This window comes from Alnus glutinosa, chromosome 9, assembly GCF_958979055.1.
Source record: "Alnus glutinosa chromosome 9, dhAlnGlut1.1, whole genome shotgun sequence".
Classification (NCBI taxonomy): Eukaryota; Viridiplantae; Streptophyta; class Magnoliopsida; order Fagales; family Betulaceae; genus Alnus; species Alnus glutinosa.
The window spans coordinates 22876005-22939287 of NC_084894.1; the positions used below are offsets into that span (position 1 = coordinate 22876005).

At 33.2% G+C, this 63283-nt stretch overlaps 3 protein-coding genes and 1 pseudogene across 3 annotated transcripts; 1 reads left to right on the forward strand and 3 right to left on the reverse strand.

The window, feature by feature from the left end:
- The first annotated feature begins 28121 nt into the window (after positions 1–28121).
- On the forward strand, positions 28122–31419 carry LOC133877806 (putative E3 ubiquitin-protein ligase XBAT31). The gene is made up of 8 exons (XM_062316224.1): positions 28122–28469; positions 28598–28657; positions 28740–28811; positions 28906–29027; positions 29121–29261; positions 29343–29450; positions 29957–30221; positions 30555–31419. Exons 1-8 carry the CDS (start codon positions 28290–28292, stop codon positions 30951–30953), a joined length of 1347 nt encoding a protein of 448 aa, XP_062172208.1. The 5' UTR covers positions 28122–28289; the 3' UTR covers positions 30954–31419.
- A 4014-nt stretch (positions 31420–35433) lies between these two features.
- LOC133877841 (uncharacterized protein At3g17950-like) lies at positions 35434–37888 on the reverse strand. Its single transcript, XM_062316270.1, has 3 exons — positions 37498–37888; positions 37153–37302; positions 35434–36044 (listed from the first exon to the last, which is right to left on the reverse strand). Exons 1-3 carry the CDS (start codon positions 37507–37509, stop codon positions 35562–35564), a joined length of 645 nt encoding a protein of 214 aa, XP_062172254.1. The 5' UTR covers positions 37510–37888; the 3' UTR covers positions 35434–35561.
- A 15977-nt stretch (positions 37889–53865) lies between these two features.
- Positions 53866–60612, reverse strand: LOC133876853 (disease resistance protein RPV1-like; annotated as a pseudogene).
- LOC133876854 (TMV resistance protein N-like) lies at positions 58465–60594 on the reverse strand. The gene is made up of 2 exons (XM_062315094.1): positions 60480–60594; positions 58465–58937 (listed from the first exon to the last, which is right to left on the reverse strand). Exons 1-2 carry the CDS (start codon positions 60592–60594, stop codon positions 58465–58467), a joined length of 588 nt encoding a protein of 195 aa, XP_062171078.1.
- Positions 60613–63283: the final 2671 nt, after the last annotated feature.

Consider the following 63283-nt stretch of genomic DNA (forward strand, 5'->3'; position numbering starts at 1 on the left):
GTGTTGATCAGGGTTACGACCCTTTGTAGAGTCTTCAACCCTGTCAAGAGTAATAATCCCTTTGCAGGGATTGAGACGTGGACACCGATCTGGGATGAGAAAGAACAACCCCCTTGCAGGGGTTGAAGCTGGACTGGTGCAGCTCTAATTAGAACAAAAACTCTATCAAAAACTCTATAGAAAGGGTTTGCCATAGAAACCAAAACCCAATCGTAGAAAAAAAAAACACAACAGAAATAAAACCCAAAATACACCATCGTTGGTGGTCGGACCACAACTGGAGATCAGCAAAGTTGGAGGAAGCTGGCAGAGGGTAGCACAAGCAACATTAAGTTGACCCTGCGTCGGCACGTGATGTACGCGCTCTAGAGCGTGTAACTCACGTTCCAGCGCGTGTTGATCCAATGATGAAGCCATTGCATGTGGATCAAAGTTAGAGGACCATGGAACCTGGTGGGGTGAAGCGTATGATAGAGAGGCCTCCTGAAGTTAGTAAATTTGATTTGGAAAAAAACAAATCTAAAAACTTCAAGATATTGGGAGATCCATGGCTTAGATCAAGAGGAGGACAAGAAGATCGGTGCAGCTGCAAAGAAACCGTCAACGGTGGAGCAACAGGTGGATAGAACCCCCAAGGAAGGTAAAGCGAGAGAAACCTCTAGCCTGATAAGGGCTTCAAAGGAGACGTGAGCAGACTGAACATGTAACGCCCCACTTTTTGCAAAAAGACGTAAATGAAAATTTTGAATTTACATGTGACATTACGACATCATTAAAGTTGATATTTGACAGCAGAATATATTTTTTTTTTATTAAAAACTTGAAAATATAACACATCAGAACTGACTGAATTTCCTCAGTATATAAATAATATAATTTGGCGTTCTCACATAAATAATTACACACAAAGCATTAACAATGTGCCACATGCGACACTAATAATACGTAACCATTGTTTAAACCTAGTGCAAACCAACATATAAAATTTACATATTAAAAAGTAATAATTAAAAGTCTCATTCATATGCATAAATACTAGCATAATAATCATAGTAGTTTCGTCATTCCTTTCATCCTGCATAAACATGTATGTGATTGTGATCATCAACACAATCTCATACTATGATCAAGTGAGTCAATTGCCTTTAATAATATAATGAAATATTGGTTTATTTAAAATACACAATACAACCATATGATGAAATGACAGTTATGAATATGTACAGACTTATTTGCTTGTACATGCCTTGGGACTTAAATCTCTAGTCTTATTAAACTTGCCTCGGGACTTAAACTTCTGGTCTTATTGGTGATTAGTGTCTTAGATCTTAAACCCTTGGTCTATTATTATTGGTGATCACTGATTAGACTCTGAAGACCAAAGGTTACGTTAAAGTCGCATGGCAAAGACCGAAGGCTAACGATGACATTTATTAAATTAATTCCTAAAACATCCTTAAATTAAAACGGGCATTATTATTAAAACATATTCATACATTTGTATAAAATAGACATAATAACCTCAATAACATAAATAATGAGTTTTATATTTTTAAAACAATTGGACGGCATAACAGCATAAATTAAAACAATCATTATTTTAATTTATAAAATCTGGGCAGAGTAACGGAATTAATATAGCAAATGCCAAAAATACCTTAAAACATTTGGGCAGCATAGCGAAGCTTGAAATATATTTTAATTGTCAAATATATATATATATATATATATATATATATATATATATATATATATATATATATATATATATATATATATATATATATAGCTCTATGTTTAAAAATACAACTCAAGCACACATATTTTTAAACCTAATAACTTAAAAAATGATAAAACATGAGCTAAAGATTTAGGGCTTACCAAGGGCTCTTAAAATCAAAAGAAGTTGCACCACTTTGCTGTGTACAAAATATAAAATGGTTGAGATAATGCCTATTTAAATTTTAAAGTATTCAAAATGAATATTGTGGTAATGCGTGTTTTAAAAATAAGTAGTCATATTGCATGTGTATTTTATAAGCCAAAGTAATGTTTGAAATAAAGGCTATAGTAAATTAATTGGGAGATAAAAAGTAACAAAGATGGTGAAATAATATTATGTGATAATTTATTATCACATGAATAAAATTGTATTGCAATAAACACGTGTGTGTGTGTGAACTCCTTGGAAGCTAGAAACTGTAAGTATTTATTACTTACTGAGGATGATACTGATTTCCATAATATATGTTTATGGTTTATTTAATTGTATGCGTGTGAATGGAATTTGCATATTTTACTATTGTGATTAATAAACTTATTAATAACGAGTGGGAAAGTTGATTCTACCCACGTCAGAAACAATAATAAATAAAAATTGGAAAGTTGATACTACCAATGACATGGGAAAGTCGATGCTGCCTATGCCGCCTGACGTAGCGGAAGACTAAGGTAACTAATCAAAGAACAGCGTCTTCGATTCTGCAAGGAGAAGCGTCTTCGTCTTCTACCCCAAAAGATAAAACAAGCCCGCAGGCTAAAAGAAAGATAAAACTCCGCAGAGTATTTGAGAGAGAATTCTCTGATTTTATAATAATTCAATTGATTCTTAGTTTTACATAATAAGCAAGCCTATTTATAGAAGAGAAATACTTGTGGAAAAAGTAAACCTATCCCTAGTAGTAAAAGTAAACCTTTCCTAATAGCAATAGTAAACCTTATTCTAGTAGTAAAACTAAAACTTATTCTAAAAGGAAAAGAAATACATAAAGCAAATCTAGTCCTAATGAGTAAAGGAAATAAAGTCTTAATTCTAATAAGGAAATAAAATAAAATAAACTCTTGGTTTGAATATCAAGTCTTTCCTTTTGTACTTTCATTGTCTGCAAACAGGTAAACTTCTAATCAAACGGCTCTGCTTCAATATTATTTTTGGCAACTCTTCTATTTTCGTTTGCACCGAAAATATTATTAAATTCCGTCCTACATTAGACACCCCCACTTGAAAAAAACTCGTCCTCGAGTTTTCTTTGCGATATGTCACACGCGGCTCTTCCGGAGAAAGATATTTGGAAAAATCTTCATAAATAGCGCGCGGCTCTTCTGGAGAAAGATATTTGGAAAAATCTTCATAGATAGTGCCAAGACACAACTTTTCCTTTTTGTCTCCTTCTATAGTAATTTCTCCAAATATTTTTTTTCTTAATGTCACCTTCAACTTGATTGTCTTCTTTAAAGGAATCACCATTGTCAATTATTTTTGTGGTGATCGTGATGAGCTGCGCTTGTGGTGAATATTTTCTTCCACTGGTACAGTAGTTGGAACCAATGGTTGTGGTTGCACATGTTGTGTCTCTGACGGCAACTCCGCTTTTTTACTATAAACATTCTCTTCATATATGGGTTTCCTATTTGGAGATTCATAAATATGATTAGAAACACGTCGAACGCAACTTGCATCATTGTCACTAAGATCTTCAAAGATCGGTGGTCGGTTTATGGGTGCAAGTCGTTGGTGACGAGTAGGTCTCACTCGGATCCCATAGTCAACATGGGTATCATTGTACATGTGATTACGATTAGGACTTATGTGCATGCGCTCTATCATCTCCCACATCTGGCGCATCTCTTGTTACATCTCTTGTCGCATCGTATGCTGGAACTTTTGGAAATCGGCTCTCCAAAGAGCCTCCCTATCACGAACAACGTCTTTATAGAAGTTGTTACTGTAGTTAGCCATCGAATCCGGATAATGCCGGCTCGGATACCCCATGAGTTTGGCTCTCAAAAGAGCCCCTCCCCTACAAACAGCGTTGTTGGAGAAGTTCGTTACCGTTGCGCTGATTGGCCATGATCAGGATAAAAGCCTGCTCTGATACCAACTGACGTAGCGGAAGACTAAGGTAACTAATCAAAGAACAGCGTCTTCGATTCTGCAAGGAGAAGCGTCTTCGTCTTCTACCCCAAAAGATAAAACAAGCCCGCAGGCTAAAAGAAAGATAAAACTCCGCAGAGTATTTGAGAGAGAATTCTCTGATTTTATAATAATTCAATTGATTCTTAGTTTTACATAATAAGCAAGCCTATTTATAGAAGAGAAATACTTGTGGAAAAAGTAAACCTATCCCTAGTAGTAAAAGTAAACATTTCCTAATAGCAATAGTAAACCGTATTCTAGTAGTAAAAGTAAAACTTATTCTAAAAGGAAAAGAAATACATAAAGCAAATCTAGTCCTAATGAGTAAAGGAAATAAAGTCTTAATTCTAATAAGGAAATAAAATAAAATAAACTCTTGGTTTGAATATCAAGTCTTTCCTTTTGTACTTCCATTGTCTGCAAACAGGTAAACTTCTAATCAAACGGCTCTGCTTCAATATTATTTTTGGCAACTCTTCTATTTTCGTTTGCACCGAAAATATTATTAAATTCCGTCCTACATCACCGCCAAACAATATGTTAGCATAGCTGCCAACGTACTAGCAAGTCATAGCTACTAGTATTGATAAAACATGGTGAGGGAGTTGATGCTCTAGTAAAGAGCCGCTAAGACGAACATGGATTTAATGGTCCTGGAATGAGTGAGCAAAAGAAGAAAGTAAATACATAAGATTCTGCATATAAAACTGTCATTATATCGTTGCATTATGTTTCTTTAAATAAATTTATAAACATCATGTTATTGAAAACAGTTGACTCACTTATGCGTATATGGGATTGTGGGCTTTGGACTCTTATCCACAATCTTATAGATGATTGTGTAGGTATGGAAGGGATAAAATATCAAGACTATCTGGATCCTTATACTGATCCTGATTATGTGGATGAGGCTATCTAGTGCCTCCTTTTGTGTGATGAGCTACCAGTATATTCTATCTTTTTATGATAATGTTAGGACTTATCTTTACGCATTCCTTTGATAAGTAATGTTTTACTTTATGATTTGTAATATGACAATGGCTATATAACATTAGTGCCGCCTGTGGCACGCATGTTATCGCTTTTTTAGTGTTTATTTATTATGTGAAAACATTTTGTTTATATTAATGCATATTGAGGTGTTTAGTCAAGCTCTAATGCGTTATAAGAGAATTGTCCCTCTCATTTCAAAAAAAAATATTCATATTTTTCGCTGCAAAATTTATCATCTCTGATGTAGTAATGTCACGTAATTATTTAGGTATAATTACTTACACTTTTTGTAAAAGTGGGACATTACAAAACATGGGCAGATAGAGGAAAAAGTGTGAAGAAGAAGGGTGGGGAGGGAAGCTTCCCTCCCATGGCTGGTGAACCAGCCAAGCCTTTTCCGACAGGAAGTTTTTTCGAGAGAGTTCTTGAGAAGTTTTTTGATATGAGGTTTTTTGGTTGGGATTACAAAATGTCCTTTTTAAGTGTTTTTATTTTAGGTAAAAAGAATTTTAAGTGTTTTATATTTATTTGTTTTTTTGTTGTAAGTTAATGTTTTTATTTTGAGAATAAAAAACAAAGAACTGAAGAAGAGAACTTTAAGGGATAAATATAAAAGAGTTTCCTGAACTAATAGTCGATTTTATAATAACTCCCTGAACTTTCAAGTGTACTAATTTGATCCATCAAACTACTGAAGTGTGCCCAAGAGACTATTTTTGTCGAAATATTCATATAATACCTTTTATTCTCTTAAAAATTAATAAAAAAACTATTTTTTTTTTTTAAAAAAAAAGAAATTTTAAAAAAGATATTAATATAAAACTAAAAAGTTGAAGAAATTAAAGCTTAAAAAATTAAATTTTTTTAATTAAAAGAAAAGAAAAAAAGAAGATGAAGAAGAAAATGGGTGGCTAGGCAGCCCACCCAGTTAAATATTATATAAATATATATTTTATTAACAGTTACACGTGTCGTCATTTTATTGATGCTGACATGACACATTGACAAAATCCGTCAAGTGTTTTGACGGAAATTTGACTATAGAGAGTGATTTAGTTTTATAAATGTATATTTTTAATATATTGATTTTTTTTTAGTAAGAGTGACACATGTCATCACTTTATTGATGTTGACGTTGTAACTAACAAAATCCGTCAAGCATTTTGGAGAAATTTGACTACAATGACTAAATTGTTATTTTTTGCCTACCTTGAAGACATTTGAATTATTTTTTATACCGCAATAAGCGATTTATAATTTAGGCCATCTACATGGATTGATTTTACGTTTATCCTTTTTTTTTTTTTCCTTTAAAAAAAATAGTTTAGTTTAGTTTAGTTTTTAAGAGAATAAGGGTATTATAGGAATATTTTGACAAAAGTGTCATTTTTGGCACACTTCGGTAGTTTTTTTTTTTTTTTTTTTGATCAACACACTTCAGTAGTTTGATAGGTCACATTAGTACACTTGAAAATTCAATAGATTATTCTACAATTAATTGTTAGTTTATGGGGCTTTTTTATATTTTTTTTTTCCAAATTTAACAAATAAAGCCGTATTTTACATTTTAGATTGATGATGCAGTTAATTGCACTGCCAAACTAAACCAATCAAAGCCTAACCGTGGGATATTCTAATCAAAAGAAAAGTTTTGGCTAAGTGAATTACTTCCCATGGCCGAAACATCGATCATGAGCACAAAAGTGTGTTTCATGTAAAGTGTTTACCAAAATTGAAAAGCATGCACCAACTAATAGCCTAACCACATCTTCGATCGATCAAACACCATGCACATAACACTTAAAAATGTTCAGGTATTTGTAAAGTTTCCGGATGTGTTGATTGAAAAAATGTTCAGGTATTTGTAAAGTTTCTGAAAACTTTTTATGATGTCACATTTGGGGTATTTTTTTGGTTCAACATATGTGATACTAAGGTCGGTCATTTTTACACGACTTGCAAATCCGACACGACGGGTTGACCCGTTTAGTGACACGTTTATGACTCGTCAATCCGTTTATAACACGATTAGCTAAATTGACCTCCCAACCCATTTAGCTAATTGAGTCAGGTTCAGGCTGTCAGGTCGACCTAGTCGACCCAAATCTAGCACGATAACCCGCTTTGCCAACCCTGACCGACATCCAATATATGTTTCATGATGGAATGGCTCTCACTCTCATAACTCATTCCCATTGGCCCACACTTGTGGTCCAAGGAAATTGGGGATTGCTAAAACATAGAAACTTAAATGAGGCCCAGTTCAAAGCCTTTGAGCAAAGCCCAAAACGCAACTTCCTTGGAAAGCACACACAACTTACTCGGAGCACATGTTGAAAAAAACTATATATGAAAAGTATCGTATAATGAAAATTATAGAAAGGCAACTCATTAATGACAAATTACCTAATGAAGGCACACAATATAAGTGATATTTCGCCTATAAAAGGTTCGTAGGAGACTACACCAGGTATGCTCATGGATTGCTTTTGTGTTCGGATGCCTTGCAGTTACAGACGCAATAGATTAAAACTATGTTTAACCAACGTAAGGCAAAGCCAACACACAAGTTGCCGCACGGATGCTCCTCTCTCAAGACTTCTTACAAACGTACACTTGATTAATTTCTATGGGCTTCCACGCCTTGTCATGTATATCACTTATTCTTCTTCAAAAGATTAGAAACACTTAACGTCATGTATATATCACTTCAGCACAACCTCTTAATTCTAGGTGTACACACCCCTAGAATGAATATAAATGGAATATAGAATCCATAGGTGATGTGTGCCCAATCTGCCCGGGTTTTATTAATATCACGAGATTCTCATGAGTATCAATGGAAATATAGCTTCTTACGAATCTTACTTATTGGGGGGGGGGGGGTTTAAGTTATACAAACCAACTTTGATGGAAAACTCATCAGCCCAAATTCAATAAACAGTATTTTTGTTGAATTTGGGCTGATGAGTTTGTTGCCTTTAACTTATGGAGCTGGACTATAAACTCATCAGCCCAAATTCAATAAAAATACTGTTTATTGAAGAACCAAGACACACGTTTGGAGTGCTGGTTCCCAGCTCGTCTGAGCGAGCTACATCAATGAAGTGGTATCGAGACACTCGTTCAAAGGCTCATTTGTTGTAAGTCCGAACAAGTCACTTAAGAAGAACTCTCGAGGCACGCGGTTGGTATAGTCTTTTGAACTAGGTCCGAATGAGTTATTTAAGAAGAATTCCAGAGACAATCGGTTGGAAGACTCGTTTGAAGCTCGATTGAACGAGGTTGTTTAATGCACAAAATCATGTCTACCCAAGAGGTTCAATTGGTATCTGTCCGAACAAGTATTTTCAACTAAAGTTCAAGTTTACTCTTGAGAATTAAGCTCGGTCGTAAGGCTCAGTTGGAGAGCTTTCGTACGAGGAAAAAATCGCACATGGGGCAGAAAAGCTTGGTTGGAAGCTCGATCGAATCACGTCCGAACGAGGTGAAGATTAGAGTCGCTCGGTTGGAAACTAGGTCGATGCACGTCCAAATGTTGCAAGGAGGAATCCGTGAAACCCGACAGCATACGAAGTTATGAACGAACCGGTTTACTCATTGGAACGCCAACTTTAAAAATAGTATTTTCAGCAATTAAAACACTAAGTTTATTTACAAGTGCTGATCCAAGAATTGATTTTCACCATCACATCATCAAGTTGTGTGACAGTTATATAAGAATCTACTAAATAGTATTACTCTTATATACATGTACAATATACAATTTTTAACTGATGGTTATTAGGTTATTGATCAATTTTCTAAACAAACTTAGGCCCAATTAAACGATCATTCACATTCTAAGCCCACTTAGACTTGCCTGAAGATTATTTTAGGCTTAGGTAGGAAATGTTGAGCTAAATATTTCTTGCAGAGACGTTTTGTGAGGGATTTTGAAGAAAGATTCATTGTTATTACACTTTTTGTTGGATCAATTTTAAGGTTTCAGAAGCTGAAGTGGTTACCTCGGCAAATGCTGGTCAGAAACTTTTTGTCGGCATGTCAAGGAGTTCAAAAGAAGCAATGGAGATCTATTTCTCCACCTGCAAATACACGAGATGGCCCAAAATCTAGAAAGTAGTGGCCCAACAAGGCAGAGAGCTGCCATTGGGCCTGATATGGTTACTGTTAACTCGTGGTCATGACAAATTCCACCAGAAAGGTGAATTAAATTGCAGGATTTACCGTTGATTGTATATGAAATATCTTGAAAGATATGTTTTTTTTTTTTTTTTTTTTTTTTTTTTGAGAAAATGAAAGATGTGTTTGGGAATGTTTGACAAACCGCAAATTTATGTTTGTTTGTTTTTTCTTTTTTCTTTTTTGGTATTTTAATATAATAAAAATTTAATTTTTAACATGTGGCATGTGACATGGCAAAACTGTTTACATCTATTATTAACGAGGTTAATACCATGGAAGCCATTTTGGATGGAATAATTAAAAAATGCGAAAAACTCAAGAAATTAAAATTCGAGTTTAAAATTCAAAGAGTAAATTGAAATTGTGTGAAAATTGATGTGATTATGATAAAATTTCCCTTTATTTAAACCATCATAATTATGTTTTAGTTTCATTTATAGAACGCACACTAAATATCATTGCAAACATGACAAATTAAGAATTACTTTCATATACCATTAAGGTAGTGGTTTAGTGGCCTCAAGGCAATTCTCATGTGGTTAGATAAATGTTAAAAAATGAGTTTGACTCTCGTAATGAGAATCCTCATGTCTTATTAGTATAAACCACTTTGAGTCCCACTTATGTTCTGATAGAATTCAATCACGCTATTGCTAAACTGAGCTTGAGGGAATGCCTGCGGTTTTCATCCGTCTAATAGACAGATGTTTCTATGGTCACGCTTGAGTATAGTAGTCACTGATCGCTTCCTCCTGCCTTTAATCATTGTTTTCTTGAGTTTTCTAAGATATTCTTCCTTTAACCCAGTATTTTCAATTTTTGAAATCAATGTAATTAACAAATCTTCTTGTTCTTCTACTTTGGTAAGAACATTACAAGTTTTGATATTTTTTCACAAGAATCATTGCAACCAATTTTGAAAACATTATTGTCATAAAATTCACTAGCAAATTGATAATCAGAATCATCAGATGTTAAAATATTAATGTTAGATAAGTCAGAAGATTCTCTAAATTGTAAATTCCTAATAAGATCTTTTTCACTGTCATCAATCTTTAAAGTATTGATTTTGTTTTTCAATTTACTATGCGGTTTGGGCCATTTATCAGCAAAATGCCTAGTTTTGCCACAATTGAAACATTTTCCTTTAGCATATATATATATATATATCAAACTTATATGTGATTATGTGAACTATATAAATATGATTATGTAATTATATAATTATAAATTAAGCTATAAATATAAATATAATTAAGTAATTATACTTATAGCTTAATTTGTAATTAAGTGGACTTAAACTTATACAAATGTGATTACGTGAAACTCAAAGTTATAGTTTAATTAATTTATAGTTATACATTTATGAATTATGAATCATCAAATTATAATCTAAATACTTACATTTTTATTCTAGATACTTGGATCATACTTAGTCATTGTATCTAATTATCTAGATACTTAATCATTGGATAAGTATGAATTTATATACTTATGTGACATTATGTGATTATAATTTATATTTATAATTTAATTTGTAATTTTATATATTTATGGATTATGAATCATATCATATGATTTTAGATTTTAGATCATGTGATCTAACGATTCTTAAGCATCCATTGATAGAAAATTATAACAATATTCAATATATATAAATATTAACTAGCATATATGATTGTAATGCCCTGCCTTTTACACAACAATATTAATGTTAGTTATGATAACATGTATTAAGTTTGTAACATTAATATGTTAGTGTGTATGTTCTAACTAGTTAGTATGCTATGAGTTATTATTATCACACTATATACATATATACTTTATAGTATATATTGTATCCAAGTATCTAAATACTTAATTATTGTATTAATATGAATTTGTATACTTCTATGACATTATCTGACTATAATTTAAACTTATAACTTAATTTGTAATTATATATATTTTTGAAATATGAATCATATGATAATTTTATTTATCCTAAGTATCTAATGATAATATTTAGATCATATACAATATTATCATATGGTCATATGATCTAATATTGTTGTTTCACTTAATTAGTGATTATAAAAATCATATTGTTAATTCAAATTCTAATAAGTTATGTGATATTATGTGGCTATATACATATATGAATTAAGAATCATATAACATGATATGAGATTATCTATAATAAGTATGATTATTATGAATAATATTTATTTTAAATATTTAATGATATTACTTAAATCATATGATCTAAATATTATTATATAAGCATATGATCTAACAATTCATATGATATTAGATTTTATATATTGTGATCTAACGATTCCTAAGTATTTAATGATAATACTTAGGTCATGTGATCATAATGATATAATATAGCGATTATATGATATATGGCACGATGTTAGATTATAGTATACGCTTTTATTGTGAATTAATGCATTTATCCGAGTGATATTCAAAAATTGGTAGCCGCAAACCGACTACGTGGATTTTAAATTTATATGTTTTACCACTTCGCAATAGTACGAATCAATTGTACTATAGTAAAGGTTATCGAACCACAAAGATATAATGTTGTTTTGTATAACGGGGTACTTATAGAACGTATTTAACTTAACTTAAAAATAAAAACAAAGTAAATGTTGTAGAATTGAAGGTACAACAAATAAGATGAAAAAATGAAAGCGGAAAATGAAAATAAACTTAAAAGAAACTTAGGGCATTGATCTCATCTAACCCTCAACCAATGAAATGCTTAAAGTCTATATGGATCTTATTAACATGCATGATATGAGCGCGTAATGGGCGTCAACCATTACGACGACCTCGACATAAAAATACTTTAGTTAAGACGTAATCATAAAGCACCTAGTTTCACATTAAATAACCACACATAAAAATTAGTCTATAATTGAAAAATGTTTACACTACTAAAGGTGTGAGGTGATTAATGCTCCCTAGCTTACTACTACATAACACATCCTAATAAGCATACACAATACGTGAAAACTATAATTAGGCCACAATGATAAGATATCTAAGTTCACACCGATCAAATCACGTAAAAGTTACACTATAATTGAAAAACGGTTTAAACTACCAAAGGTGTGATACGACCGGTGCTCTCTAGCATACAATATAAGGTGACTCTAACAAGTAAACATATATCATGTCAAATTAGAACCGTTGCAAAAGACATCATTCTTGTTTCCAAGAACGTTGGTTTTATTCAATAAATCAAGAAAACTCATAGACAAGCCAATCCCTTTTTCAGGAATAATTATATTGGAATATTGATAACAAAACCTTTTAGCATGGATTTTGCAATCCGCTAGCCCTTCACAATCATCAAAACACATTTAGAAAATCCTAAGAACTTCAAGAACATTTCATGGTTTTTGGAGAGGATTTTGATCAAACCCTAAGAACTAATTTAGCTATGCATAATTGAATCTAATCTAAGCATGAAATCTAAGAAAAACAGTAAAGGAACAAGAAGAAAATGAACTAAAAACAACTAGATTAAAATCATAAAATTCGGATTACAAAAGAAAATAAAAACTAAACTAAAACTTGAAGAACAAAGAGGAAAAAGAAGAAGAAGTTGCTCTCTGGAACTGAGCCCAAAAAACGTGCATTAAAGGAAATGAAAAGCACTAGAAATTACTTAAGAAATGAAGTGATACACCTGAGAAAATTTGAAACCCCCAAAAGATGCATGTTTTAACCTAAAACCCTAATATCATATATATAGAGATTTAATTTACAAAGGGGACATCAAAGAACAATTTTTGGCCGCACAAAATAGTGTCGACATCCTCTGTGAACCACCCAAATTGGATTAATTTCATCCACACAAAGCATGTCGACATCCTAAGATTTTCTCGAAAAATATCCAGGTTCGATTGATCGACTTCGCCACTGCATAAATAATCGATCGTCTTCGATTGATGATGCGATCGATCGATATCTTTACTGAAGAAATAATCGATCGATCGATTTGCCTTGGTCAATTTTTCTTCTTTTCAGGATCAGCCTCGAACTCTGGAAATGACCAAATTGCCCTTGATGTATTTTCAGGTCTAATTCAAGTGTTTTGAACTAGATTTCAACTAAGACCTGAAAATAAGACAAAACACAAAACTATAACAAAACGTTATATATACAACACAAACTAGGTCTAACAAAATGCAAATTAAGGGGTCTTGAATCGAATAATTCAAGACTTATCATCCACAAACAACGAAAATCTCTCCTTTTATTATTATTAGATACATAGGATGATATAATCATATAATATAAATTTTAATGATAATACTTAATTTATAATTATAAGAAATACTTGTTAATTTCAATGCTAATAACTTAATTTGGGATTATACGAATAACATTGTTATTGTATATCAATAATATAATTAAGTATTTGATTACCCATCAGAACAATACTAGCATTACATGATTTAAATATCATTAAACCTAATTTTGTGTTCACGAACGGCTCATTTAATAATCGAGTTGAGCATGAGTCGAGTTTAATCGAATCGATCCTGAGTAAGCTCGCGAGTAGCTCAACTCGTTTACACTCTTAATAAGAGTAATGATATATACAAATTATCATATCACTATTCTACCAATATAACACTATATGTTGATATGATATTGTAAATATATTCTTGATTTTTTTTTTTTTCCCTCTTTTAACAATGACTGAGTTAAGATTGGATTGACAATTTCATATCATCATAAATAATTAATTTTAGTTATTGGGATATCGTAACTTTTGGTATTTACTAAAGAGAAAACCTTCAATCTGAATCATCTGTAAAACACAACTTTTACAACTTTCAATAAGAATTTGACACATCATTTAAAAGACACTAAATACACTAAAGCCTAAAACACTGGATCATCACTCCTTATATTTCTTTCTAACCTTAGTGAAGCAACCAACAAACCACCCCACCTCTCTGAGCCAACGGTGCCGTCGGAATTCACATAGTCACTGTCAGAGTATGCCGAAGTCCACAGCCGGAATCCGCCTGATTTCAGATTTGTGCCGGTTTCAGTGACACAGGAGACCGATCTAGAGGTTGGGGCGGGGTTTTGATGCTTGTGATGGTGTTTGTAATGGTAAGATCGGAATTCACATAGTCACCGTCAGAGTATGCCGAAGTCCACAGCCGGAATCCGCCTGATTTCAGATTTGTGCCGGTTTCAATGACACAAGAGACCGATCTAGAGGTTGGGGCGGGGTTTTGATGCTTGTGATGGTGTTTGTAATGGTAAGATCCGCCATGGTCTTCTTCGTAGGCAACCTTGTTGTTGAAGGCCTTCGGGCTGGATTTATGTGGTGGTTATTGGTTGGGTGTCTGAGTGTTTGGGTGGCAGTGCTTAAGGTCGTGCGAAGAACTATCCATTGTTGTGGGTTGTTGGTTGCGACATGGTGGTGGGTTTGGGTGCTAGCGGCACAGTAGCGTGGGGTGACTGGATTACATGGGTGTTTGGATGTGGTGCTAGCACGGTAGTGTTGTTTGGGGATATTTTGATTTTGTTTTTTGAACAGAAGTAGTCTTGGGTGTTTGGAAGTTGGTGGGTTTTATCATTTGCTTTGGCCGAGAGTGGAGAGGCTTGGGATGGTGGACAACAACTGTGTTGGAAGTGGGGGTGTCCCAGCCGTGCTGGTTCTTGCTAGTGTAGATGTCACTGTTTCTTCTCTATTTGGTTGCCAATCCAGGGAGTACGGTGGCTTTGTTTGTGGGTGGCATGTGTACTGGATTGTGGAGTCGTGCGGTAGTTCTGTGGAAAGACGAAGGTTCTGTTTGTTGGTAGTCTGAATTAAAAAAAGAAATGAAAAAAAGAAAAGAAAAAAATAATAATAATAATAAAAAAGAAAAAAAAAAGGGGAGCTTGAGGATGATGATGGCAGTGGCTTTCAGCGGGATCCGGCAGCAGTGTTGGGCTAAGAGGAGTTGATGGTTTTCTAGGGCCGGTTGGGCTCTTGAAATGAAAAACTAGAAAGTTCTCTTCTTTTTCTTTTTTTCTTTCTTTTTTTTCATAAAATTTGGTGTTTTCATATCTATTGTATTTAGTCTTCTTAAATGATCTGTTAATTTCTTGTTGAAAACTGTAAAACATCACTTTTACAACCCATCCTTATAGAATGGGCTCTCTTTACTAAAAGCATACAAAGTTACAAGCGACTACATTTGCTTTCCAACGTGCCCCATATAATGTCCCACACGTTTGTTCCAACCTCCACATTGAAAAGTTAGTCCCATCATTATCAATGGTCCTAATATTCCAAGCTCCAAATTTGAAGCTTAATTGATATCTTTCTTTCATTACACTTTGTTCTCCTACGTGGAAATGGGCAAAACTATTGCTTGAAGAAACTACGTGAAAGTATCTGTCAGTAACTGCGACAACTTATCCGACACCAATCCACCAAGCTCAAATCTTACAAATTGGAAAAGGAAAGGAATCGATGGAAAAAACTGATACATAAATCGAACTTTGTTCTAAGTGGACCTACTAATCAAGCAAAGCATAAAGGTTTGCTAATTCCATAAGCATCTAAATACAATCTTAAGAGGGACACAGAAAAATTAATTCCAATCTTAAGAGTGGCCGCATGACTACCTCTGTCAGGTGGCCATGCAAGCAAGAGTGGAATCAAAAAAATTTATGTGGGATTCAAACCTATGCAAATAAATAAATATATAAATACATATAGTTTCTATATCTGTGTGCGCTCGTGTTTACGTAAAATAAAAGCAAACAAGTCTTAAACTTAATTTATATGTCTATAAAATCATTTTTCAAAATAACTACCCTTTCGAATACAAAAGCTTTCTAATTTGTTATAGACATGTAAAAAGAAATCCTAAAAATAACTTGACATCTCCTTGGAATTATAATCGGCGACGATCTTTCATAGAATAAAATTCATCAATTATCATATCTGTATTGAAATCTTCAATAAATTTTTTTGTTCTCAAATCTTTAGTACTTTGTTTAGAAAGCCATATCTAGGGGTGTGAAAAAGTCATCATTGCCGGAGTCAAAGTATAGAAAATCATATTTTTATTAAGACTTTAAAAATTTTTGGGGTTACCAAATTAAGATCCCCCAAAGCTTAGGTAGGGACAGAACCAAAAACTCTTTTGAGTAGGAGTAAAAAAAATTTGTTGGTAGGGGTCAGTAGGCTAATTTTTTTTTTTTTTTTTAATGGAATTGAAGGGGGGGGGAGGATGGCCCCTGCCGGCCCCCCCTAATTACATCCCTGCTCAGACAGGTTCACCCCTACGTGCGGCCATCTTAATCGGATAGAAGTGGCCGCGCACTTAAGGTGGCTGCATGGCTACTTTTTTCAATTTTTTATAATTAAGTAAGAAGTTAACTTTACATCTGTTTGCGTCTTCTGAAAATAAATATGCTTAGTATTTATTTCTTTAAAAAAAAAAAAAAAAGAGTTTTCAAAAGTTCACTTAATAATTTTCAAAATGTTTTCAAAAACACTTCTTAACAAACATTCTCAAAGCAAAACGCAAATAAATGTTTTTCAAAACTATTAACAAACATTCTCCATGTTTTTATTGTTTCCTCGCGTGTCATATACGGCATGAAAAACAAGAACCATCCAACTTGCCCACCACATGTCTTTATTGGGTCTTCCATATATTTTTTTATTAATTTTTACCTAGGAAGTCAGTTTACTGATGCATATGTTCAACACATTAGAAAATGCTTTTTGTGAAGTTTGAAAATTCTGATTTTCATCCCAAGTTGTTGATTAATACACATGATTACCAAGTCAATTATAAATTCAGTTACCACAATTATTTACGATGCACCTGAACTCACTACAATAGCTCAAGATCAAACCTCTAACTCAACAAACTTTATGGAATAAGTTTTCGTAATGAGTCCCCAAAAGGTTAACTCAATCGGCTGGATACCACGCTTCATGAAGCGGAGGTCGCTAGTTCGAATTCCTCCTCTCCTCTCTTGTCGACATGTCAAAAAAAAAAGTTCTCATAATGAGAATCAGTAGTTGTAGGAGTTTCACTACCGGTGTTGGAGTCAACTATTGTAAAATGGAGCATGTAATCCTATAAGGTGTCTTAGTGGGTAAGAATCCAAGTCAGGTACGATTTTAAAAAATATGCGATTTGAAATTTTTATTTTTTTTAAAATAAAAAATGCAGTTAAACGTTTGGCAAAATCGCAGTTTGGCTTTTAAAATTTTGCATTTTCAAAAAAGCACCACATTGCTTGTGATTTGAAAATGCAAATTTCTGCGTTTCTCAAATTGAAATTTTTTAAAAACACAATTCCTAAATAATTTATTTTCTGGGACTTGATTTAAAATTACATTTTTTATCTACGAAATTGCAACCTCAAACACATCCCAAGTCAGTTTGTAAACTCTATTTAATTAAGTAACATTTTGAAATAAAGTTCGTTAGAGAATTAAATAGCAAACCCAGGGGCGGACCTGCATAGGGGCCAAGGGGGGGCCCAACTCCACAAGCCCCAAAAGTTTTCCTAAAAAAAAAAAAAAAAAATTTACCCTCTAATTTTTTTTAATTTTTTTTAGTTTTGTCCCTTCAAAATTTTTTGTTTTAAATTTGGCCCCTCCATTTTTATAAGCTTGGGTCCGCCACCGAGCAAACCAATGCCTCGGTTGTAAGGTCTAGAGGTTCCTCTAAAATTCTCTCGTATTCCCATACACATGTTTGAAGGAAGTCTATATTTCCTCTAAGAACCTATCCAAAATTAAATTACCCACCGTTACGAACTTAATATCTAGGTTCGTAAAACAAGGGTTTAATAAAAATGCAGCCAAAGAAGACAGCATTTGAACTTCAGCAAGTCTCGTTCAAACATCAACTAGAGTTTCATAGTTTCATGTCTGCAGCGTTCGAACGTCATTGCGAATGAAAGGTTTTGCTTGATTTATTTAGCACTACATTCGAACATTCTTTGAACATCATTGCAAACGACAAATTCTATGAAGTACTTGAGGCATTGACGTTCGCACGTTCTTCGTTCTTCGTTCTTCGTTCGTTACTGCGAACATAACATTCTGGAACTTGAATTTTTGACTCCTAGATTTCCATGTTCGAACCTTCTTCGACAGCATTTTGAACGAAGCACACTGCCTTGCAATTTAAAGTGTGTAGAGCTTCTTCGTTCGAACGTAATTGCGAACGACGTGTACTCTCTTGCACTCTTAATCATTTTTTTTGAACACCAACTTAAGACCGACTCAACCATTAATCCTAGAAATACAATCAAACCAATTTTGTAAAATACTTATCGAGGATGATACATGGTTAGCTTTTATAATGTTGTGATTTATGTTTTATTTAATTATAAGCGTAGGAATAGTATATTGTATATTGTGGTGAATAATTATTATACAGGGTTAATAATAAAGCTGGCGTGCATAGGCCACCGGTAGGAATATAGGCCCCTTAAAGAATTAATAAATATGATTATGAAATGCATAGGCTTCCAGCAAGATTAATAAGCGTTGAGCATATGCTCTTAATAAATGAAGTATAAGCTTTCATTAATAAGCATTGAGCATATGCTCTTAATTAATGAAGCATATGCTTCATGTAGATGGAACATAGGTTCCAATAATATAATTTGTTAAGGGTGGGCATCGGTTCGGTAGGCGGTTAATTCGGTCGATTAACCGACTTTTGTCGGAATGCAGTCGGTAAATTTATTTCAGTTAAGCGGTCGGTTTAAGTCAGTTAAGCGGTTAATAGGCGGCCGGTTAAGTCAGTAAAGCGATTAATAGGTGGTCGGTTAAATTGGTTAATATTCGGTTAACATTGGTAATGAAACGACGTCGTTTTTATTTTTTTAAAGGAAAAAAAAATAGGATCAAACGTTTCGTTCTTACTAAAACGACGTCGTTTCGTTTTATGTTGGTTCGGTTAATCGATTCGGAACGAAAGGTGGTTCGTTTCGGTTCGGTTCGATTCGGTTACCGCTTAAAAGGCGGTTCGGTTACCGAACCGGCTTTCGGAATAAAATTTTATACCGACTACCGAACCGAAAATTAGTCAGTAGAGTCGGTAGGCGGTCGATGACCGTTCGGTTCGGTAAGCGGTCGGTAGGCGGTAGGCGGATAATTTGCTCACCCTTATAATCTGTCATAAATCATATCATTGCATTGTGTTTATAAACTATCTATGGTAAGACCAGAGATAGTAAAACACTCATGGTAATGATAAGACCGTATCATGAGTTAAAATCTCATGGCATCTATCTATCCATCTATTTATGGTAAGACCGAAAATGGTAAAATATCCACGGCAATAATAAGACTGTATCATGAATTAAAGTTTCATGGCATTTATCTATCCATCTATACATGATAAGACTGTATTATGAGTTAGAGTTTCACGGCATCTATAAATGAGACTATGCATATAGAACTATTAATGAGATTGTGCATATAGATTTGTCATTACATTATATTATTGCATCGTATATTATTAAATAAATCAGTATGTCATTATATTAATGAAGGCAGTTAACTCACTTGATCACAGTATACGATTGTGGTGATAACCGCAATTACATACATGTTTATGCAGGGAAAAAGTTCAGTCAGGACCATCAGGATTATTATACCAATCCTGATGTTTGTGAATGAAGCTTTTATGCATTACTTTTAATGTGTAATAATCTATATGTTGGTTGTACTAAGCTAAAACAATGGTTACGTATTATTAGTGCCACACATGGCACATATGTTATTGCTTGTGTGTATTTATTATGTGAGAATGCCAAATTATATTTATTTATATATTAAGGTAATTCAGTCAGCTCTGATGTGTTATATTCCTAAGTTTTAAGAAAAAAAAAAAAAAAAAAAAATATATATATATATATATATATATATTTCACTACTAAATCTCAACTCTAATGATGTCGTAGTGTCACGTGAAAATCAAATTTTTACCTACACTTTTTTGTAAAAGGCGGGATGTTACAAATGCCGAATATGGCAACGCAAATCCTAACAAAGTTGAAGGTACTAGTAATTAGTTTAAAAATATTTGTGAATGATATGATCATTATTATTTGGTCTTGACTCGTGTTAGAGTTCAATAAGGGAAGTTATATCTTCAAGTTTAAGATTGAGTCAGATTCTTAATAGAGTCCTAGTCTATAATAATAAGGGATTTGATTCTTGTATGTGGGACCCACCCTCATGTGAGGGGTTGTTGTACAGTTGTTGTATTGGTGTTGTAAATCTAACATTAAGTCCATCTTAATCCTAGTGGGTTAGTTAGATGATTTAAGAGTCATATTTTGATTAATAGTTATCTTTGTAACTGATAAGTATTGTTCCTCTATTTAAAGGGGATTATTAATGAATAATAAGTATGTTGAATTTTGTTAAGTAAATATAGTTCACTGTGTTTTAGGAGTTCCTGGCTCACTCGAAACATCTGACCTATCTATTTCCTGTGTGGTTGTGTTCTCTTTCAATTGGTTCACATCAGTAAAGTATTTCAAGATGCTATCAAACTTAAGATGAAATCCTATCAAGAAGGGAAGGAACTATTAGATGATATGTTGTCTATGATCCAAAAACTTCATAGACCAATTCTTAATTGTAACTACTAAAGTGAAGGGTTCCATGGTTTTGAAGCTGTCCTACACTACCTGTACAATAACCATGTAAATATAATTAGGTTAAAATAAATTAAGAGGGGTACACCAATATTGTTGGATCCTTCTTTTTATTTTTCTTGATTTTTGTTTTTGTTTTTATTTCTACACACAGTGAACTTCCATCTCACGTGCCTCACATAGTTTGCCATTAATTTAAGATCACTTGCTAGTGTATGAATGAAGAATTTTAAAAATTATTAAGATTTTAAAAATGACGAAATTCCAGTTGATTGAAATTTCAATCCCATCAATTTAAAATTTAATTATTTAGATGAATATACTTAAAAATTAAAAAAATTAAAGCATTATAGTAGTTGTAATAATAATAATAATAATAAAGTTGGTGTTGATAGTAGTATCGACATGGACGAATTTAGGGGTATAGGCTATGGCCCTTTTTAATTTTAAAAAAGAAAGAAAAAAAAGGTAAAAAAAGAAAAAGAAAAATTAACTTACTGGCCCATATCAATAAATTTTTTTGGCCCCGACTTATAAAAACTTATGGCTTCGTCCCTATGACAAAGACAACAGCTACAAATATAAATGGTGGTGATAGTGTAACAAATGATGATTGTGGCATGATAATTGTGGTACGGATAGAATTTATACAATAACATCTTCACATGGATAATAAAATTATTTTGTGAGAAATTCATTTATAATTCTTGAACTTTAATCAATTTTGTAAAAAAGTATCCAAATTTTAAAAAGTGTCAATTTAGGGTATTTATATTTCAATTTTTGTTTAATTTCAATCCACTATTAGAATTTTTCGTTAAATCCTGTAAAAAATTTCAAAATATCCCTTATTTTTTTAGGAAAAAAAAAAGAAAAAAATTGTTAGGATTTAGGTGTTTGTAAAAATTTAACAAAATTTGCAAAAATGCCCATGCCTACATCTTTAAAAAAATTTCTAATTTTTTTTTTTTAAAAAAAATAAACACATGTTTCGAGAATTTGGATAGGATTTAACGAAAAATTTTAATTGTAGGTTGAAATTGAAAAAAAAAAAAATTAAAGATGAATACTCTAAATTAAGACTTTTTAAAGTTTGGGTATCTTTTTGTTAAAATAATGAAAGATCAGGGATTATAAGCGAATTTTTTTCAATTATTTTTTATATTTTGTGGTTTGTTTTATATCTGAATTGTTTGTTCATATTTTTATTTTTTTTAAAAAAAATAAAGACAACAAAATTTAATAAAGCCTTCATAAAAGAATCTCTTTTGAAAAATCTTTTTTTTTTTGATCAAATAGCCATGAGGAGGCAGTTTTACGTTTCCCACACGAAACTCTTTTGTGACAGTAATTATTGACTCAGAAAACAAGAAGTAACTGCAGAATTCCAAGAACCTTATCAGTAGGCAAGTAGAGCCATTATTATTTTGGGCCTGTTTGGCAACCATTAATTTTTCTATTTTTTTTAAAAAGTCAAACATATTTATTCGTATTAATAATAAAAAAAGAAATTTACTTTTTTCTTACAAAAGTTTTAATCTCATTTCACATATATATATATATATATATATATATATATATATATATATATATATATATATATATATATATATTACATTAATCAATTCCTTCTTCCCATCTCAGAAGGCAAAACTCTCTCTCTCTCATAAGCTTGTTTGGTAAGTAATTATGTTATGAAATATTTGTTTGTTGTATAGTAAGAAGTGATTGTGAATTGGAATATTTATTTGAATAGTAGTAAGAAATGATTGATATGATATAAAATTTGAGAATGTTTTATAGAAAAGTGAAAAGTGAAATATTTGTTTGTTGTATAATAAGAAGTGATTGACGTGATATAAAATTTGAGAATGTTTTATAAAAAAGTAAAAAAAAAAAAAATTGTTTTGTAGTGAGTTTTTTTTTATTTGAATAGTAATAAAATATGATTGATATGATATAAAAAGTGTAAAAAAATTATAATGTTTTTTATTTGATTTTTTTTGAAAGAAATGAAAAGAAAAAGAGAGAAAGAGAGTTGAGAATGGTTTGTCAAACAAGCCCGTTGTGGGATCCTATCTAAAAAGGTATTATATGCCATTACCTTTGAAAACTTGTTTGCATAACTACTTTGAAAAGTATTTTTAAAAACATTTTCTCAAGACAAAAATAAAAACGGTTGTTAGAGTAATCTCTGGAGGAAGTCCCCCCGCCAAATTTACTGGCCACAAGGTGGTCGCCAGAAAGAAAGTGACGGCTACACGGTCACCACTAGAACAGGTCTGACGGCCACCAAACATACCCAACGACCATGTTATGATTGCCATAACATGTGCGGAGGCCAAGTGGCGACCATAAGAGCCGGTTTAATGACAACACGGTTGATGCTATACATATATGGTGACCACATGGTGTATCATTATTCTATAAAAAAAAATATGTATCTAGTTAAAAATAATAATGCTGTAGAAAGGGAAAAAATAAAAAATAAAAAATTACTAGATCTCCAATAAAGAAGAGGGAAGGGAATTTGTTAGTTATAAGCATTCTTTATCAACCATTTGTTGTGGAGGTATATTTACTGTTGGAGATATATCATATCCATATCCATATCCATATTCCACACTTGCTTGGAACCGTCGGTTAATAATTTTTTTCACTGTTCGGGAATAGGTTGTCCAAATCTTAAACGTTGCTTTTCATCATCACCTATCTATTAAAGCCTTGGGCTTCTTTTAGGATAAGATTCCAGGTCTAATTTACTAAATAGTGATACTATTGCCATTTTCTTTTTCCTTTGAAAAACTATCTTCCAAACTAATTTCGTCCCTAAATTGATCATAAAAAATTAAAAATTGTACATTCATTTGTAACCGAGTAAACCAAAATATACCACATCACTATTTGAGTATACCGTTACGTATGCAATTCATCATTATCATTATCATTATCATTATTATTATTATTATTATTATTTTTAATAAAGTGTTACGTTGGTAGTGTTTGGGTGCAATGCAACAGTTGTTATTTTATTGGGTCAGTTAGTATTTTATTATTTGTTATCATTAGAGGTCAAAACTTCTCAAAAATCTTACAAATTTATTTATTTTATTAAGTTCTCATCTCACATTAAATATGCACATAATACAAAGACAAATCTAAGAGTAGATCGATTAACAATACTAATTTACAAGTGAATTGACATTATCACATTAACAAAAACCAAACACCTAATGAATGTGTTGATGGCAACCACGTGAGAGTGATTGATATCTATACAACAAAGATGGTGGTTCCACTGAGGACTCTGATCTTTAAGTCCCCTACAAACGAGTTTATTATGTACCAGAAGCCTTTATAATAAATACAATCACCGACATCGTGTCCCCTATAAGTATGGCAATAGTACTAGTAAGAACCATTCATTATTTAGCTCAGAATTTTTTATTTTTATTTTTAAAAAAAAAAACATTATTTAATGCTCAGATAAAAATAATTAAACAAAAGAAGAAGTAATTATTTGTCTTTTAAAATTTAATCCATCGACACTCCACCCCTTTGAAGAAAATGATAAAGGAAAAAAGAATAAAAATAATGCAATACCGAGTCACTGACCGAACAAGTGCCAGGATTCCTTATCGGAAGAATAACACGACACAATAACGGAACAAAACCAGCTCGTGGCAGGTGACTCCCTGTTGTCGGCTCATTTCGTATGCAAAAATGTAATCAAATTATGGATCAAATTAGGTTAAAGGAAATTTATTTAATCCAAACAATTCAACGGATATGTGTTCAAAATATATGTAATTTTGATATACATTTTTAATAAAGTATTCATTTTGACATGCATTTTTAATAGAATATTGGTTGTCACGTATATTTTTAATAAAATTAACATTAATTCTCGGGTACATTTTGAACACATATAAGTTTAATATATTACTTACAAAAAAAATAAAAAAGTTTAACATATTAGGTCAGAAATTTTTTTCCAACCCAATTTAAATGACAATTGGCTAAGGATAAAAGGGCACACATATAATTGCAACTTTGGACGATCCTGAGTCTCCCACATGTTTTAAGTGTAATCTTAATCATGTGTATATAAACCATTTAGCACCTTCATCTTGCAAGCTGCTTTTCAATAGTGAGTTCTACCTTAGGTTTGTATTATTTGGTATCAAAGTCGCTGCCGCCACAACGTCGAGTATGAGATCGGACGCAGCTCATCGAGGATGCCACTTTGTGGTTCAGTTGCAGACGAAACGACCTCTATGCTACATTAAAATGTTTTTGTACTATGTATATGCATAGTGTTAAGTCGTTAACTACTGATAGATGAGTAGAGCTGTCATGACAAGAGAAAGGGCTATTGTCGTGTGGACATCAAATGCGGAGCGTCATGGTATGTTATAATGTTACGATTTTAAGTGTCTCACATGCATTCAAATTTAATCTTAACCATATGTATATATATATAAGCTCTTATACATCTTCTCCTTGCAAGCCGACTTTTAAAGATCAGTTCTACTTGAAATTTGTATCAGAACTTAGCATATTTTCAATTGTATTTTTTTTGTTAAACAGAAGTTTTTTTTTTTTTTTTTTTTTTTTTTTTTTAAATTCTAAATTAGTGTAGAAACTATGAATGAAGTGTATCCAAAGCAAACCATGTTAGTTTCAAAGAAATCTCAGCACCTATTCCGTTTAAAGTGCAGAGTGGTCCTAAGATCGAAAAGCATGTGTCTTCTTAGATATGACTTCGTTGAGAAACTGAAATAATCTGAATAAGCATTTCATATATGCCTGCTTTCTGTCGAGGAATCACTTCAACTTTGATGTTACAAGCAAAAGCAAAGTATAGATTGATAGATTGGTTTTGATTTCGGAACAATATCCTCTTGTTTAACTCAAGATTCAATTCATACTACTATCTCCACTACTGTTGGAAGCTGTATTTGTGATACACTTATGTTTTAATTTTATTTTTCCATCTTAGTTTAAACCTTTTCAAATCGAATCAAATATCTTTATTTTTCAAAAACAAATTTTATATTACTTCTTCAAATCGAATCAAATATCTTTATTTTTAAATTTAAATATCTATTTTAAAATGGTAATAATAATTAAATTTATTATTTTTTATCAACTTTAATATTTTAAACGAATTGTGATTTAATATAGCAGCATAGATTTATATAGCAGAGAACTTAAGTTCATTCTCATTTATTGAGAAAAAGTATGAAACCACGTATGCGGGAAATTATTAGACAAATAAATAAATGATTAAACTCATAAATGTTTTTCCTTTAGGAGTGTTGTTAAAAAAAATAGAAAAAAAAAAGGTTAATGTTCTCATTCTCTGTAAAACTCAAATAATATCATAAACTCTTTTTTATTATTATTATTATTTAAAAAAAATTCTGAATTTCATATGTTATGATTACTTTCATGCATGTTATCTCTCTTTTCTTTTTCTTTTCTTTTTTGAGCACTTTGAGGCAAATTACTTTCTTAAATTTAAATGTGATGATTAAAACATCTAAAGCTTCATATTCCCAATATTGTCTGGCAAGATTGGCGTGATTGGACTAGGTAACATGCATGATTAGATGAAAAATGGCTAAATCAAAACTTTACATGTTCTTGTAACTAGGAAAAAGAAAAAGAAATTAAAAATAAAAAATTGAGTGAAATGAGACATTTTTATTTATTTATTTATTTTTTATTTTTTTAAAGAGTGAAATGAGACCTACAGAAACTATCATGCACATAAATTAGTTTTCTTCCAAATTAGAGTAAAATAATTTTTTTTATTTCAATCTAATAAATCGACATATATTTAAAATTCTCACATACATTTAAAATATGCACATATAATTTAAACACATGTCAATTCAATAGATTTTATTAAAAAAATTGAAACAAATCAAATATAGTCGGTAAGTTTTTATACAATTTCAATTTAGCCCATAGCTTTTCAATTTCAATAATTAAGTCCTTAAGATTTCATATGATTTTAAATATGTTCTTCCGTCAACTTAACGTCTATTTAATTAAGGGCATTTTATGTCAAACCAATCAATTAATGCTGTGTGATTCTCGTTTTACATGTCACATGCCAATATACATATATAAAATCGTAAAAAAAAAAAAGTGAGGTGGTTGGCCAACCTTGCCACATTGCACGTCTAATTGGTGCACAGCGCGTCAAACAAGAACCACGCGACATGAATTGATTGGTTTGACGTGGCAAATCCTTGATGGACGCCAAGTTGATTAATAGACCTGTTTAAAATAAGAGAAAAACTTAAGATCTTAATTGAAGAAATTAAAAAACAGATGATTAAATTGAAATGACATAAAATTCCTATCGAATGAATTTAATTAATTTTTCTCAAATCCAAATTAAGCGTTGGTTGAGGAGCAGAATTTTGAAGGCGAGAGAAATGTCGCCTCAAAAAGCAGTTTCTACTTTTATGAATTACGATGTTACATCCTGTCCTGTCTTTGTTACCAACACCAGATAAGAGACACTCGCCCCCAGTGAACGCGATAGTCATGGGTCATATATCGTACAACGCAATTTCAGCGAACAAAATCTGACGTGGCTCCCTATTATTGCTCTACTATAAATATCTTAAAAAAAATTATTCATTTATTTTTTAAATTGAAAATAATCTCAGGATGATTAAATTTTTAATTTTTTTTAAATCTTTTTTCGAAATAAAAATATGAACTCATTTAAAAAAAATATATATTTTTAATCATTTTAAAAAATTAATCTTTTTGTAAGTTTTCTTTTTCAAAAAAAAAATTATTAACAGAATTTTTGTCATATAGCAAGTCAACAAATCACTATTTAAAATCAATTTTATTTAATAAATATTACATACTGATTCTATCGACGAATTTTAATAAAGTCTTTATTCAAAATGTGCGATTCAAATTACATTTTCATTAGATTTAATTAAAGTTTTTTTAAAATAGGCTAAAAGAATTATTTGATATATATAACACATTATGACAAAATTATATTATAAACACGGGCGTTACTTTTTTTAAATTTATTAACCAATAAATTACTATTGTTTTATAATTTTTTCAATCTAACGACTTACAACAAAAATAACTGTAAAAGTGGACGGCCAAGATCTGTCCACAATAGCGGCTCTGAAAAATCGATTGCTCTGAGCGTGAAAGACCAGCCTTGTGGAGAGAAGAGAAGACTCATTCACAGTCTTCTGCCCAGTGGGTCCACTGTACTGTATGGGAATCTAACTGCCCGGGAAATATCTAATTACTGCCCAAACCTGTACCAATCACTGCCCCTTACTGACAGGGTCAGCTGCCCTCTCTCTCTCTCTCTCTCTCCCTCTAAGAGACTCGCTAAGACTTCAGCCTCTGATTAGAGTAATTACTTATAAATGCGAGCTTGACACATATGGAAGAAGGTGGCGCAGGTTAGCAGCGGAGCGCGTCTCCGTAGACCGTGGGTGAAGTGCGCCCACTGAGAGACCAATAGAGAGAGATGGGTCAGGGGCTGAGCTGCGGAACGAGCCAAGAGCACGGGCTGTTCAGGGCGGTCCAGGTTGGGGACTTGGACACTGTGGAGGCTGTGCTGGGGAGAGAGCCGGCTTTGTTACACCAAGCCACTGTCTATGACCGACACTCTGCGCTCCATATAGCCGCTGCCAATGGCCAGATCGAGGTGGGTGCTCTTCCATTTCACAAAGTCTGTTCCTTTTCTATGGCTTTTTGGGGTTGGGTTCTTTATTTTAGTTTGGAATTCAATGATTTTATGTACATTTTTTTTTATGGGTTTTGGGTGTGTTGCAGATTTTGTCAATGCTTTTGGCTCGATCTGTGAATCCGGATGTGTTGAATCGACAGAAGCAGGTATCAGTGTGATTGTGATGTCTTTTTCTTCTTCGAAATGTTTGATCTTGTAGTTTTGATTTATTGATTTGTATTGGTTCAGTCTCCGCTTATGTTAGCTGCAATGCATGGCAAGATCTCCTGTGTAGAAAAGCTCCTTGAAGCTGGAGCAAATGTCTGTAAAGTTTCCAATTTTGGCATTTTCAGATTTTTCTTATATTTACTTGAACTGAAAATTAGAAAATTGATGTGGGTAATCGTATTTTCAGATATTGATGTTTGATTCCCTTCATGGAAGAACCTGCTTGCACTATGCTGCTTACTACGGCCACGCCGATTGCCTTCAAGCAATTCTTTCCGCTGCTCAATCTAGTACAGTTGCTGCTTCTTGGTTGGTTTCTTTCTCTGAATTGATTTGGTGCTCTCTCTGGATTGATATGGTTTGCGAATTTTTGATGTGCTATTTATGGTGACTTAATTGCAGGGGATTTGCGCGGTTTGTGAATATTAGAGATGGTAGGGGAGCAACACCGCTGCACTTAGCAGCCCGTCAAAGACGGCCCGAATGTGTACATATTCTATTAGACAATGGAGCTCTTGTTTGTGCTTCAACCGGCGGATATGGGTAAGAATTCTTGCAAAGGTTCTTTGATACCAATTTATGATGTTCGATTTGTTTGGTGGATTCATATATTTCTGTTTACAGGTGCCCGGGAAGCACTCCTCTTCATCTTGCTGCCAGAGGGGGATCTCTTGATTGCATCCGTGAGTTGTTGGCGTGGGGTGCAGATCGTTTTCAAAGAGATACATCTGGGTATGATTCGATGTTCTTCTTAATTTGAAACCCAAACGGATTTTGATTTTGAATCTTATACACGGAAAGCTGAATAACATGCATAGCTTTCCACGGGCTGCTGAATTTTACATACTCTCATTGAATAATAATTCCTGGCTTATCTTGGATATGAGATTTATTAATATCATGTTCCATTTTGGCATTGTAAATAGGCCCTTGTGGTAAAACAATTCCCATCAATGCAATAACTAAATCAGGAAATTATAGCAATTTCGAAGTTCTTAAATTGATCATATATCCATTTTAGTAGCTGATTATGTTCAATTCGTACCAGCGAGTTTTATTTTTTCCCCTGCAGAGCCATTCAATCTCCTGGGGAGAAACCATGAGTCTTCATTATTACTGTAGATTAACATTCCACGTTTGGGCTGTTCTATAAATTTTGAACTTGTTATCTTTTACCTCAACTTGATGTTTGAAATACCAACAACTGAACTAATTGTGACATTGCCATGCATTTGCAGGAGAATACCATATATAGTTGCTTTGAAGCACAGGCATGGAGCATGTGCAGCCTTGCTGAATCCTTCATCAGCAGAGCCTCTTGTCTGGCCATCACCTTTGAAGTTCATCGGTGAGCTTAATCATGAGGCAAAAGCTTTGTTAGAACAGGCTCTAATGGAGGCAAACAGGGAGAGGGAGAAGAGCATCTTAAAGGGAACTGCATACTCCCTTCCATCTCCATCTCCATCTCATTCTGATGTTGGGATGGAGGACAACATTTCTGAGGTATGCCAAAAGAAATTTTTAAGTTGACATTTACATTTGTCATAGATGATAAAAGGAAAAAGGAAGAATGCCCAATAGACTGCCATTGAATCAATGTTGATGTTAGTATTTGTCTTCTGTATTTTAGGCCAATCTTAGAACTCTTTCAGTTTTAAGCCTTGTTCAATTACTAGCTTATTAAGTTGCTAGTATGCTGTTCTGCCAGTGTATTTTAGTAAGAAATGCATCTCCTGCTGTCATCTGAACTACCAAATCATATGAACCATTAAGAGAAATCAATTGTTGCAAATATGGAACCAATGTAACCATTGGGTGTACCAAATTATTCTGCAGGCCAGCAGCGATACCGAGCTATGCTCCATATGCTTTGAGCAGGTGTGCACAATTGAAGTCCAAGATTGTGGCCACCAAATGTGTGCACATTGCACACTAGCCCTTTGCTGCCACAATAAGCCCAACCCAACCACAGCATGCCTAACCCCACCGGTTTGCCCATTTTGCCGAAGCACCATCGACCGATTGGTGGTTGCAAAGATCAGAAATAATGATGACACTGATAGCAACATTGGTGATATCAGTTCTTCCAAGTTAAGAAAGTCAAGGAGGTCCCAGAACTTGAGTGAGGGAAGCAGCAGCTTCAAGGGCTTATCCGCAGTTGGTTCATTTGGAAAGATGGGCGGCCGTAGCTCCGGAAGGGTTGCTGCTGAAAATGAGTGGGTTGATAAGCCTTGATAGTTGGTGAAACATGGCAATCAAGGATAGACTGTGTAACTGTAAAAGGAGGAAAATTCAAGAAAACGCTAGTGGTGCTGGACCCGTTGGTATGTATAGATAGAGAAATCCAGCTGTTGTGTAGATTTGGAATAAGCAAAGAAGTAAGTTCTTTTGCAGTTTGGGTTGATAAAAAGCTTGATTGCTTGGGTCATGTTGTAATATTTGTTTACTTGAGACTAAAGGAAGTATTGATGATTTTTGAGGGGTCTCCTAGACATACCTGAATTGGTAAAAAAAAAAATTCTTTTTCAAAGTAAAATTCAACGTTCTTCAGCCTAAGAACCCTTGGAAAGAGTCAAGGATATGAGTATTTCTTTCGTTTGAAAGGTAGACTCTTGTGAGATGTAATATATTATTTTATTTTGTTGTAGAAAACTGGACAATAAAATACAAAGAGAAGAAGCCTGTTGGCTGTTGGTTGTCATGTGATCATGTCTCCCTTTGGTTGAATAATTTGAGCTTCACCTCAATAATAGAAAATTTCAGACTAGTCAGATGGATGGATCATCGCCCACTAGTGCTTCTGGGTGGTTCCCAGAGAAACATTGATCTGAAAGGGTGTTTGTTTATACGTGGATGAGTGTGGGAAAAGCAATGAAGTACCCAGGCCCCTCAAAAGTTCAAAACTTTGTGTGGGGATGCATTTTGGTTGGCCTTTTGCTTTTGGTTAATATGATTTTTGGACGCACAGCAAAGTACCAACTGGGGTTGTTTTGGAGGGACATGTGTATGATGGCAGCATGGGTATGGCCAATATATGGTCTTTATGAGTTATTTATGGACTCTTTTATCTCTCTTTCAGCCCTTGATGTGGACGCTTTGTTGACCTCTTGATCTCTATCTCCCACACTTCCATGATTCGAAGGAAATGCTTCTCAAGTGGGGGTCCTTTGGAGGACACCATAATTCACGTTTCATATTCAAGAAGCGTGGTGATTCGGGGTGAAGGACATCATAATTCATGGTTTAGATTCAAGAAACGTGAGTGGTATGGGTAAAAGGACACCGTAATCCGCCTATTAAAATTGCATGCGAGAATCACATGCTTTAAGGATGAATTATACTATATACTATACTCTCATTTTACTGAGTTCGACAAAATCATTTTTCAGAAAAAAAAAAATAAAAAAATAAAAAAATAATTGCGTTTAGCTTGCACGAAAAAATCTCCAACGGCAAAAAATGAAATCCAGCAACGTCTGGTCGCCATCGCCGGATTTCGTCAAGCCAGATTCCAACCAAATTCGTCGGAATCAAACCTAATACGGCTGGACTCCGACTGTATGGTCGGAATCCGGCGACAGCGTCCGTACATCGCAGTATTCTGGCAAAAATTTCTAGATTCCGGCACCGATTGGTGCCGAAATCTGGCAATGGTCGACTGTTTGAGCGTGAAGGTTGACTGCATCGTTTAAAAGAAGGTCGACTGCGTCTGCCTTCTCGGGAAAAATGATTTATGCTTTTAAAAAGCGTAAATTATTTTCGGAAATTAACTAGACATTTTTTATCGAACGGAATTACGGAAATTATTTTTCAGCTGACTATTATTTTCGCTCCCACCAAACACCGAAAAATGCAAAAATAATTTTTTAGAAACTATTTTACGCCGAAACAAACAGAGCATAAAATGCATTTCATCCAAATAAAAAATGAGATATAACATCACTCTTTAATGATAAATGTCAGTTTAACGGATCGAGTTGAAAGTAATTCTTCCAACTAAATTTTGGAGGAAAACTTTGTTCAACCTAATTTGAATTAAAAATTCTTGGATGATCCCTAACTCTTTTTTTTTTTTTCTTCTTCTTCTTCTATTCGATCTCTTCAGTTAGTTTGCTAGTTAAACACGTCGCCTTGAATGGAATCGTAATATAATATATATATATATATATATATATGTTTGACCATTCTTTACACAAAGTGTGATTTGTTTTTCTTTATGAAACGTATAACAATTTTCTTCTTAATCTATTTTTTATTCGAAGAGTTGGTACCGGGTCAAAGATCACCACATTAATGTTTTCTTTTTGTTTGAGTTTTATAGGAAAATCTCTCCACTAATTAAGGGTCATTTTCTTTTGAATTTATTTCTTCCATTTTAGAAAGATCGAGTATCTTCATTCTTCCAAGTATTTTTCCGGAAAATGTTAGATTTACAACACCAATACAACAACGGTACAACAATCCCTCACATGAGGGTGGGTCCCACATACTGGGGCCCACCCTCATGTGAGGAGTTGTTGTACAGTTGTTGTATTGGTGTTGTACAAGAATCAAATCCCGTATTTTTCCAATAATTAGAATCCGAGTCACATGAATCTGTGAACGTTACGTGTCTTATACGAGTAATACTACACATTATTTTCTTATCTTTCAAAATTGATGTGGCTTTTAAAATCACCATTGGATCAAAATTCAATGAAAAATGTTAGAGCATCTTTTGGTGTTCTTCTGAAATGGCATAGATGTAATTAAAAAATTACATCTATGTCCTTTTGAATGGCATAAATGCAATTTTTTAATAAAAAAAATTACATTTATGTCATTCTAGGAGAACACAATGAGATGCTCTAGTACTCCTCAAATTCAATAGTGATCTATCATAAATTCAATGGTAATTTTAAGAGCCACATCAGAGGACAAAAAAAAAAATTAAAGAATGATGTGTAACATTACTCGTCTGGGAGCCGCCCTATCACAATTCACATGTATCAATCTTTTTCAGACTTATAAAAAATAAAAAATCTTTTTCTCAGGATTGTTGTAGAATTCACGAGAAGCAAACAGGGATGTAATATATTATTTAAAGAAGATATCTTGGTTAGTTGGTTCAATCAATTCATGAACCGTGTTAAATTTTGCTTCACATAAATATTATTAATTTTCTTTTTTTCTTTTTCTTTTTTTTTTTTCTAGATATTTATTCCCCGACACTCACCGTTTGATTCATTCCTCAACCCTCGTAGCCGCCACCTTACGACAAAAAGAAAAACAAAAATGTTTTAACATAAGAGTCTTCGAAACTGAAAATTCTGTAGGGTCCAATTCTGACCAATGTTTCCCCAAACCATTTTTCTTTTCTGGGGGTAAATAGTGTAACAAATTAATGTAGGACAATTCGTGGTGTATTTGAACAGGAAAATATTCATCTTCAATTCTTTCCAACAGCCTTCATTTCCATTCGAGTAATGCTATATGCAATGGTCTCACATCTACATAAAGTAATGCTATATGCGGTTAATCTATCCGGATGAAATCAATCGATCGTAATATAAACGCTCTAGCTTCGTCTCTCCAAGTAGTCGTCGACCAAGTGTTTGGCATTCCACCGTCTATCTAAGGAATCGACACAATCGATTTCAATAGATGGCGCAGCGCCAACTGAAGAATCAGTTGATCGAACGCCGTACTTCAGGCCAATGGAACCTGCAAAGGGAAGGAAAACAAACATGGGTGACCTCGCTGAGTGTGCCAACAAGGAACACTTTGAATCTTTGATGCCTAAGTTAGGGTTTGCTAAGTTAGGAAGGAAAGAAAATTCAACGAGCTTTTTGGAAAGATAATAGTGTGTACCTCGTGAATGACGCTTTCCCCTTTATTTTTATAAAGTGTTTCCCGCGTGATGGTCGTTTTAGGGAGAGGGGGTCCAAGAAATCCTAGACCCCACTCTGTTAGGAGATTGCTCTCTTATGCCCAGAGAATATCAGGGCATTAAGGTACTCGTGGCTCGGTTATAATCTTCTGTAAACATTGTTTTCCAAGGACCGGTGCGCCCATTGCCTAGGGCTTGGTCGGGTCTGGCTTGCTTGTGAGATGGGCTTATTAGGCCAACCTCGAGCCTGGGGCCCATAACTTGGAGAATTATTTTTGAATAAACCAATAATCAATAATGAAATTCCTTAAACCATGAAATTGACTACACATGGAAAGAGTGTTGTATTCAACAAATTACACCATTCACTAGGTTTGATATATACTTAATTTCACAATAAATGTTTGTTGTACAACTCTTGACACAACTTTTATACAATTCCAACTTTTTTTCAAATTAACCATTGAATTTGTTTTTCTACATTGGAGTCCTACATATCCAATGGTTGATTTTTTATTTTTATTTTTTTAAAAAAATTATTGGAGTTATACAAAAATTGTACAGAAGTTGTAGATGTATCGTATCTCTAATTTCACTATCTCAAATTAGATGATCTACTTCTTTTTTGAACTATTCCAAAATGAATGCAAGTTTCAAAAAAAATAAAAAAAAGACTACCTTTATCCATTTAAGTTCTGAGCATTACAATACTTGTTATTTGTAAACTTTGATCATTGTGATGCAAAAGAATGATACTTTACCAAAATCAAAGTTATATCTCAAAGAAACAGCCATTTATGTGTTTTAAAGAGTGCTCAGAAAAAAGAAATAAATAAAAAATCTTAGTTAAATTCAGTAGTTTAGAAATAGATTCCATTAGTTAAATCTTAGTTTATTTTCCTAGGACACGAAATTGAATTCAATCAACAATTCAGAGCCAAAAACAGGAGTTCAAAACTTGCACACATGTTTGTTTAGTCGGATGGTTGGCCACACATGCATGAACATAGCAAGGGAACTCCAACCCCATTACCATGCTCTACTCCTCCATCTTTTCTCCTTTCCATATCTGAACCAGTTTGAGGAGGAGCAATTCGGCCATCAACAAAAAGTGAGTTTGGTTCTGCAAAAGGCTGAGCCAGGCCAAGTACTTCGTCGGGTCCAGTAATAGCAGGGTTCTGGTAATTCCTTCTGTAGTCGTCGGCAGCTCTTCTCTCCACTGCAAGAAACTGCCCAAGAGATGAAGGATTCTTCACTCTCTTGGCATCATCAGTACTGTTGTCCCTTAAGCACAGAGAAAAAAACCAGATTCTGGACTTGCTGCTGCTCTGCTTCTTTTCCTTTAAGGGTTCGGTTTTTCTTCCCCTTATTGATCTCCTAGAGAACTCTAAGATGGTGGAAACACCTATAAGGCTCCCAAGCGTTATGCTTTTGTCATGGAAAAAAGACCCCGTAGACTGCAGTACAGCATAGTATGGTTGTAAGCAAATTAAAGATACATTTTAGATGAACCAAGAATTTCAATCAATCAAATGGTTGAAGGAATACTTCAAGATTAGCATTTAGACATTAATGAATGAGAAAACGTTTGGTTTCCATCTTTTGCCCGTTGCCGTACAAGAAATGGTAAATCCACCATTGAATATGTGAAACAACACATGGTCCCATAGATTGAACGGTGAATTTGCAAAAGAGATGGGTAAAAGGTGCGCAAAAGATAGACGTATAACAACTTTACGAATGAATAGCTTTTAAAACGTTTGCTTCAAGCAAGATAAAACTAGTATAGTTTAGGTCTACATTGTGCAGTAAATGACAAATTAAGACCAAAAGGGAATGAGTCAAATAAATGATCTAGCGATTCTAGCTCAATAGGCGGAATCGCCACAAAGGGCACCAAATGGTTACTACTTACTAATATCATAGACATGTCAAACAATAATACTAAAAGCACCTAGAAAGGAGTCATCCATCCAATATCTAATCTAAAAGTGTCTAATGATAACCGATTCGGATTCTTAACAATTTACAGTTCAGATTGGTAGTAATGTATGCAGTAAATGTGAGAGAGTCCTTATAAGACTTGTCCGAACGTGGAGATAGATTGTCTGAGACTAAATGAGCCTTATAAAGACTCATATTTACTGTCAGAATTATTAACACTCAAAATTGCTGGAAGAAATCTCTATCCGACAATAACTCCATCTCACCGACACTCACTTGTGGCTTATTATTATTAGCACACGCAACCAGTACAGTTGCATAAAGTAAGACTTAGTGTCAATTATGTAGTACTGCTATTCCAATTCCATGAACTATATTTACCTCCAAGAAGAAGCATTAAAGGAAAAGAAATAAAGATGGCAACGGTAAGAGAGAGAGAAAAAGAAAATGACACATTTTCTTACAAGTGTCTTTGTTCATGAGAAGAGGACAAACTGAAAGAAACAATAGCAATAGATTTATTCTGATCATGTCATCTAACTTCTTTGACTTTTGAGATTCCGATAGAACTGTCATAAACAGAACAAATTTTCACCTCGATTATCTTTTAATATTACTGACCTCTGTATCCAAATCTGATGAAGAAGCTGTGGAGGAAGTTGGAGAACCAGTGAGTAAAGTGTTGAATGATATTGATCCAGAGAGGTGACGGTTTCTAACCAGCCCAACTCTCACATTCAGGGGCTGCAGACCCAGAGGCCAGCCTTCCTCCTACAATCAAATCAATCAGAAAGATGATTCATGGGTTCTTCTCCAACAAAACAGACAAACATATGAACAAGAAAAACTCTGTAAAGCTAGACCCACAATCAGAACAATTATGGGAAAATGATACAGAAACATCTCAGTAATCCAAATGAAAGAGAGAGAGAGAGAGAGAGAGAGCGAGAGAAGACAAATGAATACCTGTCCAGCCATGTTGCGTCTGGCTATACAGTACTTTGCGGTGATTGATTCTAGGGAAACAAGTCTCACCCTCAGGTAACAAAAACAAAATTGAACGAATGAAGTGTCGTTTTCATGGTGTTTTAAAGCTCTCAACGAAAGAACTGCAGTTTGATGGACTGCTCACAAGATGACTCAGGTAAATCTATATAGAGGTCCTTCAAATGCACAGTAGTTCAAGAGCATCGCTTACAGAAGAGAGAGACACAGACAGAGAACTAAAAACAAGCAGAAAAGGGTCAAAAAGAGCAATAACATTAGTAAGAGGAGTTATCATTTGTGGTGCTCCCCTTTCTCTGCTTTAATTGTTTTGTTGACCAGAAAAAGAAGGCAGAATCATTTTGTTTTTAAAGTGAACAATTGCAAAAGTCCAGAACAAGTTTATTTGTGCTTCTCTCTCGAGAAAACGAAGGCTTGAAAGCATAATCCCATCGATAAATTATAAGCACACTATTGTCATAGCCCTTAGAGTAGGGTATGCAATTTTTGATACTACTAGCAAACAGTACAAAATTAGAAGGTTTAAATTTAAGAGTTTAAGCCTTTTAATTAAATAATTTGAGTTAGGGTCGATCTATATACTCTCTTATACATATCCCAATACGAATTAAACCCGACACACAACATAAAGACTAGCAATTATTTACATGAACCTCAAACTTGACATGAAATTAGTTATTTAGGGTTGAGTAATCTGACCCGTTTAATTAAAATGGTCAGTTTATGATCGATCTATATAATTTTATATTCATGTCTAAATATGATCGAAATTCAATCTGCGAACAGGAATTTTTACCTTTACAATAAAGATGTTGCATCAAATAATGAATAGAGATCAAAATAGTATGACTTTTGGTCTTTATATAAAAAACATATTGAAAAATAGTTTTGAGTGTTACAATTTTTATTATAATCTCCATACAAATTTATATGACATTTTATAATTGACGAAATGATTAAAAGTGTATGCTTGACAACTCAATACAAGTTAAAGGACTATCAATTCAATTTGCTAAAAAAAAAAAAAAAAAAATTGTAATTGTAATACTCATAAGTATGACTCTTGGCAAAAGAAATAAGAACCTTCCAAATTGGATATGGTAGGAAGTAGGCTTCCTTTCATGCACAGTTTTTTTATAATCAAATTGGGAAATGGATATAAAGGATCAAAACACCAAAAAAAAAAAAAAAAAAAAAAAAAAGGAGTGGGATCTCTAATATCAGACCCTAAACAAAAATAATAGCATAAAAGTACAAACAAAAAGTAAAAAATGCTATAAATAATTGACGGTCCTCTCTCAAGAGTCACATAAAGCGTTAGTGAGGCAAAAGGGTCATAATAGGGACAAACCTATTTGAATCCCCACTAGGAAATTGCAACAACTGTTAAAAGAAGCTGAAGCAAAAAATGCACTATCAAAATCCAAAATAGGAGCCAATGAAAAGCAATAACGAACTTCCACTACAAGATTAAACCACAGTAGCACAATGAGGTAAATACACAAAATAATAATAATAATAATAATAATAACCAGTAGTAACGTAGGTGGAGGCTAGCTCAAACACTAAAGCCTCATTTAGTTTGCAGAATAAGTCATTGGAATGAAATGACTATTCCATTGGAATAGCTATTCCCTCATTTGGTAAAGAAATATTCTTTAGAATAGCTATTTCATGGAAATAACTATTCCCTTACGAAGAAGAATAGTTATTCATGAGGGAATAGACAATATTTTCCAAAAATAAAACAAAAAAACAAAGAATTTAGATTAAATCTGTGGGTGGCCGACCGGCCACAAATTTAAGGTCTAGTTTTTTTTTGTTTTTTTTTTTTTAAATTTGAGTTTTTTTGAAAAATAAAAAATTATGTGGTATATGTGTTGTTAACAAATTAAGGAATTAGAATAATTATTCTATTTCACTCTTCTTCATTTCCAGTAATAACTATTTATTTTTTTAATAAAATACTCATTCTGTGAACCAAACGAGACCTAAAGTTGATGCACAGTTTATTAAAAAATGTTGTCCTTTAATTTTAACCTATTTCTCCATTACAAACATAAGATATATTAAACTAATATGCATTTTTCTACCAAAAGATTTGGAGTGGGATGTTTCAAAAATCAGATATACCCATGTGCCACGGCCCACGGGCTCAACTAACATAGACGGGACCTAAATGTGTCCATATGTGCCACGTGGCTAGAAGAAGAGGCTTTGGGGCCCAAAATCTTGTAAATCCCTAGGCTACTTGTTGATGGAGATCACAGGGATAGTGAAAGCATATGAGAAAAAGGACCATTATTATACTCCCTTAATAAAAGTTTCTCTGCCATTTCATGATGAGGTTGGAAGAGAAGGATCCAATGATCTCTCTCTCTCTCTCTCTCTCTCTCTCTCTATATATATATATATATATAATAGGGAGTAATTCTAGTTATATTCATATTCTTGTTTTTCTTTAAAAATAATGTGATTTTTAAATTTATTATAAATTATTATTGAATTTTGATCAAATTATAATTTTAAAAGGCACGTTAATTTTGAAAGAAAAAAAAAAAAAAAAAAAAGAACATGACGTTTTAGAATTAGTAAAATGGCTGTTGCTTTGATGGATGGCAATAATAATAAGAGTATCAAGAAAGTCAATCACCATTGAGTGCACCTTTTAATTGACCCACAAGCCTCTCTTGTACTGTTTCCCCACATGGCCCACCTTATATGGGCCTTTGTGGCCCACATGGCCCACCGTATTTGGGCCTTAGGAAACTAAATGTCCATGGCCCACCCCTATGGGCCTTGGGTGTGTGGATATGGTCCAGATGTTTTTGTGGCCCAAAAGAATGGTCCTGAAGGTTTTTTTTTTTTTTTTTTTAAAAAAAAAAAGAAAAAGAAAACCCATAACCCAGTAGTGGATAAGAACCAGGCTCACTTTTTTCATTGTAATATTGAAATCTAAGATCTACTCAAAGAGTAATGCTACACATCATCCCCTTGTCCTCCTTTTGTCCTCCCAAATTTGATGTGGCTCTTAAAATCACCATTTAATTTATGATAGATCATTATTAAATTTTGATCCAATGATAATTTTAAGAACCACATCAATTTTGGGAGGATGAAAGGTGGACAAGAGGATGATGTGTAGCATTATTCCTACTGAAAACTGTGTCACCCTAGGGATTTTCATAAACACATCCTCCCCAAACAAATTTGGGGGAATAAAAAAACTTAATTTTTTTAGAAAGTAATAATAGAAGGATTGCCATGTCTACTACTTCTTATACTCTGCCCCGTCTACTATAAATAATTTTAGATCCTAATATAACAAATAAGGTTTAGTAGTTTCGTAGTTAAACCAATTTTTTTAATTCGCATGGTTGCAGTTCCTGAAGTTCGAACTTGTACCTTAAAGAATGAAAAGATGACCTTTTATCATCACACCAATTGCATAACTAAATAGTTCAGTGTGAGGGGTTATCTCTCACGATCGGTTTAAATAAATTTTTAAGATATTTGACTACTCTTGTTTTAGATCTAGTCTGCTCAGAACAGATTTGCTCTTTAACTATTTTTGTACATGAGTTAACGAAATATGAAAATTAGTCACAAATAACACTTTATTGTAAGAATTTTGATTATATCTATGCTTATATAACATCATAGCATGTGGCTATGATTTTGCAGAGTTTCATGTTTTGTGATGTAAGAGCTTTATGCTCATGATATTTGATCAATAAAATAATCAAATCTTCCGTTCAAAAAAAAAAAAACTTATTCAAATATTAATAAGTTAATTTTTTTATTACAGGTTTTTTTTTTTAATGGAAAGTTGTCTATTTTTTTTTTTCCTTCTTTTTTTTCTAATTCTTCTTGTTCTCACTTAGTATTTTCATAACAATTTTAGTGTTTGTTTTTTATTCTTCCTCTTTATCACAATATTTTTTCAACATCGTCAAAAATATAGTTTTTGACTCCCATATGACATATTTATACTCTTATACTCTACATTAGATTGCTTTATGACTATGACATGTAAAATGTTTTAAAACATTTATGAGTTATGATTTAGTATGAAATTAAATTTAAGGCATTTCTATTTTTGTTTACATAAACGAGCGCATACACACATGAAAAGATTATATGCATTTATTTATTTATAAAAGTTTAGACCCCATACAAAATATCCTGATTTCCGCCCCTAGATATATATCTATATCATGAAATTATTTATGTTTAATATTGTCCCCAGTAAAATCGAAACTTTAACATTTACCCATAAATCATGTAAGCATGGATAATTTCATCATTTTTTTTTTTAATTTTTTCATAATCCATGGAATCGTGATCAGTTTCTATAGTTTTTTATTTTTTTTACAGAATATTTTTTAGCATCCCCTGCCGGTTCATTGTTTTGAGAGGGATAAAATTGCCATTTAATTTATTTTTTAGCATCTTTACCCTTCTTACCGGCTGGGCTCAGTGGCTTAGGTCGGGCTAGAGAACTTGGACTGCAATGCTGGGCTCAGCTCTATGGTTACCCTAAATAGGCCTCATACCTCTCCCTTGCCAACCCCCATGGTCCAAGTTGTCCTATCCATCATCTCAAGTTCTTTTTTTTTGTTCTTTTTCTTTTTCTTTTTCTTTTTTTTTTTCAAAAGAAAAAAAAAAATCCTGCATTATTATAGCATCTACATCCAGTCTTTTAAAACACCATTTTCCTTAAAATTTTGAAGAATTACACCTTAAAATCACATTAAATCCGATTATTTCTCATCCTTCATTTAAAAATAAAATTGCTATAATGATCCTTCATATTTTATTTTGTTCATTTCTCTCTCTCTTTAAGTCTAATATAAATGTGTAATGTTACTCTTTACATCTATTTATTATATTCATTTCGCACTGATTGACATGATATGTTTTAAGTGACTATCATGCATGAAAAATCACTTAAAATAGGTTGTCATAAAATGAATGTGATAAATAAAGTGAAGAGCATATCTCATAATAAAGCTACTCCTACTCTAATTAACATCTCTCTCCAAAAAAAAAAAAAAAATGAGAGTGAATATTCCAATGAAATAAAGTATGAGGTGTAGAGTATTTTTCAAAATAATAATACAAAGCAAGTAAGGTTGTTCTTCAAAATTTGCAAAAATATATATATTTAATAATAATAATAATAATAAAAAGATACTATCCTCATTCATAAAATTAACCTAAACAACGACGATAAGTGTTTGTCGTTGCTGGTGAAAATATTACTAAAAGCGATTTGTTTTGGTCGTCGCTGATATAACGATTAGAGAAATGATACTGTTACATCTCCTATACATCTTTTATATATCTCATTTTTTAATTCACATTTCGATTTATATAGGTCACACAAATTCAATAATAGATTTAAAACTTGGTTGTATAGAGATGTACAAAAAATATATAAGAGATATAAGAGTATCATTTCTCTAAAGATTATTAGCGGCAACCAAAACAAGTCATCGTCAATGTAAAAATTATCAAAGTCGACATAATTGTGTTGCTGCTGACAGTTTATGCAAATTAATATATATACACAACGGCATAGTAATATGATCCCAGAGACTTATATATCTCGGTCTCTTTGTTAGTTAAACCAACAGATGAGGGACCAAGATATAAATAAGGGATAAATATATAGACCCAAATATATATCTCTTTATTTTTAAACATATAGCAATGCATCTCGACACAAAAAAAGTCTTTCCTATCATGTGGTTATTCAATTATAGGGATTTGAATTTAGAGAATTTGGTTATTAAATTATATCATTCATGTGTCAGGTTGGGTATAAGTAGGGGTGTAAACGAGCTGAGCTACTCGTGAGCTTACTCGGGATCGGCTCGAATAAACTCGACTCGTGCTCGAATCGATTATTAAATGAGCTATTCGTGAACACGAAAATCAAACTCGATTATTAAACAATGCAAACTCGTATAAACTCGGCTCGACTCGATTAAAGCTCGTGAACCCGCTCGTATAAGGATCGACTCGTTTATTAAGGCTCGACTCGTATATATATATATATATATATATATATATATATATATGTTAAAAATAAGTTTTAATTTGTTAATATATAACTTATTTGTACAATATACTATATATAAGCATGAATTAAGTAACAAATAAAAATAGTCAATAAATATTAATTGATTATAATTATTTGGTTGTATCAATATGTATATAAAATAGTAAAAGTGAATAATATTAATACTTAATTGTTAATCATATAATCATATGATATAATGACAATTCAAATACTTAATCATATAATTCATATTATATTATTTATGTAATATAATATGATTATATGATCATATAATAATATAATTAACATTGTAGCATATAACATGTAATTATTGATTCACTATATTCAATGTTATAACTTATAAGTATTATTATTAGATACTTATGAATCATTACATCACCGTCATCACGTGATTCAAAATCTAAGATCATATGAGCATACAAATAAAATGATTAAGTATTTAGATACTTAGATACACTGATTAAGTATGATGTAAGATTTTAAGTATCTAATAATTATTAATAATACTTAGAGTCTTAGATACAATGATTAGGTATATAGATTATATACATAAGTATGAATTCATATTAATTATACGAATTATAATAACACTTTTTAAACTTAATCATATTATTCATATATAATGACAATGTAATTCATATAATCCCAAATTAAGTTATTAGGATTGGTCGATTGGTTCGATTGGAATTACTAATGTGTTAATTATGATAATAATTTAGGTGTTATCATTAGAATTTAGATCATATGATATAACATTGTGCATTTGTGCTACATAACCATTAGATATGAATCATATGATCTAAGAATTATCATTAGACTTTAAAAAAAAAGAAGGTATTATTATCATTTGATATATAGAACCATATGAAAATATAATTATTATAATTATTAATGTTTTAACTTAATATTTATATTGACTATTGTTACATTTTTTTTTATTTATAATTAAATGACATAAATTTCCTACAAACCAGTAGGTATGAAATTTAATACAACTCACATATAAGATTAACATGTGTCCCTTAACATGTGAGAATCACATGTTTTAATAACAAGTGCTTCTTGTAAGAATTCAATGTCCCACATGACCTGACACATAAGACAACTTATTAGACTCGATCTTAATGTGTAAATTAATCCTCCTTTATTAATTGTTGGTTAATGGTTAATTAATACACCTTAATAAAGTGTTGGTTAATTAACTACGAGAAGTTAATGATTCTTATTAATTAATTCTAACTTTGATGGAAAGTAGAATTAATGGTAATAAAAGAACAAATGTTAAACTCGTATAAGCTCGGCTCGACTCGACTTGACTTAATTATTACCGCTCGAACTCGGCTCGAGCTCGTGATGAATAAGCTCGAGATCGGCTCGGGCTCGTGATGAATGAGCTCGAGCTCGTAATGAATGAGCTCGAGCTCGGTTCTGGCTCGCTCGAGCTCGGCACTGGCTCGCTCGAGCTCGGCTCATTTACACCCCTAGGTATAAGCCCTCAAATTGGGTGATTCAATTAATAAGCACAAAATCTAACATCGGACTCTCGAAAGAAAACAAATATTATTTTCAGTTTCCATAATTAAGGGATTCAACAAGGGGCTCAGCTTTAATTTGCTCTATGCCGGGGGAATCTTTTTTCCATACTCATGAATCATAGATGGATTTTATTAGGGAACATTGAAACGAAGAAAATATATCAATTTTTAAGACATTGCAAAAAAAAAAAAAAAAAAGTGAGTGGTGGCATAAATATTAAATACTACTTGGTCATTTTGTCAACGAGATATGATATATTTATAACTTTTATACAACTTTTTTTGAAACAAACCATTTGATTTATTTTGTTACATGTGGGTTCCACATATCCGATTGTCAATTTTTTATTTTATTTTTTAAAAAAAAAAAAAAATTATTAGGATTGTACAAAAATTATAAACATATCATATCTCTAAAAAGTGAAAACAGTCCTGAGATACAAATCTTCCTTCATTATTGCTTATTGTTGACGCCGGGACTTTTCATCCCGATGGGGCTCACATAGGCATTCACATCCAATTTAGTTATATTTTTCTATTTTAATTATTCATTTTTAAAATCATTTATATCTCATTTTTTATTTTAGCAATCGAACTTTTATTATTTTATTTAAAATATATTTTCTTTATGCACTTTCACTATTTCCAAAGGGGAAAGAGAATCATATTAATTTTTTTTATTAGTTTATTTACTCATTTGTTGAGATATAGTGCTTAGCAAAGCATCTAGCTCTTTTTTTTTTTTTTTTTTTTAAGCTGAAATGCCTAGACGGTTGAGGTGACTTTCTTCAGTTTCTTGCCTATTTTTGGCTACAGGACTAGTCAAAATAACCTTTTACTAGCCTAATTAGGGGTGTAAACGAGCTGGGCTACTCGTGAGCTTACTCGAGATCGGCTCGAATAAACTCGACTCGTGCTCGAATCGATTATTAAATGAGCTACTCGTGAACACGAAATTAGGGCTCGATTATTAAACGATACAAACTCGTATAAACTCGGCTCGACTCGATTAAAGCTCGTGAACCCGCTCGTATAATGATCGACTCGTTTATTAAAGCTCGACTCGTGTGTGTATACATATATTAATTTGTTAATTATAACTTATTTTTATAATATAGTATATTAATAAACAATCATTAGTCAGTACAATATATTAATTGGTTATAATTTATTAGTTATATATATACAAAATAGTAAAAGTAAATAATATCAATACTTAATTGTTAGTCATAGAATATAATGACAATCCATATACTAATCATATTATTCATGTAATATAATATGATTATATGACTATATGATTATATAATAATATAACATTGTATCATTTGATAAGTAATCACTTTATCATATGTTATAAGTATTATCATTAGATATTTACTAATCATTACATCTCTTGATCCAAAATTTAAGATCTAAGATCATATGGATTATTAGATCATGTTAATATGTTAAATACACTATTATATGATAATAGTTAGACCATATGATCATATGATATTAGTATTATTAGTAGATGGTTAAGAATTATAATAATTATGATTTATGATTCATAATAATCCTACTTAATTACTTATCATAGCTGGGCAATGTGATGAGATGTTCCCATGTGATCCTTGAAGGGGATTATTTGGGGGTGGTTTCAACATTGCAGCAAGATGCACCATGTTGGAGTAGTGTGGGACAGTTAATTGAAGACACGTTCAGGTTTGCAACAATTTCACTCCTTTATTAATCATGTTAAGAGAGATGCTAACCAAGTCGCTCACTGTTTAGCTAAATTAGCTATCTCTTAATTATTAGATACCAGTTGGTTAGAGGAGTGTCATTCCATTATTCAGGATGTTGTCTTACGGGATGTAACTCTTGCTAAGCAAGAGTATTGATCAATAATATCCATAAACTTTCTTCACAAAAAAAAAAAAAAAAAATACTTATCATAGGTTCATAGATAGTCTCATGATTCAAATGATACGATATAAATGATATGATTCATAATTCATATATATATATATATATATATTGTTGGTACAGTTTCCGGTATGGTGTGAATCTGCACGTTCCTTTGATGTTCTTCACGCTTCTCAATAACTCTGCAAAACAACAAAACCTAGGGACCCTTCCGGGGGTCCCGCTCCGATGCCTAAGTTAGCTTCTGTGAGAAAATAATGTTGTGTGCATAAAATTCAGTCTGAGTTTATACCTGGGGTATGAGCCTATTTATAGGCATAGAGGTGGAGTCAAACCTGGATTAGGACTCCTGCTCCTTGTTGATCTAGAACTGCTGTCCGAGTTCTAATTGGACTTCTATCCTTTACTAGACTTCTAATTGAGTATCTTCTTAGACTTCTGATCTGATATCTTCTTAGACTTCTGATAATGATCATTATTCTTATCTGATCATTATTCTTATCTGTTTGGACGTTATTAGACTTTTGAATCTCCTCTTTGGATCGGGTTGAGTGGGATTTATCCCCAACAGTTACCCCCCAATTCCCTTATCCAAAGCTTGCTTGAATAATGGGAATTCCATGTCTAAGGAAACCCGATCTTTGTCTCCTTCTGAAAACCTGCTAACCTGCAAAACCCGAGGGTTAAATCTTACCCCCCAATTACCTTCTTGTTTTTCCTTAGGGTTTTCTCCCTGTATCTTGAAAAACCTGCAAAACCCGAGGGTTAAATCCAACCCCCCGAGAAGTTTCTTCTTGCTTTCGGCTAGGACTGATCCGAGACTCTCGGCTAGGACTGATCCGAGAGTTTTCTTCTTGGTCTCGGCTAGGACTGATCCGAGAGGCTCCTTCTCGGCTAGGACTGATCCGAGAGACTCCTTCTCGGCTAGGACTGATCCGAGAAGTTTTTTTTTTTTTTTTTTTTTTTTTTTTTGGCTCTCGGCTAGGACTGATCCGAGAGGCTCCTTCTCGGCTAGGACTGATCCGAGAAGTTTTTCTTGCTCTCGACTAGGACTGATCCGAGAGGCTCCTTCTCGGCTAGGACTGATCCGAGAAGTTTTTTTTTTTTTTTTTTTTTTTGCTCTCGGCTAGGACTGATCCGAGAGGCTCCTTCTCGGCTAGGACTGATCCGAGAAGTTTTTCTTGCTCTCGGCTAGGACTGATCCGAGAGGCTCATTCTCGGCTAGGACTGATCCGAGAAGTTGTTCTTGCTCTCGGCTAGGACTGATCCGAGAGGCTCCTTCTCGGCTAGGACTGATCCGAGAAGTTTTTCTTGCTCTCGGCTAGGACTGATCCGAGAAGTTTTTCTTGCTCTCGGCTAGGACTGATCCGAGAAGTTGTTCTTGCTCTCGGCTAGGACTGATCCGAGAGGCTCCTTCTCGGCTAGGACTGATCCGAGAAGTTTTTTTCTTGTACTCGGCTAGGACTGATCCGAGAGTTTTTGCCTGCAAAAGAAACAACATCAACGGGTTCCTGGTCCCTAGACCGGGAACACTCCGATGCTTAAGTTAGCTTTATTCATTTATTCTGAAAATACTTATTCCCAAAATCTGGGGGATTTTCTATCTAGTCTGAATTAAAAATAAAAGTCTAGTTCTTTGCAAATATAAATGCTAAAAAATAAAAGCAAGCCTGAAATTCCTGAGAGTCCTTTTTATGGGATCACGGGCAGATACTGTTGTTGCCTCGGCTCTCTATGTTGTGGGCTTCTGCTTCTTCGGTCCTCTCTTCTTTCTATGTCATCTTTATGTACGTGCACCTTCTCTTCAGCTCGGCAATAACTCTGCTCAGATCTCCTTGGCGGTCATCCTCCCTCCGAGGATTAGTGTTGCTGTTGTGATCTTCTTCCTCTCGCTCATCCCTGTTCATCTCGGGATTGGGCTGTTCCGGCCTCCTGCGCAGCAACTCGGCATTCCGCTGTGTTAAGGATTCAATCTGGGCTTCCAACGCTGCTATGCGATCTTGATCTCCACCCCCCGGGGGAGGGTTCAGTGGAGGCTGCTGATTATTCTGAATACCTGGCTCCATTCGGACTATGGGCTCTCGGTTGGTCTGGCTTCCGGAACGTGTGTTCATCACCATGCTGGATCTTATTTTTCTTTTATGAGGAACGAATAATCGTTTCCCACAGACGGCGCCAAACTGTTGGTACAGTTTCCGGTATGGTGTGAATCTGCACGTTCCTTTGATGTTCTTCACGCTTCTCAATAACTCTGCAAAACAATAAAACCTAGGGACCCTTCCGGGGGTCCCACTCCGATGCCTAAGTTAGCTTCTGTGAGAAAATAATGTTGTGTGCATAAAATTCAGTCTGAGTTTATACCTGGGGTATGAGCCTATTTATAGGCATAGAGGTGGAGTCAAACCTGGATTAGGACTCCTGCTCCTTGTTGATCTAGAACTGCTGTCCGAGTTCTAATTGGACTTCTATCCTTTACTAGACTTCTAATTGAGTATCTTCTTAGACTTCTGATCTGATATCTTCTTAGACTTCTGATAATGATCATTATTCTTATCTGATCATTATTCTTATCTGTTTGGACGTTATTAGACTTTTGAATCTCCTCTTTGGATCGAGTTGAGTGGGATTTATCCCCAACATATATATATATATATATATATATATATATATATATATATATATATATATATATATATATATATATATATATATATATATATAATGTCATAAGTATACAAATTCATACTAATATAATGGTTAAGTATTTAGATACTTAGATATACTCATACATTGATACACTAATTAAGTATGATTTAAGATTTTAAGTATTTAATAATTGCTATTAATATTTAGATACAATGACTAGGTATATAGATTACACAAGCAAGCTAGTATGAATTCAAATTAATCATATGATATTATGACACTTCTGAAACATAATCATATTATTCATATATAATAACAATGTGATTCATATAATCATAAATTAAGTTATTAAGATTAGAATTACCAATATGTTAATTAAGTTATTAGTATTTGAATCTTATAATTATAAAATATCTTGAAAAAAATGCAAATATGAGAATGAGATTGACCAAATCCACATAATAAATCAAGATTACACACCCAAAAGGCATTGTGTATATAATTTGTGTGCTAATAACATATCTCACTTTAATTTATTAAGTGTCTAATTATATAAACAATTTTTTTTAAAGTTGAAATGGTGTGTTTTGTTAGAATTTTCTAAAAATGAAACGGTGCGTCATGCGTTTTACGAGTCTTCAAATTTTTTTTATTAAATTATACATTGTTGATTTTAATTTTTTTTATATTTTTTTTACGCATGGTTTATCTCGACTGTGCGATTGGTTTATTTTCAATCACAAGCATTCACTTTTCATGGTAAGTTATAGTTGTAATGCAGCTTACACAAGAATTTTTACGGTGTCTCGACACGCATCCATTGTTTCTTATGTGTCTTAAAGGCAAGCAGTGAGAACTCAGGCAACCACGTAATGAGATAATTATATGCTAAGAATTAAGGTGTTAGTTTATATTAATATATTAATGTTTTTTTTCTTCATCTTGTAAACAACATTATATTTACATTATGTATTATATTTACAAAGCTATTGATTATTTGATTAATTGTTAATTATTTTCATTAAAATGGATTAATTGTTGACATATTAATATAGTAGTCTATTAGATTATATAATCATACAATACACACACCCAATACACCTCCCATCTGACACATTCACGTGGGACGAAAACTCATTTTTCATACACCTACTATGAATGTGCATTTTCTTTTTACACATGGATGGTAGGATTTTATTGGTGTTCAACATATTTAATTATCCTATGGTCTACTTACCAGGTTTTACCACATGCATAATATACTCGAAACAGACAATAAGTTTGTCAATGAAAATGTTTCAGTTCTTTGATTCGATCACCTAATTGTCACTTCTCTGACTCCTCGAGCTCCACATTAGTCCATTCAGCAAAAAATCAATTATCACGCTACTCCTTTTCTTCTTCCACCTCTTCTCTCTTCTACAAACTTGTTCTATCTTCTCTCTTTTTCACGCAATATCCCTGCCATCCGAAAATGCTCCACCTCATCCAAGGAGATATACAGACCGAAAAAATGAGAGAGAGCTCCCGCTGGCGAGGAAAAAGAAGAAGAGGGCGAAGCCAAGGAGGAGGTTTGACAGTTTGGAGCTGGCATCGATGCAGCTCTATAATTTAAGTTGTATTCTCTGTAATTTAAGTATGCGCAATTAGCCAATGGTTGTATTCTCTATGACACTTACAATGGCCGACGAAGCACAGCAACGTTGCCGTCCACTGGTTCTCGCATCATTACCACCGGCTTCTCCGCGCCAATCGCGCCCCAGCCGCCTCCATCCTACAACAACGTAGGTGGCGGGACGCTCGCCAAGCAGCGAGGCCAGGAGGTCGCTGTACGCCTCTTCAACAACTCTAGTGCCGGTATATTCTATTTTCCTGTCATTTGCTTTTCTGAATTTTTTGTAGGGGATTTGTTGGTTGGTTTTAGGGTTGGGCCGAGCTCGAGCCGAGTACTCGAGCTCGAGATCGACCAAAATGATCGAGTTCGAGTTCAAGCTCGATCAGTAATTTGTTCATAGCGAGCCGATCTCGCACACCAAATCTAGGCTCGTGTCGAGCTCGAGCTCGATCTCGAGCTTCAAACCAAAATAAACGAGCCGATCCCGAACAGCCAATACCCGCTCAGGATCGGTTCGTTTACACCCCTAAGCCTAATAAAAAGGGACATGCTGGATGGGGGACACTCATCCGTCCCCCATCACCCATATATAATAAAAAAATAATTTTTTATTAAAAAAGTTGGCTTTGATGGGACATCAAAGCCAACTTTTTAATAAAAAACTATTTTTATATTAAAAAAAGCTCACAGGGACGGTCATGTAGCAAGCCTCTAATAAAAATGCTCTTATAAAGACAATTTTTTCGCACAGCAAAATAGAGGTGAGCCTTCATCTTTCAAAGAACAAAATATCGGAATCTCTTCTTTGGTCTTGAAGCGCCCGTTAAAAGAGGAAGGGTTGAAGCGTGCATGTAACAAAGATAGAGGACAAAACCACATTGATAGTGAATTTCTTTATGATCATCTCTGCCTTGTAGACGTACCTCATATTAAGAAAACCACGTAAATCACAGTGTTTATTAGTCTCATTCACCATAATTATGGCGCTTCTGGCTATCTTGCAAAGCGTTTCATTTTTCAAGGGGGTTTAAACGAGTAGTTCTATTAGTACATTAAGTGCCCATCAAAAAATAAAGTGGCTTTTAAAATTATCATTAGGCGTGTGATTGATCAAATGATAATTTTGATTAAATGGTGATTTTAAAAGCTTATCTCATTTTTTTATAGACACTTGATGAGCATTTAATGTACTAATAGAATTACTAGGTTTAAACATAAGGTAGGAACCAAGTATATAATTTCAGGCATGTGGTGCAAAATATCAAAAAGGGAGATGACTGGCCAGAGAAGAAACCTGAGATCAGTTGTCAAGCTAAGATGACTGAAAATAATAATAATTATTATTATTATTCTGTGAAAAGTTATAATTTCATTTGGAGCATCTGTCTAATATGATTTGAGAGAGAGAGCAGGATCAAACATCTCGGCAAAATCTTCAATCAAGGATTTCTATATAAGAAAAAATATATGTTGATTTTCGACAACAGAAAAGTATCATGAGTTGACTCAAGACAGCATGCCCTAAAATAGATTAAGAGACATCTATCTTGAGCTTGTTCTACCCACCTTCTTGCCACAATGCTGCTATGGCTTTATTGGTTAACAAAAAATCAAAGAAGTTAGGACCAAACTGGTCCAGGCATCTGTGCATCTGTAAAGAAGTAAAAGGGGTATGTACTCTTGAAGTGACTGCTTTCTGTGACAGTATGACACTATTAGGTACCACAACAAGAGTACTTCTGCCCCACCGTTGAAGGTGATATTGCCCTTCTTGATCACTCAAAGGTAAAAATTAATCCAGTTAGTGAAATAGAGATCTCATGTCTTTCTTGATCACTGCTCAAAGGAAGTAAAATTTCATTTTTAAAAATCCATGTAGCTTTTTGACAAAACTGCAAACAAAGGTCACTAAAATCACACATGAATTAAACAAAACGAGTAAAAAAATAAGTAATGCAAAAAGATGAAAGAAAAATCATATCATGTCTAAAAGTCTAATGAAGGAGATTAATGCTCTAAGGTGCGTGTCTGCACCCTTTTTAAAAATTTATTTACGAAAAGCTTCTAACCTGGAAACCGAACAGGGAAAAAGTCCAACATTATTAAATAAAAAATGAAGGGAGGGCAAGAAATAAGCTCAATATTCAAGCTTTCAAAGAAAAAGAGGAAAGGAAGAACAGGTTCGAGAAAATACAACATTTATTAAATTTTGTAAATCAACTGTTGCACAATGCAAGCAAAACAGGATAGATCATGCAAACATTATCCATTTGATGATTAATGAACATTATTTATTTTTTTTATAAGCAATAATTTATTGAAAAGAAACTGGCAAAGCCCTCACACACACACGAAATGAATGTCAACATTATCTATTATTAAATATACCTTTAGATCATAAAAGAGCACCAAATGATATCCAATCCCTTCTGGCTACCATTGTCACCCTAAACCCTATATTTGGAGGGGTTGTGCTCTCGATCTGCTGAAGGATCGTTACAATCGTCAGTACTCACTTTTAGAGACCTCATCATCTATAGAAGCATTTCATCTTCAACTAGCACATGAATTCCACACTTCTTCACTTGTATTTCACACTTGTTCACTTCACTCAGAATCCCAAGATTGACGGACAGCTCTATTTCGTCTCCACTATTCATCTCAAGATTAATATGATGAAATTGCATCACGTCTAAAAACATGTGATCTTCAAAGCTGTCAAAATAGCAGTTTCTGGACTCTATCCCATAGGACTCGGGGGGATTTTTAGATTTATTACAGAATGTCCATTCGAACCAACCCTCTAGATCTAACAATCTGGGTTCTTCCTTGTTTGCTGCATAAACAACGCAAAGCAGCAGCCTGCCGATTCTACCATCCAAAAAGGAAGGTACATGAAAGGATATTAAAGAACCGATTGTCTGATGGCTAATCCAATTTGGAATCTCACTTCCAGGGAGGCAAAGGGAACCGTTATATGTCCTGCACAGCATCTATTTCAAAAACGTGTTTACGTCATAAAACAAAAAAATGGTTACGTCATAAAATGAGAGAGAGAACCTGGAGAAGACCCTTTCTAAAATCATATGCTAGATTGTTGCACCTTCCCATGAGAACATTGGATGCAGATCGCAAATTCTTCAGACTTTGAATCTCAACCAGTTTGTGGCAATTATTAAGGTAAAAAGATCCTGAGCTCTCGTTCGTCAAAATTGAGATTCTTTCCAATGATGTGCAGCCATTTGCTTCCAAAATTAAAGCTGTATACTTTTGGGAAGTGAGATTGATTGAAGACTAGTACACTCATTCAAAAACAAATCTGATAATCCAGAAAGGTAACTGATGCAACTAGGTAGGTTACGGAAATTGTTTGTTGATAAAACCAATTCTCTGAGTGAAGATAAACATCCAAATTCAATGGGAATCTCATCTTCAAACAAATTGCGGTCACTGAGATCTAATTTTGTCAATGAACATAATCCTGAAACTTGTGCAGTCAGAGCCTTTGAGTGATATCCATGATGACGATGGTCCTCCACATCCAGATAAAAATACAATTCCAAGATTTTTCAAAAGACCAAAGGAGCAGGGTAGTTGCACAATAGCAGTTCTATCTGCAAGCAGCTCCTTTAAAGCCGTCATATTCCCCAATTCTTCCGGTAACTTGTCAAGTTCTAAGCAGTCAGACAACACAAGAGTTTCAAGAAGTTCTAAGTTAGAAATGTTACTTGGAAGATTCCTAAGCTTCGTGCATCCTCCTAAATTTAAGCAAACAAGTCTTTTTAGAAGTCCAATAGACTTGTGAACCTCAACCAATCTTGTACAATCTTCCAAGTATTAGTGTCTCTAGACATGAGGTTTGTAAGAACTCTGGTGATTCAACGAGACATTTACATCCACGTAATGATAATGTTTCTAGATTCTTCAAAAGGCTAAAAGATTATGGTAGTTGCTTAATAGCAGTGTTCTCCGCATACAGCTCCGTTAAAGTTGTCATATTACCCAATTAATTGATCCGGTAAATTTTTAAGATTAAAGCACTTTGACAACTCAAGAATTTCAAGAGATTCTAAGTTACAAATGTTGTTCGGAAGATTCCTAAGTTTCTCGCATCTTTGTAAATCTAGCGAAATAAGTCTTTTTAGATGTCCAATAGACTCGTGAATCTCAACCAAATTTGTACAACCTTCAAGTACTAAACTCTCCATATGTGGGGCAGGTAAGAAGTTTGGTAACTTGGTGAGACGACTACATTCATATAATGATAAAAATTTGAGATTCTTCAAAAGACCAAAGGAGGATGGAAAATATTTTAATGCTGAGCAGCTGGACAAGTCGAGAGTTTCAAGATATTCTAAGTTAAAAATGCTTCTTGGAAGGTCTTTTAGGTTCGTGCAATTCTTTAAATTCAATGAAACAAGTCTTTTAAGATGTCCAATGAACTCATGAACTTGAACCAAGCTTGTGCAACCATCAAGTATTAGTTTCTCTAGTTGTGGCACTTGTGAGAAATCTGGTGATCTGGTGAGATATTTGGAATTGCTGAGATTAAGGATTTTCAACTTGTTGAATATCTATGAAACAAAATCAAGAAAGAAAAAATAAATATTGTTAGTTATATATTTAACATTAATAGTGGAAAAAAAAAAAAAAAGCACTGCAAGATTTGTTGTACTTTCTCCTTCTTCCAAACTTGTTTGACATTACTATGCTGCATGTCAAGAATAACAAGGTTCTCTATATGAAAATCTTGTGGTAGAAATTCCAGAGGGCACTCATGCCAACAAAGCCATTTTAGCTCTTTAGAAAGATGTTCATAAGATCCCATGAGATGTACATAATTGATTTGCAGTAATCTCAAATTCTTCATACTTGTAAATGCTTCAGTTTTCAAATGTACAGGGAGATTTAAGATGAGACCCTCGACTGTTTCCGATCCCTAGCAAAATAGATGGTTGGATTAGCAACGCACACCCTCATCTTGTGTAAAGCTAGAATAACTTTGAACTATAGTAGGCCTATATATTCTCACCATAATTTAAAACGTGATTGCATACCATTTTAATGTTGTAAACTACCTGACTTGATTTAAAGAAGTTTTCTATTTAAAGTCAATCGCTTATGAGTTATGTTGATACACTCTTCAAACTATGAAGCATGCTTGGCAAAAAGGCAAATTTCATGCATACATACATAACAAGTATATTATGTACATGTGCATGGGCACGTGTTTATATATGAAAATGCATATGCGTCTATTTTCTTTTTTATTAGTAAAAATGCATATGTTTCTTACCGTACGCTTGCGTAGTACATTTAAGACTTCCTCGTGAAACCACAACCTGCTGCGTTTTTCTGGATATTTGGGTGATTCTTGACAAATAATTTCCCTTCCCATATCTCGAATTAGATTATGCATCAACAACTTATTTTAGGAATCAATTGTCACAAGTGACCTCTGAATGAGAATAGGTATACTAATCCCTGGAAAGAAATTACAACCATCAAGTATTTTGATAGCATAAACTTTGTCCATACTGACAAAGAAAAATGCAATATCAAGAAATATCTCTTTTGTAGAACTATCCAATGAATCAAAACTTATTCTAAGTATTTTTTGGATCTTGTCATGAGGAGTTCTTCGTAATTTTTCCAATTCAGTTTTCCATTCAACAATACTTCTTTCTTTAAGAAAAGAACCCAAAACTACAAGGGCTAAGGGAAGTCCTCCAGCATAATCCACAGCTTTAATCGAAAGCTCTAAGTAATCTCCTTTTGGATTGGCCATCTTGAAGGCATGCCAACTGAACAATGTAAGACACTCCCAATGACTCAATTCTTCTACTTTATATTTTTCATCTACTCCCAATTGACTTAGCAAATGCTCATCTCTAGTTGTTACAATGATTCTACTTCCTGGACCAAACCATTGCTTTTCGACTAATGCATGTAGGTTTTCAAAGTCATCCACATCATCAAGAATAACAAGAACCTTTTTTCCATGAATTCTTTCCTTAATTATACTGATTCCTCTATCAACATTTCTGATCTTCAAACTCAATTTCAAGATATCATTAAGAAGTTTTTCTTGCAAATGAACTAAACCATTGGGCTTTTCTGAACTTTCTTTAAGGTTTGAAAGAAAACTACTTCCTTCAAATACAACACATATTTCATTATAGATAGCTTTTGCTAAGGTTGTTTTTCCCATTCCACCCATTCCGTAAATGCCCACAATGAGAACGTCGCTTGTTCCAAGATTTAATAAATCTTTAATACCATGAACACGAGACTCTATTCCTATTGGGTGTTTGGCAACATCCAACCAAGCAGGATTCACTTTACGCTTAACTTCTTCAACAATCTCTTCGATGAATCTTGATTCATACCTGATTATTATGATTCAAATGGAAAATAGAACAAAGTAAGCACAAAGGAAGAAAAAGAAGAAAGAAAATTGTTACTCATCACGGTACCAAATAGATGTTATCATTATAGTCATTTGAGACTAATACGTCATGACAAACAATTAGGTTTTATAAAATCTATTGATAATTATCATTTAAATATATTTATAAAAATAAAATTAAAATTGATAGGTAAGCAAAGTAGTTTATAAAAAGTGTAAAGACACCCCCAAGCATACATAAAATATACAAAAATGACATCAAAACAGGAAAAAAGAGGAAAATATCATTTAAATGTCTTCTCCTATTGACATGCCATGAAACAATTTTATTTTTTTTTCCTTCTTCTAGTAGAAAAAGCCATTAACTGTTTCGCGCAAAGTATGGTTACAATATCATTCCTCTCAAGTGTACAATATTTTATCTAAAAAGCAATCCTAGACTTGATAATTCTAGAAAAAAGGTTCATCTCTAGATGGCATGATCTTGATACACTGATATAGTGGGCACGAAACAGAAAACCATCAACTAATTCAACTCAAACACTAATTTTATTCAATACATTTAGCTTAATGTTACTTTTTGTCAATTTTTGTCGAAAATTTAAAAGAAAAGAAAAGGACCAAAAAAAAATGAAAAAGTACAAGAGTCTATAGCATAATACCCATTTGCAACGCTTTCGAGATCCCAACCGGAACAATTCGCAGCCTCAATAAGAGCTTTCCTTCACCTCTGCACCCTCTTCATATCAGTCTGAAACCGCTTTTCATGCCTAGCAAAGGCTTCCACAAAAGTTCCTGTCTGATTTCGAACATCCGAGGGGTTCACATGATAAAATATCAGAAGAAGAGTGTGGCCTATGGTATTCTTATAGTCCACGATCTCCACAAGCTCATCGAGACACCACCTAGAAGAAGCATAGCCTTTGAAGAAAACCACAATGAAAATCTTTGACCCTCGAATGGCGTTGAGAAGTTCGGTATGCATGTTCTCCCCTCTTGGAAGTTCCTCTCCAACTAGGAAGGTTCGAATTCCGACTCGCACCAAGGCTGAGTAGAGATGATCGGTGAAGCTCTTGCGGGTGTCTTCGCCTCTAAAACTCAAGAAGACATCGTAATCCCAACGAGATTCAGAAGATGATCGAAGGGTTGGAGTGGCCATCGAAGACAATGTGCTTCTTGTGGTTGAGTTTGATTGGGCTGAAAAATGAGACATATTCTCGAGTTAAGAGGAAGATATTTTTGCAAAGTAAATTGAAAAATGAGAGCAATCATTTACTAAACATAAGTCTAAATCCAAATTCTTTTTATGATGATTCGTTCTTTTTATTCTTCAATTCTTTTTGGGTCCTCTAAGGCTCTAAGCAAAGTTTCTCTCTACTAAAGAGGACACAATGATGATGATTCAGTGGTATCTGAACTTACTAATAATTTCATATTTTCTGATTTTTAAAACATATAATTTCCCCAAAGCAACAAAAATTCCTACTAGAAACCATAATTTCTCTAACATTAATATTGGGGATAATTGCACCGTTGGTCCCTGTGGTATGCCATAATTATTTTTCATTCCCTATGGTTTAAAAAGTGCATGGAAAGTCTCTGTGATATGCAATAATTACGTTTTACTCCCTGGGTCGATTTTCCGTCCACAATTTTGACGGAATCTGTTAGCCCTACACGTCAGCGCCACGTATCCATCTTCATAAAAAATATAAATTTATTAATAAATAAATAAATAAATTTATTTAAGAAAAAAAAAAAAAAAAAAAAAAACTGGCAGGCAAGGGGTGGCCGCGCGCCACCCCCTTGCCACCTTTTACTTTTTTTGTTTTTTTTTTTTGAATTTGAATTTGAATTTTTTTAAAAAAAATTAGTATTTTTATTTATTTTTTAATAAATTTATATTATTTTATTAAGATGGACATGTCAGCACCACGTGTTGCCAATAAGATGGCGACACGTGGCGCTGACGTGGCATTTAACGAAATCTATTAAATTTTTTAACGGAATTTGACTGTAGAGATCGATTTGTAATTATTGCATATCACAGGGACCTCCCATGCACTTTTTAAACTATAAGAAGTGAAAAATAATTATGACATATCACAGGGACCAACGGTACGATTATCTCTTAATATTAAAACAAGGCAAGCACAAAGAGACTTGGATTATAGTTGAAGTTAGAAGGTCTACAGTTCAACCATATCATCCATTGAATGCGTGGATTATATATATATATAATATATATACGATTTTAGTTTTTAAATGCTTGAAAACGGTACGTCTTTGTTTGGGTCTTCGACAACTAGATAGTCTAGATTTGTTGAACATAATTCTAAATGCAAATTCTTTTTATGGATCAATAATTCTGTTTCTTTTTTAATTTACTTTTTTTCTTCTAAATATGGCCTTCACTTCCACTATGGTCGAGAACCAAGGCATAGGGTAAAATGGAAGTGGAAATGAAAAGAAAGTTTTGTATCAGTCTCTCAAATGGGTCTCTCTGTTTCTCTCTCTCCCTGAGAATTTGAGGATAAAGAAGACTCCAGTGTATTTGGCTTTCACTGAGAAAGTGAACAGCTAGCTTAGGGCGATGAGCGATTGCGTCATCATAAATTAATCAATCAAATTGACATTAAACCCGCTCACACGCGCTAATCCAGTCATAAAACACAAATACATATGCATACACCTAATTAACCATTTCTATTTGATCTGAGAGTGCGGTGAAAACAGTACCGTCTTTGTTTTCGCCTTCGACGACGAGAACCTTGCGAGCCTCGTTTTGGTCATCGGATTCTGGATCCTGCTTCCGCTTCAAGATTCGCCCTATCACACTGATGATTTGGTCCATGGGTGGTAGAGTGGTAGATAGAGATTAGAGATTAGAGATTAGAGAGCGTTGCTTAATATTAATGAGTAAAAGTGGAAGTTCTTTTGACCAGCGTTGCTTGCCGCAGTGAAAGTAAACTGAGCTTTCCTCGTTTCTTCTGTGCATTAGCAAACAATTTTCTTTCTTTCTTTTCTCGTGGAAGAAAAAATTAAAATTCATTTTTACTTTTTATCAAATCAATCAATCTTCTTTTTTATTTTTCTTTACTCTTCCAAAACTCTTTTTACTTTTTGACATTTCTGCATCATATTAAAAAAAAAAAAAAAAAAAAAAAAAGTGAAATGTTAAATTTTTTTTTAGTTTTTTTTTTTTGGTATTTTACACCGACATGAAACTTTTTTTTTTTTTTTTAATAAAAACAGAAAAGATTTATCGAGCTGTAATTTTTTTATATTAAAAATAAAGTATTATGTTAACATAAAAAGAGTCTAAAAAAAAGTTTTAGCAATTTCTTTATAAAAAAATGCTCATTCAACAAAGTTTAAAGAAGAAAAAAAGGAGGTATTTTTTTAAAATGATGTGGTATTTTATGATAGGGCACTTTTAACATGTCACAAATTAGGTATGACGTGACATTCTACCAAAAATATTAATGAAAATATGACCGAGTGAGTAATTTGATAACATATTAAACCTTAAAGGGGGATTTAATCGATAAGTAATTTGTTAAAAAATTAAATTCAAGGGACAGACAATTATTTTTCTTATTATTGTTTAAAAAGTTATCAATTCATTTGGAGGATGTCTAATTAATATGATTTGAGAGAGAGAAGCAATTCAATGCATAAAAATATGAGTTTCTTCTTCTTCTTCTTTATTTTTTTTTTATTTCTAAGTAATTAAGTTCTCATTCTTAGCATTTCTAGCAGCTTTTAGCAATTTTAGTGAAACAATTTGGTGAAAACACACAAAAATACACTCTACCAGCGTTACTACCATAACAAAAAAGTTTTGGTGAATAAGCAATACTCGCTATTGATGGTGAGTATTGTTCACTCACCAAATGATTAAAATATTTTTAAATTTGTTTTCTCTCTTTTCTTTTTATTTTATTTTTGTTTCGTTTCTCTCCCACGTGCACTGTCCATTCTCTTCGGTCCTCTCCCTTGTAATGCTGATTGCTGAGTAATGACATAATGAGAAAATTGATGAAAAACTTGAATATATTTTTTAATCATTTGGTTTTTGAGGTTTCGGGTGTTTTAGTTAGTTACGTGGCTTTTTCCTTTGTTTTTTTAGTATTCAAACAGAATTTTTTGAAATTCTAATATAATAGTACATTTTTGTATTCATAAATATGACCATTAGGAAAAAAAAAAAAAAAAAAAAAAAAAAAAAACTTTAAAAATATGACTATTATGGAAAGATAAACATTCAAAAAAGATTATAGAAAAATAATAAAGAAATATGAAAAAAAAAAAATGTATTATTTAAATGAAATAGTGAATCAGTAATGATAGTGGATAACTAAAATGGTGAGGCTACTGGAAGTACCTTAAAAATGTTGATAGCTAAAATAGATAAAAGTGATTTTTAGCTACTTTTGTTAGTAAAATTTGGTGATGATGCTAGAAATATTCTTATTTTGTATCAAAAAGCCATTTTTCTATCGTTCTTCCTAAAATATTCATATTTTCTTAAAAAATAAAATAAAATAGTTAATTTTAAAAAATAAAATCAAAGTAAAATAAAAAAATAAAACTAAACAAACTAAATTAAAAGAAAAGAAAAGAAAAGAAGAAGTGACCTTTTTTATTTTAATTTTTTTAATTAATTTTTTTTTTAAAAAAAAAAAATCGACCGGGAGAGAGTTGAACTCACCGCTCGCCCAAAAAAATCAGGTTCTTTTTTTTTTTTTTTTTTTTTCCGTCCTATTACTGCACAATTGGAAAGCTAATTCCACGTGTTAAAACATTAATTTAAATAAAATAGATAAATTTAAAATTTAAAATTGAATTAATAAATTTACTTCACTTTCAGTCATTTTTAGTTAATCACAAGAACCGTTGATTTTTTTTTACATATTATATATAGATATTGGGTACTGTAAAACACCATTTATATTTTAAAAGTTTAAATTAATAGAATTGGTAAAATTAATCATTGAATTATTATTTTAAAGGATAATTGCACAATTTGTCCCTGTGGTTGGCCTAAATTACGAATCACTCCATGTGATATAAAAAGTTCATAGAGAGTCCTTGCGGTAAACTATAATTACGAATCACTTCCTAAACTCGTTTTTCATCCACTAAGTTAACAAAATTAGTTAGTTTGTCACGTCATATAAATAGTGAGACAACCTCTAAATATCATTTGTATTGTAATCTACTAACGGACTTTGTTTACTTGGTGGGCGGAAAACAGGTTCAGGAAGTAATTTGTAATTATAGTACCACAGGGAATGATTCCAAATTTAAGCTAACCCCAAGGACCAGTGATGCAATTATCCCTTATTTTAACATTGTTACCCCATAAGAAGCTTCTCAGTAGGGGTGGGCAAAACCCGCCCAAATCGCCCCACTCCGCAAAAGCCGGCTTTCATGTGTAAAATCGCAGATCTGGGTTCCAAATTGGACTAACTGTGTGGGGTGGGGCGGGTATAAGTTTTTAAAAACCGTGGATCCCCACCATGTCTAAACAAACATAC

Bases quoted from the DNA above. Each gene is read 5' to 3' on its own strand.
- LOC133877806 (XM_062316224.1), top strand. From the start codon at position 28,290: ATGGGTCAGGGGCTGAGCTGCGGAACGAGCCAAGAGCACGGGCTGTTC. The intron at 28,812-28,905 runs GTCTGTAAAGTT...TCGTATTTTCAG, and splicing joins TCCTTGAAGCTGGAGCAAAT to ATATTGATGTTTGATTCCCT. The intron at 29,451-29,956 runs GTATGATTCGAT...ATGCATTTGCAG, and splicing joins TTTCAAAGAGATACATCTGG to GAGAATACCATATATAGTTG.
- LOC133877841 (XM_062316270.1), bottom strand. The intron at 36,045-37,152 runs GTCAGTAATATT...GCTGTACTGCAG, and splicing joins CATCAGATTTGGATACAGAG to TCTACGGGGTCTTTTTTCCA.
- LOC133876854 (XM_062315094.1), bottom strand. From the start codon at position 60,594: ATGGACCAAATCATCAGTGTGATAGGGCGAATCTTGAAGCGGAAGCAG. The intron at 58,938-60,479 runs GTACTGTTTTCA...CTCATTTTTCAG, and splicing joins CGAAGGCGAAAACAAAGACG to CCCAATCAAACTCAACCACA.